This window comes from Sciurus vulgaris (assembly GCF_902686455.1).
Source record: "Sciurus vulgaris genome assembly, chromosome: 16".
NCBI classification, from domain to species: Eukaryota; Metazoa; Chordata; class Mammalia; order Rodentia; family Sciuridae; genus Sciurus; species Sciurus vulgaris.
Genome location: NC_136477.1, coordinates 50,261,157 through 50,332,853, shown reverse-complemented (window position 1 = coordinate 50,332,853; position 71,697 = coordinate 50,261,157). Strand labels below are relative to the sequence as shown.

Sequence of the window (71,697 nt, the reverse complement as noted above, 5' to 3'; positions counted from 1 at the left end):
TATTAACACATAAACATACACCCACTACATATTCTATATATTCTCTACACATTTTTCCATTGGGGTTTTTCCCCCTCAGTGATTAGAGAATTTTCTACATTAAAGAATTAACCCTTTGTCAGCAAATAATTCTGTAAGTTTGTGGTTTTCTTATGTTCCTTAGCTTTTTTTTTAACTCTTACACAATTAACTTTGTTTTTGTTTCCGTATTAGTAATCTGTTTAGTTACATTCATGTTCCCTAAACTCTGTGATTCCAATGTCATATGTTTTTCTCTGACTTAAATGTAACTCATCCAAGATTTTGAGATGAGGTGAGAGGTAAGGTAAGAGTTAGTTGTATTTTTCCCCAGATTTGACCAGTGGCCTGAGTTTTGCTGAAACTTTCAAATGTTTCTACTGGTGTCCAAAGACACAGCCTGGAAGGGGCCTCACTGAGTGGTCCACAGCACCAAATGACCACCAGTACAGTGACCACAAGGCAATAAACAGGTTCCATTATAAATGATGGAGAAGAGAGACAAATATTTTCCAAGAGTACTATTTTAAAAAGTATTTTGTGTCAAAGCTATTTCAGGGGGAGAAACACTTATTAGAAAAATCATGGAAATAGTGACCAAGCCAGTGGTCAAGAGAGATGAGGATCAAAAGGACCACAAATGATACAAATGCCAGGTGAAATTGAAAGGTTGATTCTCATTTTTAAAGACCAAAAATAATTTTCCTCATTAAAGAACTAAAATGTTAATGAACAACATTAACATTATGTTCATTAAATGTTAATGAACAACATTAACATTAAGATGTCAACTTCCTGTACCAGGACGAAGCACCCATGACCTTTCCCTGCAATGGAGTTCTGAGAGTTCGGCCGAGTTTCCAGACTGGAAACTCACAGGGAGCTGGGGCTTCCAGCTCCACTTGGAATCATTTCTGGACCCTAGAAAATATAGATCATGTGTGGGTGGTGGTTGTCCTGGCTAGAAGAGAATGATGGACTTAAGGTCCAAAGAGTCTCATTGACTGCTCTTCAGATGTCCTATTTCTAAAATTGGGTTTTTCTGTTTTTTTGTTCCTTTACTCCTGGTTTACGAAAACATGATGGCCCCATGTTTCAGAGATGTCCAATAAGCTCCATGTATACCTCCTCTCCTTTCTTTCATTTCTTTAAACATCTACAGAGCATTTTCTATCTGCCAGGAACTCCAGTACAGCTGGAATACTGTAATGGGAAAGACAGACTTGACCCTAGACCTCCTGGAGCTTATATTCTAGATATGGGTTGGCCAACTACAGTCTGAAGGTCAAATTCATTTCACTACATATTTCTGCAAGGCCCATGAGCAACAAATGGCTTCTATGTAAAGTTTTTTTTTAAGAAAAATCAAATAGTAATATTTCTTGACACATGAAAATTACATGAATCTCAAATTTGTGTCCCCAAATAAAGTTTTATTGGAACACAGTCAGACCCATGCATTTTACACATTGTCTAACAGAAGCCCTTCACACTGAATGGGAAAGTTGAACAATCATGGCTGAGACTGTACAGCTACAAGGTCTAGAGTGCTTTCTGTCTTCTTCACTGAAATATTAAGTATTATAGAAGGCACCAGATGAAGCAGGAACATAAACAAGATGGCGAGAGACTGTAGAACACACCATGAAGGACATTATTGGAGTGAAAACACAAGGAGACGTTGATGGTAGAGGTCAGGGAAGGCATCAGTGGAGAGATGTGACTTAGGAACTGAGACCCACAGAGGAAGAAAAAATTCAGACAGCAGAATTGCAAGGACTGAGACCCTGAAGGAGGAAGAGCCAGAACATGCTGAGCCACATGATAATGGGAGGCAGAGAGAGTCCAGAGGACATGACCAGTCCCACTGCCGTGTTGGTAATGGGTTCTACAAGGGTATGACCAGAGGCCCAGGAGTGGTTGACTGGTCCCATGGTCCAGGAGAGGTCAGAAGCTGTTTCAGATCATGTACAGATGGGGTGGCCAGGAAGAGGGGAAGTGATCCTGCAAGAATGGAAGTGCAGAAATACAGACAGTGGATAGACCTAGACATATTCTGGAGGTGGATTCCATACAATATGGTGCTGGATTAGATGTAGAGAAATGGAAGCATCAAGAGTAGGAGCAGATTTCCAGCCTAAACTCAGTTGGAGGCACCACTGTGGAGATGGGAAGTCTGGGGTGTCACCTTTTGCACAGGAGTATGGAGAGAAATTCAGAATTGGTTTTGAAGATAGATGCTCAAGGAAAGATGTCCAAGAGGGCTTAGACCTAAGGGTTTGATATTCAGAGGAGAGGATGAGGATGGAGATAGGAAATCTGACAAGCCCACCTTCTGTGACTGTATGTTTAAGGAGACACATTCTGAACTGGTGCTTCCTTGCCCAGGAGCAGTGGGGTTTCTATGGCCAGCAACAACCAGATGCTCCAACAACACCCCACCCGTCCCATCCTGATACACGTCTGTTATGGTTTGGATGTGAGATGTTCCCAGAAAGTTTATGAGAGACAATGCAAGAAGGTTCAGAGGAGAAACGATTGGGTTGTGAGAATCTTAACCCAATCAGTGAATTAATCCCCTGATGGGATTAACTGAGAAGTAACCAGAAGAGGTGGTGTGTGGCTGGAGGAGGTGGGCATTGGGGGCGTGGCTTTGGGGCATATGTTTGTATCTGGAGAGTAGAGTCTCTCTCTATTTCCTGATCAACAAGCGAGCTGCTTCCCTCTGCCACACTCTTCTGCCATGATGTTCTGCCTCACCTTGAGCCCGGAGGAATGGAGCCAGCTGCCTATGAACTGAGACTTTGGAAACTGTGAGCCCCTGAATAAACTTTTCCTCCTCTACAGTTGTTCTGGCCAGATCTTTTAGTCATAGCGTGGAAAAAGCTGACTAAAACACACATCCATCTGGCCATCTGAAAAACATTTGTAAGAATCCTTTTCATTGCCTTATCTCAAGTAACACACGTCAGTCATTGCCGACTGTCCTTAGGCATGGAGCCAGTGCCTAGGCAGGGTTCCTGGAGGGAGGATGAGTTTTCATTACAAGAGGTCACCACACCTCATTATACAGGGCTCATGAAAAATGTCTCCTACTGAACTTGAAACCACCGGGGCCTTGGTAAACCAGTTCCCTGGTTTAAACAGGAGAACTCTATTTGGAAATACCAAGGCAGCTAGGGACATAAGAGGGCTTCGTAGATTTCTGTAAGCATTTTGAATCATTTGGGTCACTGAAAAACTAGTGGAAAGGTCACCTCTTAGGCACCACTGGCTTCCCATCTTCCTGTCAAGGATACAAACACAGAACTAACTGATTTGTACCCTAGAGACTCCCTCTCCACCCTTTCAAGATCAAAGACCTCCCAGATCAGTTTTACAGGAATTGCTAACCAACCCCAATGTCCAGTACAGACCTAAGGGCATGAAACCCCCACCTCTGCCCCACAGCCCTGAGGACAGCCCAAGTACCAGGACACCATCAACTGACTATCTTGACAAAATTCAAGGTTTTATGCACTGCCATGGAGACACCACTAGCCCGAACCTAAAAGTTGGGTTTTGTGTACTGGGTCTTCTGCCATGTGGCTGTCGCCTCCCGAGGTCAGGCTCATCTGTGGCATGCAGCAAGCCCGTGCCCTATTTCAGAAGGCTTTTGGTGAGCATGGGTAGGTGTTATGCTAGGCCTAGGGCCACAAATACTTTAAATAATATTTAAAATAAATATTTTAATATTTTAATTAATATCTTAGATAGCGCTCTCCTGTTCAGGAGACGTGATTAGAAGCTGCACGCCAGCTCCAGGTGGCATAGGCACAAAGGGGCTGTGCTGGGTGTGATCAGTGCAGGCACAGTACCTGAATTGCCTCAGGTCACTCAGCAGTCCTTTGAAGAGGCAGCATTACTGCTCCATGTTAACAGATGAGGAAACTGAGGTTGAGACAGAGCAAGAGATGTGCCCGATGAATTCTCAACAACAAGCAGGAACTCCGACCCAGAAAGGTCAAATTCTGATGTCTGTGCTCTGTCCCACTCGACAGGGCCTCCGGGCCAGAAGTGGTCACCAGGGAGGTACATCCTGTGATTCCAGTGCCAACATTCAGCAAACCCATACCTAGAGAGCCTTCCGCAGCTTTGTCTGACACTTCCGTGCTCTGCCACTTTCTCAGCCTCTCTGGACAGCAGCAGCTCCGGATGCCCAACCTAGGAAGATCCTCAGAAGCCTCAAGGCAAATCCTCTCATTCTTACAGCTGGGAGAAACTGAGGCAAGCAGTGGAATGATTTAGTCAAAGTGTCTCCAAATATTAGCAGGAGAAGGGCTGGGAGTGTAGCTTAGTGGTACAGCCCTTGCCTAGCGTGAGCCAAGCCCTGGTTCAGATCACCAGTGCTGGCGGGGTGAGGTAGGCGGGTGGGGGTGGGTAAGAGAGCCAGGCTAGAATCTCAGTGAAGTCCAGCCTCTCCTGATCTCATTCTTCTCCATCATGCTTCTTCCGCTTTTTTGATAAAAAATATTTTGAGTTGTAGATGGACGTAATACCTTTATTTTATTTACTTACTTTCATGTGGTGCTGAGGATCAAACCCAGTGCCTCCTATGTGCGAGGCAAGCGCTGTACCACCGAGCTACCACCTCACCCCAATTCTTGTGCTTTGGTTCTTTTTTCAATAGATGAGAAAACCAGGGTTCAGGTAAAGGAATCCAGCCAGAAAGTAGCAAAGACTTAAACCATTTATTGCCAGAGGCAACAGGGAGACCAGTTGGAACCAAAAATCAGTTGGAGATGAGTTTGAACTTTTCTGGCTATGTGACCTTGAGCAACTGACCTCACCCCTGCAACCCAGGAATAAGCACTGAGGCGCCCATGACGGACCATCATGAGGACAAGGGAGACCAACACACTCACAGGGTTGAACACACTGCCTGGAGAACAGCAAGCGCTGCAGAGATGATACACCCTAGTGAACGTTTATTGGGCAACTACTGTATGCCAGACACAATCTCAGATGCACTTGATCTTCCTTTATTTCTTTTTAGATATCCGTGACAGTGGAGTGTATTTTGACATATTCTACATACATGGAGTATAACTTATTCTAATTAGGATTCTGTTCTTGTGGTTGAACATGATGTGGAGTTTCACTGGTCGTATATTCATATGTGAACATAGGGAGGTTATGTCCAGTCTGCTCTTTCCTGTTCCTGTCCCCGCTCCCTTTCCTTCATTCCCTTTGTCTAATCCAATGAACACCTATTCTTCCTTCTCCCCCACTTAGTGTTAGCATCTGGGTATCAGAGAGAGCATTCTGCCTTTGGTTTTGGGGGACTGGCTTATTTCACTTAGCATGATAGTCTCCAGTTCCATCACTTACCAGAAGCAGTTGTTCTTCTTTACAACCTATTGGGTGGATCCTATTACCCTACTTTCAGGGATGGCAAATTATGGTATGTGGCTCATCCCTGTCCCTGGCTGTCAGCAGGTGGAGCCAGGTTGCAGACCTGCAGTCTGGCTCCTGAACTCTTCCCTGCCAAGTGATACTCCTGTCTACACCTGCCTTTCATGTTGGAGTAAAATTGACCTTGGGAGGGCATGATTGGCATTCTTTCCACTACACACCACACAGGCTGACCTTAAACCAAAGATGAGGACATGAGCAGGAAGAAGAACCAGTGGGCTGGGGGATCATCCTGGGAAGGCAGGCATGGAGCATCACCTGGGGCTGCCAGAACACTGAACGCATCCCTGGCCAGTGAGACTGTAATAGCCAGAAGGTCTCAGATCAGGCCTGGATCCCCGTCCTCTCAATCCATCTGCAGATGACCCTACTCAGGAAAAAGCACACCTGTATTTGGGTGGGCTCGGTGGTGTGACTAAGGTGTGGGGTGGAGCCTGATATTTGCAGATCCCAGGAAAGAAGGTCTTCTGGGATTGGGAGGACCCAGCCTGGTCCTTCTCTGCCCAGCAGTGGGCAGGGTTAGGAGAGTCTGCGTCCTCACCTTAAATGAGAGCTCGTCTCCTCTCAAGCTACAGGAGCAGTCTTACTCAGAGTCTCACCCACCCAGTGCTTATCACAGCAACACTAAACAGGAAGAAGAATATGCTAAATATGCTTCCCCCAAGAAGGAAGAGATGCACTCTATTTGGTATGTGACAGCATCTCAATCACTTTCTAGAGGAAGGATTTTACGAGTGATGTGAATGGGACCACAGCAGACTCATGAGGTCTTCCAGGGTGCCATGCCCTCCCTCACCACTGGGCCTTTGCACATGCTTTGCCTGTGTCCAAAATACTCTAATGCCCTCCTTTTTCATCTAGTCTCCTGTCTCCAAGCCTGGGTCAGGTTACTTTGTTTTAAGCTCTCATAGGTCCATGTACATTTCCTTTGAAACAGAAGTTCCTAAAGCATAGTCCCTGAATCAAGACCTTTTCAGAGAATCCACTGAGTCCAAAGTACTTTTATAAGCTATTAATCATTAAGAAAATACAGCTTAGAGCTACGGTTGTGGTTCAGCAATAGAGTGCTTGCCTAGCATGTGTGAGGCACTGGGTTTGATTCTCAGCACCACATAAAAAAATAAGCAAATAAAGGTTAAAAAAATCTAGAGTGCTGTAAGTCCTGAAAAATAAAGAAAATACAGCTTAAATCATAGTAGATGCTCAATAAACATTCAGAAAATGAGTGAGTCAAAGCCCCACTGATGGATTTGAGGGCAAGTGTGTGTGTGTCAAACAAATCCCGTCACTCTAAATGTTTCTCCTTGGGGACAGAAGGGGAACAGAAGGAGCAGAGATAACCCCTTCCCCTGGAACAGGGCAAAACCATCTGGCCCAACATGGAGCTGAAATGTGCAACTTCCTGCTCAGCCCAGCATTGTTTCTCATGAGTGCATCTGGAACACATTAGAAAGGGGTCGGACTGGTTTGGAAAGTGTCTGGGTACCCCTGGACACAGGAGGTGGAGCTGGAAATCAGTAGAGAAGAGGATGGCTCCTCGGTGAAGTTCACGGTTACAGTCAAGCACTGCCCCATGCCAGCCCCTGACAAGAACCCTGGGCTGTGCCCTCGTCCTTCCCTACCCATATGGAGGCCTCTGGATGTGCCCTTCTCCCTTAGAGACCCCCTTTCAGTCTTGCTTTGGTAAGGAGACCTCCCCACTTCACCTCCCTCATTAGATTAAAACCACAAACTCAACCCAGGCCCTGCTCCATGAATAATAACGGTAATAACAGTAACTGCAACCCATAAATGACTTCCCATTGACCTCATGTTCCAGGTAAAGACCTTCATATACATTCTCTCATTTTATCCTATGAGTAAACCCTCAAATCTTAAATATTCATGTCCCCATTTCACAGACAAGGACACTGAGAGCTGATTTCCCCCCAAGTCATAAAGTTGAAACTCAAATCCAGAATTACCAGACTTAATTTTGCTTCCTAACTTCCACACCACACAGTCTCCCAGGAACCAAACTCCTCCCAAGCCAAGGAGACCCAGAAGATTGACATCAGATAAAATCCTATCCATGCTCCTGGTTACCTGTGACAACCAGCTGCTGTTGTTGTAAATTAAGTCTCCTCAGAACTTCAGCTGTAGCTCCCAAATCAAATTTAGTTTTCGAATTAAATCTCCCACACTGCCCCCTCAAGTGAACATGGCATAGACTAAAAAATCTATTTTCTCAGCCCAGTTCAACTCCAGGAACAGGAGTTCTTCAGAATAGAGAGACCTGGGTCTCCAGTCCATGCCCACCTCCAAGGGCAGTCAAGAAGGGAATTAACTGGAACCATGGGGAAAGGGCATATCCATGGTCAACATCCCGCAGACTCCTCTAGGTCTAGACCTGCCTTGTCCAGTACAGAAGTCATGTGTGTCTAGCCTGAACTGAGACGCGCTACGTGAAATCCACCCAATCTCAAAGACGTACTACAAGACAAATATCGCAATAATTTTCAGACTGATTAAATATTGAACTATCTTTGATGTATTATGGTAGATAAAACATCATTAAAATTTTGTTGTTTGTAACAGGCTATTGGCAAATTTTCAGATTGCTTATGGGGCTAGCACTGTATTTCTATTTGATAGCACCATTCTGGATACAGGATATGGTAACCCCTGGGGCCAGGAGCCAGTCACAGCCACACCTTGGGGTTCCTTCCTCCACCCCCTCAAGCCTGGCCACCACTGTCACCAGCCCCACCTTCCTCCTCTCTTTAAAGCCTACCCCTCCCTTGCTCCAGAGCTCCCCAGTGCTCCCCAATTTAGGTCATGTCAAGCCCAAGCTCTGGTCGCTCTCCCTAGTCTTCTAGACCACCCTGGTTGATTAACCAGCCCCATCCTGACCACAGTAAGTAACCCTGGGAGCTATCTCCTTCCTCCTTTCATCCCTCTGCCTTCCTGGCACACCAGGGCCGCTGGTAGAGAACAGTCCCCTTCACCCCCACTCTTCCAGGTCTTTACCTTCAGAAGTTTGCAGTAATTGTTCCTTCCCTCCTCTTTAATGAGCTCCTGGCTCCCGGGTGCAGGGAACATGGGCCCAGACTTGCCCCTCCATCTGAGTTGGTGGCTGCCCGGCCACTCCTACCTCACCTAATGCCCAGCAGGTGTGGGCCCACCGAGCCCAGGGTCTCACTGCGGAGCTGCACACCTGCCAGGCATTGGCATTGCGCAGCCGCAGGGACCGGATGTTCCCTGCTCCCGCAAGTTCTCCCCCGGAGCTCTTTTGCTAGTGCCCATCTCCCTGGCTGCCCCGCCTCCCAGGATGTAGGCTCCGCCTCCCAGGATGCAGGCTCCGCCCACACACACACTCGGGCTTCATTCATCGAGTCCCATGCTTTCACTCTTGCGGACTCCAAAGGCACTTGAGGCTCCAGGAAGCCCCTCTCGTCTGAGGTCCTTTGCTGCCCACAGCACTTTCACCTGTAGTGTTGAATCCACGCAGCTGCCTCATGTGGAAAGAATTATTCCCATTTTACAGAGGAGAAACCAAAAAGACAGAGTGACAGAGGAACTTTCTCAGCATCAGTCAGAGCCAGTCTCTGAACCCAAGCAGCTGGGCTCTAGACTTCGGTCAGAGTGAGTGTCAGGAGAGCGCAGATAGGGAAAGTTTTGAATTCCACTTTCCAGCCCTGTGACTTTATGCAAGCTTCCTTTTTTTTTTTTTTTTTTTTTTTTTGACTGACACATAATATTTGTGCCCATTTAGAATAAGAGGTGATGTCTTGATTCATGTATATGTTGAATAATTAGCAAGTTAGTAATTAGCATATCTATCACCTTAAACTTTTACCATTTCTCTACAGTGAGTTCATTCAGAATTCTCCCCTCTATTTTGGATATATAGTGCATTATTGTTAACTATATTTACCCTGCTAAGCCATAGAACACCAAAACTTATTCCTGTCCCCTACATGTAACATGGTGCTGGGTGACAACCTCTCCCTGTCCTCTTACCCTGCTCCCTCAAACCTCTGAGAACCATCATTCCACTCTCCACTTCTGTGAAAGCAATTTTTTTTTTAGTTTCCACACGAGTGAGGTCATGCAAACTTTGTCTTTCTATGACTGACTTACTTCACTTAGCAGGATGTCCACCAGGTTCACCACTGTTTTTGCAAATGACAGTGTTTTACACTTCAAGTCTGGATAGAGTAGGAGAGATAGATAAATATGGGTCTATATATATAATTACATTTTCTTTATCCATTTTCCATTGATATTTAAGTTGATTCCATATCTTGACAATTATGCAGAGTGCTACAATAAACATGGGAGCACAAGTTTCTCTTTGACATTTGGATTTCATTTCAAACTTCTTCACCCCTTTATGCCTCAGTTTCCTCCTTTGTAAAAGGAAGTGATTATGTTGGAGTTGGGAGGGTTCAGTGATCAGTGTAAGAAGTGTATCTACGACAGTGTCCACAGGCATCACGGAATATGTGCTCTGTCAGTGGTAGCTGTTGACATTAATAATCACCCAGCCTGGTCTTCCACTAGGCTGTGGGACCTTGTGATATGAGCAGTGGACCCTGGGGCGATTCTCAGTCCCCCTGATTAAGTGTGTAGCAATGGTCTGCAAGGATGCAGGACAGAGGGGTTTGGATGATAGGGTTAGAACTGACAGTGTCCCTCCCGATGTTCATAGGCTGAATCCCTAGCCACCCCCCACTGGTGGTGCATTAAGATGGTGCCTTTGAGAGGCAGATAGGGTTGAATGAGGTCATGAGGGAGGGCCCCCATGATGGGATTAGAAACAGCCGAGAGCTTGCTCACCTCCACTTTCACCCTCCAGGCCCCCACGTGAGGACGCAGTACGAAGGCAGCATACGTGTTTTTTAGCTTTTTAGCTACTGAAACTAAAAGACATGACCAGTACAATTGTAGATGAGGAAGTTTATTAAGGGGCTCACAGTTTCAGAGGTTCCAGTCCATAGAGAGCTTGAGGTGAGGCAGAACATCATGGCAGAGAGAAGCGGCTCACATGATGATCAGAAGCAAAAAGAGACTCCATGTGCCAGGTACAAATATACACCCCAAGCCCCCAGTGCCCACCTCCTCCAGCCACGCCCACCTGCCTCCAGTTACCACTCGGTTAATCCCATCAGGCGTCCATTCACTGAGTAAGGCTCCCAAAACCCAATCATTTCTCCTCTGAACTTTCTTGCATTGTCGCATACCTGAGCTTTTGGGGGGACACCTCACGTCCAAACCATAACAATATGCAAGCCAGGAAGGCAGCCCTGTTACCAGAAAACAAACACACACACACACATTGACAGCCTCATCCTGGACCTCAGAAAGGGAGGAGTGATGGAGACCAGCCTCACAAGAACTCCAGTCCTCAGGGTTCCTCAGGTCAAGGCAGGAAGTCAGCCTCCCCACCACTTCTCTTGGATACCTTAACCAAGAGAGGGTTGTAGGGGGTTGTGCATGAAAAAGAAGTCTGGGCATGTCGGAGTCTTAAGCCCCCTTGCCCTTCTCGACCAGCGACAAGGGAAGGGGACACTTCCCAACAAGGTCAGACCAGGATAGGTAAGGCCGACTGACCGCCCGCTCCCAGCCCTCCAGGCCGAGGACAATCAGATGCGTCAGGGAGACCTGTCACAGCAGGAACTCGTTTATTGAGGAAATCACACAGCTTTTATGTAGGGTGGGGGCTAGGCGGGAACCAATCAGCTTAAAGGTCAGCAACGTGGGGGGGCAGGGGTTTCACGCAGGCGAGAGTCCCATAGGACTATATGGCAAGCACGAGCTGATCATGTTCGCTGGAACTGTTGTTAACCAATCCCTGACGGTGGTTCGATTCATCGTCATTAACTACTGAAACCGCCTTTGAGGCCTTGATGTTGCTCACTGGCCAGGGAGTAAGGAGTCAGCCTGAGTTAGTTAACGTGTCATTAGTCCCAACATGGGCACCTACTGGACACTGAGCAGGATGTTCTACTGAAGGCTTTCACCCCATGGAGTCTGGAACATGCTTTACCAAAATAAGAAAAAAAAAAAAAAAAAAAAAAAAAAAAACACCACAGCACAGCACAGCTGCTCTTCCCCGAAATGAAAGGAATAGTGCACACTGTAGAAAATATTGTTAAATATAAGGAAGAAAATATGTGCTAAATATATGCTAATCCTCCCATTCAGGGACAACACACCATCCATATTTTGTGCATTCCCCCCATCTGAAGACAGAAACCTTCGAGATCCTTCCAGAGCTGGGCTCATGCTGCATATGCTCTTTCATGGCCTGCCTCTCCCCGCCCCCCCATATTCTATCAGAACCATTTGCCCTGTCATTAAAATTCTTTATAAACCACATTTTAAGAACAGAATAATATTTTATCATCTGGTTGTGTCATAGTGTACTTAGCCACTTCCCTATCGTTAGACATTTAGGGAGTTTCCAATAACACATAACCATAAATAATGCTGCAATGAACATGCTGCTACATAAATTTTTATTCACCCACCTATCCCTGATTACTTCCTTATGATGGACTCCCAGCAGCAGGAATACTGGGAATGACTGCATGAGTCATTTTATGAGTGGTGGATGTCTAAGAATACCCTTCTCACCACATGCTCACCAGCATTGTGTATTATCTCTTTTTAATCTTTTGCTAAGGGGTTATGATACTTTTTTGTGCATTACCTTGAATTCATGAGAAATATACAGTATACAGGTTCTGATAATCTGGCTTTAGGGAACTTTTTTTAAAGTGAGAGAGATGTTCTAAAGGATTTAACCCCAGCCAAGAATAGACATTTGTTTTCAAGAAATGCAGTGTTAACTATGGTTTGTGATACTAACTTGCAACAAGCAAAATAAATAAAGCAGAGATTTGAACAGCTTTACAGAACAAAAAGCCAAAGGGGAAGCAAAGACCAACATTCATTGAGTGTTTCCAAGTGACTTGCTCTTTACATGCGAGATCATATTTATTATTTAATATTATGAAATAATTTTTCTCCTAGTTCTGTGTTCAGAGAAACTGGGACTGAGGAGGGCTTGTAATTGACCTAGATCACTCTAGCAATAGCTGTGTGGACAGGATTGGAAATTAAGTCTTCTACAGGTCAAACTCTACCACCACCAGCTGCAGGAAAACTAACGGGTAGAATTCAGGTGACTAGAGAATAAAATAGCCCCATACATCCTGCTTACTTGAATATATTCTTCTGGACTTTCTCCCATGAAATTAGAGGGAAAACTTCATCTAGCAGTTAACTAAATTACCACCCACTGAAACAAATCACAAGTGATCTTGTACATTTGTTTGCATTGATTTTTTTTAAATGTACACAAAAATTAAATAAAAAAGAAAGCTGTCCAGCAAAGGACAAGTATGTGTTAGAGGGAAAGGGAATGCCATTCAAAAAAACCTGAGCCCTCCACTTCCCACAAAGAAAAGGGAAAAGGTCAGTGGTTCATGAAATCCCCAGTTGCTATATTACACAGCTATGATTATTCACGATATGCCAAAACATACAAAACTCTGTCTTGGAGAAAATAAAAATCAATCATCTGAAATAATTTGCTACTGTGAATCTGGTACTACCCTCATGTAATTGAAAGTTACATTCATAAGGTGGGAGTGATAGGATTTGATGTCGGGAGGGGCTTGTTGGGCCTGATTTAGGAAGGAATGCAGCAGGGAACTGAGGAAGAACCAGACAGGAGATCGCTGATACTGACTTGAATGTTTTTTACCAACCGGATGGTTAGACTGATAGAAAACTCAAAACACAGCAATGATTAGAATCATTAGAATCTATGATTAGAATGATTGATTCTTCAGTTAACCAAGAGTGTTGGACTCAGAATCTGGATGTTTAAAAGAAATGCCTAAAACCAACAGAGACAGAGCAGTTGAATAAAAGGATTGAAAAAGACAAATACCAAGCAAAAGAAGATTATCATAGCTAGTTTAATACCAAACTCAAAAGATTTTGAGGTGTAAACATGAGGTGTAAAGAGAGACACTAGATAATAACAGAAGTTTCCCTTTGCCAGAAAGATATCAAGTGCATATGAGGAAGTTGCCTTCAATTCATTTGCATCTTCAAGTCCCTGGGAAAACAGACTCATAGGAAGTGGGCAGCTCTGTTCACACCAAGAGGGAAACACGGGGTAGCTAAAGGAGCATCACACACTGGGGACACACAGTCATCCTTTGCCAGCTTCCTCCAGCAGAAAGTTCTCCCAAGGCTCAGCACTATTTCATTTTCCCAGACTCCTGGCCAAGTAGCCTGACTTGTGCTGTTATTGGCACAGATTTTCAATCACCCTCACTCAATGTCCCCATTGCCACCCAAGGGTCCAGCCCCGGATCAGATACCATCAAGAATCCAAATGCTCAGGACCAAATAACTATCCTTTGATCCTCCTAATCATGGTTTGGATTTGACTCATTCCCCAAGAAAAGCTTAAGTTAGGCAAGGTAGCAATGTTCAGAGGTGAAATGATTAGATTATGAGAACTGTAACCTAATCAGTGGATTAATCCACTTGATAGAGAATAATGTGAGTAGATAACTGAATGGTAACTGTAGACAGGTGGAATGTGGCTGGAGGAAGTGGGTAACTGGGGTTGTGCCCTTGGGGATTATATTTGGTCCCTGGCTCCTCTTTTTCTCTGCTTCCTGGCTGCCATGAGCTGAGCTACTTTACTCCTCCACACCCTTCCGCCATGATGTTCTACCTTACTTCAGGCCCAGAGCAAAGGAGTCAACCAACCATGGTCTGAACCTCTGAAACTGTGAGCTGAAATAAGCTTTTCTTACTCTAAATCATTCTTGCTGGGTATTTTGGTCACTATGACAGAAAGTAACCAATATTCTCCTTCTTCCCCAAGTTGCACCATGTGAAGTCATGAGTCTGATTCAGATTCTTTGGTTCATTCTTCATTGATTTATTCATTCAGTGAGTCAATAACTGCACATTTACTAGATGCTAGGTACCATTCTAGGTGTACAGGAAAAATTCCTTGTGAGTACCCAGTTGGATTCTCAGGAGCCAGCCTAAAAGATTGCTCCTTTTATGACATCTTAGGGAGTGAGGTATGAGATTCCAAATTGCCAAATACTGCTGAACAATTCTGGACTCTTAGGAGTTTACTCTTCCCTGGCCTTCAAGCACAAAGGTATCCTTTACCAAAGTGTTGGGGGTGGGGGAGGTAATCCCCCCAAACATGTCAATCATTACTTCATCTAGCCACTTTTATATTTTAAAAAACATATATCACAAAAGTAATTCATGTTGATCATTAAAATTAGAATAGAAGATTAATTTAAAAATTCTGCCACTTAGAAGGATTACTGGGAACACTTTGGTGCACTGTCGGTTCATTTCTATATGTACATACGACATATTTTGCCTGCTCATTGCCACTGTGAAAGAGGACATTAAATCTGGTTGCAAAAAGAGAATAAGGACCCTTGGAGACCATCCAGTTAGACACTTGAAGCAGCCCTTAAATACCACATGTTCACAGGGTTAACGGGTAAGTGTTTTATTAAAATGTTGCAAAACCAACACACACTTCACAGTAAGAGATGCTTCCGCATGATTCCCCCTTAAAGGAAGGAAACTCTAGCTATCATTTGTGTCCTATGGAACAAATTTCCTCACTGCTCCCCTGAAGGTCACAAATAACGCAATGAAAATGGCATTGCCCCCAAAGGAAAGGTGTTAGCCTGTCTGAACACTTCATTAAAAGTCAGTTCTCTGTACTCTTCCCTGTCCCCTCTCCCTCTCTCTCAGAGCACAACATGAGATCTAACTTGTTACATTTCTAAGAGCACAATACAGCATTGTTAACTATAGGCACAATGTGGTCCAGCTGTTCTCCAGAACTTAGGCGGTTCACAAGGCTGCAACTGTATACCTGCATACCCCCCGACCCCCTGGTAATTGCCATTCTATTGTTTCTGTAAGTCTATTTGAGATACCTTATTGTTTTAGCCTGCTTTTACACTGCTAAAGGACCCAATCAGCACAACTGTAGAGAAGGAAAAGTTTATGTGAGGGCTCACGATTTCAGGTCTCAGTCCATAGCAGGCTGGCTCTATCCTTAGGGGCTCGAGGAGAGGCAGAGCATCATGTCACAAGAGAGTGGTGGAGAGAAGCCGCTCACTTGATGATCAGAAAGCAGAGAGAGACTCCGTTCACCAGATACAAAATAAGTACCCCAAAGCCATACCCCCAATGCTCCACCTCCTCCAGCCACACCCCACCTGTCTCCAGTTACCACTCAATTAATCCCATCAGGTGATTAATTTACTGATTGGGTGAAGACTCATAACCCTCTGAACCCTCTCGCGTAGTCTCACACATGAGCTTTTGGGGAACACCTCACATCCAAACCATAACGCTTATATAAATGGAATCGGGCAGCATTTTGCTGTGCATGGTTTATTTTACTTAGTATAACCTCCTCCAGGTTTATCCATGTTATCTCACATGGCGGCGTTTCCTTCTTTTATAAGACTGAATAATATTCCATTGTATGTACAACCCCCTTTCTCATTATCTGCTTATCTATTGGAGACTTAGGTGGTTTCCGTGTCTTCACTAGCATGAATAATACCGCCACTAACATGAGAGTGCAGCTACGTCTTCATGATCCCCTGCTTTTAATTCTTTGGGGTATATGCCCAGTGGAGGGATTGCTGGATCATATGGTCCTTTCAGGGAACTCAGCACCCAGGAATCAGCCTGCAGCCGCCCTACTCCCCGCCTCTTCTTCCCACACTGTGTTGATTGGACAATGGTCAGACAACTGGGCCAATCAGATCCTCCCACCGGGAAGGCCGAGTTCAATGTGAGAGCCAATAGGCGGGTTGACCAGCAATATAGGCAGGAGCACCAAGCTCCAGGTGGCTACTTTGGGTTCACCTGAGGAGCCCAGAAAAAGACTTCCAGGACTCATTCGAGCATAATGCACCTGTGTATCCAAGGGAGGGCCCTAGAATTGGTATTTCACAAATATTTTAGTCAATTCTGAAGTCATGTCAAATTTGGAGACCACAGTGAAAGCAAACTCACGAGTTCCTGCCCTAAGTCCCCCAAGGCGGCCCTGATTCTTCCTTGGATTCCAAAAGACCTCGGAAGTTTCTTTCAGTGTCGTTGTGGACGTCTTGTTGCACACTCTTGCCTCCTGGACCTCTGACTCTCTGCACACCTGTGGCAGTCGGCCGGCTGTTTGCAATCTGTGCTGTTCTCGCGGTTCCTCTGCCTTTCTGGGAAGGAGCCTCTTGTGTTTGGACAAGAAAGTGTAGTTATGTACAAGGCGCGGAGTGCGGGGGAGGGGGTCCCCAAGAATAAGACAGCTCATCTGAGAATTCCAAATTTGAACAGTGAGAACGTCCCTCTGTAATGTCTATTTCTGACAATTCCTCTACTAGTGAAAGACAATGAGGGCCAAAATTTCTCTTTGGAGTGTTTATTGAGTACCTACTGGGTTCAGGTATGGTTCTAGGCCAGTGCTGTCCAGAACTTTCCAATGATGAGAAATTCTATAGCAACACTGTCCTTTCATGATTACAAAATGTGGATAGTTCCATTGAGGAATGGAATCTTTTCATTAATTTAAATTGAAATTGCTCTAGGGGGCTTATGGCTCTACTCAGTACCGTTTTAGAGATTTCACCTAATTAAATCTGCAAGGCAGGAAGCACCAGCTTAGTTTTATAGATGAGGAAATTGATACTTAGAGAGGAAAAGTGATAGGCCAGCAAGGATTCAAACCAAGGCAAATTCAATCCAAGATACAAGAACTGCTCCACACACCGAGTAAAACTTTGATAGGGCATAAAATAAAAGTGAACATCCCATCTCTCAGGCATCGGTTCTGTTTTAGTTACTAAGCCAAAACAAAAAGGAAAGCCACAGAGCCGGACACACACTATCAATTCCGCCTAACCATGCAGATGATCGGGCCAACCGTCTTGGCCTCCGACTCCAGCCGTGCTGGCTCGACGTGGGCCTTGTGGTCGAGTATGTTTTATTGCATGGTGAAGACTCCAAGAGAGCTCAGCCTCCAGGAACAAAAGTGATTGCAGGGTGAAAGGGAAGGGGGCCAAGAGGCCGTCCCTCCCATCGCCTAGGGTGGACACCCCGTCCATCAAGCTGTCTTTAAAATACAGCACCCTGTCGTGGGGAGGGCCCACGGCCTGGGAAGCGTCTCCATCCGCCTCCCCCACTCACCACGCCCAGGGGACCCTTCTTTTCTGACAGTTACAGGCAGCCATTCAAATCACATTACACTGTAAGTGGATATACAAATCGTCAGCCCTAGTGAAATTGAGGAGAGGTGAAAATACTTAGAACTGGCTTCTTGGTTTTCAAGTCCCCAATCCAAGTGGTTTAAACCTCTCGTGGGAAAGGGACGTGGAGGGTGGGTCTTCTGCCAGCGTAGGATGCCAACCCAGCCTAGGGATTCTGCCCTGGTTCCCCCTGGAATTGCACCTATTAGTAGACCAGCTTCTCCAGGAAGGGGTGGGTCATTCTAACTTCTGCGCCCGGCAAAAGACCTGGCACACAGACGCACTAGGGACATGTGGAATGGAAGAATAAGCCCGGAGAGCCCCATGCTCCGGCCGAATCACGTCAGTCAGAAGAGGCCGTAGCAAAGGAAATCCAGCTCCATGCCAGAAATTCCTCCATTAAAGACTTTCTGGGGCTGGGACCAGGGGGTGAGAAATGCTCTTTTTGTACCTATTCTCTCAGCGAACACAGGCCCATGGAGACGCTGAGCCAAGCAGCAAATTCAACTAGTCACAGAGTTATCTGCCACCAAGTGATGTACCAGGCGGCTCTCTCTGGGACAGAAAGGGCTCCCAGCCAAAGAGAGGGCTAAGGTGATAATGTAATACCATTGTCAAGTGATGGTGTGGGTTGCTCTCTGCACAAACCACTTGCTGTGTAATTCTCTCCAAGCCCCTTAATGGGGGACAGGGTTTACCCCTTTTTACCAATGAGACAATCAAAGTTCAGAAAGGGCTGAGCATGGTGGCACACACCTGTCACCCCAGAGACTAGGGAGGCTGAGGCAGGAGGATCACGAGTTCAAAACCAGCCTCAGCAACTTAGCCAGGCTCTAAGCAACTCAGAGAGACCCTGTATCTAAATAAAATATCAAAAAGGACTGGAGATGTGGCTCAGCAGGTAAGTGGTTAAGCGCTCCTGGGTTCCTTTCCTGGTCCAAAAAAAAAAAAGGTTCAGAAAGGTCAAAAAACTTGGCAGGTGTTTCTGATTCCCAAGTACCTTGTTTACTGGTGCCCCACCCCATGCTGGAGAGGCAGCTGGGTGGGATAGGATGCATGCTGAGTGTGGGCGGGAAGAGGACCTGCCAAAGAAGTGTCTTCTCAGTATCCTGCCAGGGCCAGGCTGAAGCAATGAAGGCCTTATTTTATTTGTTTTATTCTCTAGCACCTGAGTTTAAGGTCCTGTCTTCCAGTTCAATACAGGATCAGATTCCTGGGTTTGATTTCACTGATCACGCTCATGGGACCCTTTCCAAATCATTCCTCGCATGTCAGGGGATGGCCCAGAGAGGACAAAGGATTTTCCCAAAGCCACACAGCAAAGTGGTAGCCAGAACCCAGACAGTGAAAGTGTTGGGGGAGCCAGACTCCAAGTCTGGGTCCAGGATTCTCTCCACCTCGCTCGGCTCACCTACAGAGGTAGACCCCCTTGCCTGATAGCCATGGAGCCCTCCAGTAATTTAAGAGTGAGGAACTCTGATGTGACTTCAAATGGGAAGAGAGACCAGGTGACTTTGGGTCAGGAGTAGAACCTTAGGCTGCCGGCCTTTCTGGGCTTCCATTTTTCTCTCCCCTGTAACTTAAAGGCTCTGGATCCTTGTGGGAGGGCACAGGCGATATAATCAGAGAGACCCAGCTTTGCTTCCTACTAGTTCTACAGTTTGAGGAGAGAATCTTCTGGAACTTCTCTTTCTTCATCAGTAACAGGGGAAGAGTCACATTTCCTTTTATCAGATAACACAGGAGCAAACAAAATAATGTGGACACAAATACCTAACAGGAAGCTCAATAGATGGGTTTAGTTTGTGGGGCCCAATAAGCCCGTACTGTGTTTGAGAGGTGTTATTTTCATTTTATAGAGGAAACTGAGGCCCAGAGGAAACTTGGTGGCTTGCTCAAGGCACAGCTTGCTACTTCAAGAAGCGCTCTGGGACCCGGGCTGGGTGTGCTGAGGACGCTGGTCCAGGACCCCGGAGCTGGTCTCACCTAAGCTGCATCCTCTCTCTTGCCAGCCTCGGAGGCTTTCTCTGTAGACCGGAGGGAAGTCCCCACACTGCTGGCATCCCAGGTCTGTCCTGAGACACAGGAAAACATTCTGCAGCCTTTCCCATGGAGGGGGAGAATTGGCAAGTCAGCGCTGAGGCTACCCTGTGCTTCCCGGCCGGAGCTCATCAGGAGCCCTCAGGAGCCGCCTCCCCATACCTTGAAGGGAGAACCCTGCGATTTGCTGACTCAGGGAAGTTCATGATTGGAAGCCCAGGATGAGATGAGAAGGTGGGATGCCAGTGATGGCCACTACCATCACTCCACCTAGTCCATGCCAGGCCCTTTGTTTATGGGATTAGCAACCTCACCATTGCCCTATCACATTGTCACTGCTCCATATTATAGATAGGAATACTAAAGTACAGAGAGGTGAAGTAACTGCCCAAAAGACACAGCTAAGAAGAGCAAAGCAGAGAGCCAGACTCTTTTTGACTGCCAATCTTTATCATGCTTTTGGAGATGTTTGGGGGTGGGTGGAGAAGTGGATCCTGTGGCTGCTCTCCAGAGGAGATAGAGCACCACTGTTAAACATAGAGCCCTAGCCCAGGGGTAGACTATATGAGGACGGCTGTGGTGTCTCCCGTCCTGTGCAGATGTCCCTCTGCAGTGTGACTTTGTCATCCTCCCTCCACTTTAAATCACAGCTGTCCTCAGACTGCTTTGGACAACAGAGGGCAGTGGAGGTGATATAGCATAACTTCCAAGTCAGCCTCAAGTGGCCTCGAAATTTAAGTCTCACCTTCCTGGACTCTGCCACCACGATGTGAAGGAGACCAGACTAGCCTCCTAGCAATCACAGTTCAGGTTGCAAGAAAGGCCCAGCCATGCCAGAACCAACTGTGGATCTGGGAGTGAGGCCACCTGGGTTGATAGTCTCCAGCCCATGTGGGGCCCCAAGTTGAGACCAGCAGACTTTCCCCGACTATGGCAGCCCGAATCACCGACCCACAGACTCATAAGCAAATGCAATGGTAATAGCTGCCAGCCACTGAAGTTAGGTATGGGTTGGGTAGTGTGTTTTCGTCAATAGCTACCTGATAAAGTGATTGACGTTATTTCTCCCAGCCTGTTTTCTCATCTGTAAACTGGGGACAATGTTGGATCCATACTTAAAAATTTGTTATGCTGAGTATATAAGATGAAGCACAGAGTCTGGCATAGCGTTGGTGCCAGCAGCTCCAGTTGGGGCCTCTGAGGCAGTTATAGCCATTGACACTGGCATAGAAGAGGTGGCAAGCATTTGGCTAGGATCATCTCAGTCACAGCAACGTGAGGCCCCTAGGTTCGGTTGGAAACCTGGGACTGGGGGCGGGGTTAAGCTAAGTCAATGCAACACCAAAATGTCCCCAAGATCATATAGGCTTTGAGATTTCATTGCCAAAATGAGGGCCAGGAACCAAGGCACTGAGGAAGCCAGCCCTTCACAGGGTTTTTAAAGGCCATCTGGACATGCCCAGCCCTGCTGAGAACCGTGGCCAGCTCCTGTTCCCCAGGAGGGAGGCAACCTCCCCATCTCATGGAGGCCTGCCTGCCCCAGAGCTGCCTCATCCCCTACCACCTCCTGCTCCTGCACCCCCACCAGCTACCCCCAGACTCCCCTCCTGGGATGGTGGACCACAGCCTCTCCTACCCTCCACCTGTGCTCAAATGCTCTGGCCCACCCTTCTCCCACTTAACCCTTGAGAACCTGTATCCATCTTTCAAAGCTCAGCCGAACACCCCTTTCTCTGTGGAGCCCCTTGACTCCCCAGGTCCGGGCTGGTCTTTCCTCCTTGGCTCTCTGTGCCACCCTGCCCTTCCCGAGCTTTGAAACTGTGACTGCTGTTTATTGAGCACAGGTGCTCTGGGTGGGCAGGCATGCCATTGGCTGTGCTCACCTCTGCAACTCTGTCCCCTCAATCAGTGCCCAGCACACAGTAGGTAGTCATTAAAGATGCCCTCCTACTACGTAAGGACTAAATGGATATGAATTGGGGAAGTCTTTAGAGGAATAAACAACGACAACAACAACAACAACAAAAAAAAAAATCAGAAGCACGGAGAGGGGAAGAGACTCGCCCAGGAGTTGTGTCACCATCTCGGCGCGGGTCTGTCCGCCTTGAATGAATGAGCCCTGTTTTCCTAGGCGGCTGGGAGGTTTCCCAGGTCGATGGAGGAGGGAAGGTTCTTGCTGATGAACATATCCAGCTTTCCCAGGGGATGGAGTCTCTGGATGCAATGGCGTGCTTCTCAGGGGCTGCTGTCCCCTGAGGGTGAATCCATGGGTAGGAGACCCCTGTGGCATTTGGGAACTCCATGACAGCTTCAGGAAGTACCAGGAGGGGCAATGTCATAATGATTAAGTCAGATTCCAAAACCTCAGTGACATAAAATAGAACTTATAATATAGTTACACCCCGGGGCCAAGGAGAGAGTTTCTGGTTGGGTCTGGCTGTTCTTCCTGCGGTGAGTCAGGAACCCAGGTCTCTTCCATGTTGAGGCTCCATCAGCCCCTAGGACTTCAGACTGGTGAAATCAAAAGACATAGTGGAGAATTCATAGTGACTTCTCAAAACCCTGGGCTCCAAAACGGACATGCAGCACTTTACGACAACTGGTGAACCGTGTCCAGCCACACTTGGATGCAAGCAGACAGGAAATGCAGTCTCTGGTCAGGCTGTCATGGTCCTATGACAGCCCCACCTCTATAGAGGGAGAACATGAATATTTAGTGGACAAGTCAGCTCATGGGTCAGACAGAAGATCTCCAAACTTCCATTCTTTCAGTTACCAAATGAGGGCCAGAGATTCTTGAGACTCTTAAGTGAGAGGAAAGATAAAGCCCTTAGCAAGTGCCAGAGAGGAATAAATGCTTATCAAAAATACTTGCTTCAGTGCTTTTATTTTTTATTTGTTAAGTTAGTAGAAATGAGATTTTTCTGAAGACAATGGACAAAAGGCAGCTGGACCCTCTCTTCCCTTCATCTGCCTCCTCCATATTTGATACCTTCCCTTGCCCCTCTTTCTCTCCTCATTCTGTTTCTGTGGTCTGTCTTTCTGTCCCCCACCTCTTGATACAAGTTTCAGGACTCTCCTGTCTGCCTCCCAGAGTACTAGCTTCCCCTTCTGTTTTGGTTTCGATATGAGGTGTCCCCCAAAAACTCATATGTGAGATAATAAAAGAAATTTTGGGGTGAAATGATTGTTACGAGAGCCTTAAGCTAATCAGTGCATTAATTCACTTGAGTGGATTAACTGGGCAGTAACCAGACAGGTAGGGGTTGTGGCTGGAGGAGGCAGGTCACTGGGGGCATGCCTTTGGGGTTCATATTTTGTCCCTGGTGAGCAGAGCCCTCTCAGCTTCTTGGTGCCATGTCCTGAGCTGCTTTCCTCCACCACACCCTTCCCCCATGATGTCCTGCCTCACCTCAGGCTCAGAGTAATGGTGCCAGCTACCTATGGGCTGAGACCTCTAAAATTGTAAGTCCCAAGTAAGCTTTTCCTCCTCTAAAATGGTTCTTGTCTGGTCTTTGGTTACAGTGTGCAAAAAAGCTGACAAAAACACCATCTTGTCACCCAGGCTGTGAAGTAGATTAGCCACCCCCATGGTGGCCATATGTCAGTAAGGAGGACAGACCCCAGCTCTCCAGACAGCATAACCAGGTAGCACACCCTCCTTCTTGGTCACAAGTGTCAAGCAAGCCAGGCAGCTCTTGACATCAAGGGAACACATGCCCAGAGAACCTGCCAAGGAAAGGGGTGCTCTGTACCAGCACCTCCAGCAGGCCCAGGAGACGGTAGCAACTGCTCAGTGAGGGGAAGTGGGGAGCGTCCTACCAAGTGGGAGTTCAATGGCACATTTCCTTCCTGCCGTTCTTTGATTATAGTGCTGCCAATATGCTAATGAACATCATACATCTCTCAGCGGGGCAATGATCATCATTCACCATTTCCCAAACTTGTCTGGCCATGAAACACTTCCTGCTGAGCATCTCCCGGGGTCTGAGAGCAATGGAATGCTCTCTAGAAACTGCAGCTCAGTGACAAGTACCCGAGAACAGAGCTCATGTTTAGCTAGGCCGGGGCAGGCTGGCTAGGAAATTGAGCTGATGATGGATTGTTTTGAAAACGAATTCCACCTTTTATTAAGTTGATACTACTGTGGGCCTTCTGTAGGTTATGTCACGTTATTTAAATATCTACCCAAAGCGGGTGGTTGCTTTTGTCCCTGTGCTTCAGTTGAGGATGCTAAGATCAGAAAGATTCAAGAATCTCGTGGAGGGGACACTGCAGGTGAGTAGTAGAGTGAAACCCAGGGAGGTGTACAACTTCCATACTTGTTAAATACTCACTGGGTTGTGATATGCTAGGTGGTTCTCTGCACTGAAAGATGAATCTGTGTTTGTTCGTTTCTCTGTTTTAAACTCATTGGCTAGCATATAAATGCACCTCATTTTGGTTTAGACCAGTGGTCTTCACCCAGGGTGACTTTGCTCCCCAGAGGACATTCAGCAACATCCGGAGACATTCTAGGGTGTCACAAATAGACGGATGTTATTGTCATCTAGAGATCAGGTATGTGGCTAAACAGCTCACAGTACACAGAAACCCCCTGTACGGAGACTTGACCAGCCCAAAATGTCAACGGTGCTGTGGTTAAGAAACCCTGACTGCAAGGAAAGACAGTGTCAGAGCACAAAAGCCTGCAGAGGCCAGTTAGTGACACCAACTACTGGCTCGTTGGACCTGCCTGGCCCTGTTCGAGAGGGAACAATGACTGCTTGGATGCAGCTGTCACTCTGTGGGCCCCATGACACATGAATCCAGGTAGCCAGCCTTTTCATTTTCTAAGCCAGAAACCCAAATTTGAATGTGAAAATACTCATTGTGGAAATGTTGGCAACTAATTTAAGTGTTTTTTGTTTTTTTGTTTTTAATGCCATGCCAGTCAAACAAAACCCTTCTGGAAGTGTTGGAAGTGTGATAGACAGCAGAACACAAGTTTGCAACCTCCCCAAACATGAAGGGTGCCTCCCCAGCACAGAGCCCAAGTTTAGGGGTATTCAAAGCAGCAGCCCCACCCCCACCCCCGGGTTCCTGGGCTGAGACCTCAGGCTTTTTCTCATGTCCCTTTCCTTCTCCTTTCTCCTCCTCACTGAAATTTTATTAAGTTCTTACCTCATAGAACCTACTCAAAACACCCATTTTATCTTCACAAAAATCTGAACAGGTAAATAGTCATACTCTCTCCCATTTTAAAGAGAAAGGATTCAGAGGCACAAAGAGATTATGCAACCTTTCCCAGGTGACACAGCAAGTGGCAGTACTGGAATCTGAGCCCAAGCCATCTGCCTCCAAAACCTATGTTCCTAACTATTAAACCTGCCTGGGACATCGTGCTGGATCTCCAAACTCGCACAGTGAAGCTCACGAGGGCCTTCTCCCTCTTGTAAGTCAACCAAGCAAGCATCAGTCACCACTGTGGTCAGCCGGGTTCCCCAAGTGATCCGAACCTCAGTTCCTCCATCTGAAACCGAGGTTTTCAACTGGGAATGATTGTGCTGCCCAGAGGACATTTGGCAATGTCTGGAGACATTTTTTGGTTGTCTCAGAAGGAATGGGCAGAGGTCAGTCATACTGCTAAACACTGCACAGGACAAAGAATGATCCAGTTTAACGTGTCAATAGTACCGAGGTTGAAGAACTCCGCTCTAAGACACTCACTGGCGACCATTGCAAGGAAAGAGACAAGGAGCAGAATATCTCACACACTGCTTCCTTTCTCTCCTCAAATCCTTCAACCTTTCTTTTCTTGCCCCGGAATTACATGGCAAACCCATTTCTCTGTGCTTAAAGTCTACATCCAAAAACAACCTCCCACTACCACATGCACATATTAGCAGCAGCCGCAGAGCAAATAAGAAATAGAAAAATTAGCAACAGGGAAAGAAAAAAGGAGTATTAAAGTACAAAATAAATCCTGGAGAGTCAGACGTAATATTGTGTAGAGGCCTGAAATGTTAGTGTTTTGTTCTGGACGCCCTAAGACATAACCCAGGCCTCATCGAACCTCAATGGACACCCGTCTCAGCTAAACACACACGCGTGACTACACTGGATTTCATAAAATGATTTTAATAGAAAAGTACAAGATATGAACAAAAATAAATAATCTTTATCTCATTTCTAACCCAGCAAATGGTACACTGCATATAAAAATGGTCTAAGATGCAATTTTTCTCCATTCCTTTTTTGCTTTGGAAATCCCAAGACGGCATTTTAATTCAAACTTCTAGATTCAAAATTGATACATTTTAAAAATTCAACCCAACCTTTAATTACTCAGCATCCATTTTTTGATGATGTTTTTCCAAAATAAAACCTTATCCAATCATCCGATTGAAGTGTAAAAATTGGCGTCGACAAGTAAATTAGAAGACCCCTTCTCTGATTTTTCATTCCTATGTCTGTTTCCTGAAAACAATTTATTTTATCACCTTTCAAAACACAGCATCTTATGTTTACCATTCCATAGAGAGGAGACTAGAAAACACTTATTTTAAAAAAATAAATATTTTAAAGTATACTTTTTACAGCAATAATGCAGTATTTAGGTCTGTGCCTTGGTGCTCATTTCTATTAAATATATGTTTCAAGTTATAAGCAACTTTTCTAACTATCTCTCTATATATTTAAATTATGGGCCACTCCATCTTTGGGGACTGGTTTTGCCAATGATCTACAGGCGTCAGCTCCTACGAGCCTTGTTTGGCGGACTCAGCATCCTTCTATCATGTCATATCTGGGGACACTAGTGGCTTGCATAATGTTTTGTAAACACAAATTGAAAACTAGTAAAGGCAAAATCATCTGAGGAAAAGTTTGGAGAGGCTACTGACACCCTTGCAGTGCCAACCTAGAGGACAGTACCTCAAAAAAACTGAACAGAGATGCTGGACTGAGACACAAAAAATCTTGCTTTTGCTTAAGGCCACAATGGCCATTTTGAACATGGTTCTGTTTGCCGCTGCCTGTATCTAAATTTTTCGTTAATTTTCCTGTATTGGGAAGATCTTGAATGCTCTCCAGGATGAGAGGGAAAAAAAATATGCTGACGCTGCTACATCCAGTATATGTTTTTGCAATAAAGAACACTGGTCAATATACAACGGAGGAAAAACTGAAACAGATGTGAGTCCTAGAACCACAAGCGTTTGAATTTGCCCAGAAATGCTATTTTAAACACTCTATATGTTGGCCTACTGTTTTTTTGTGGAGTAATGTATTCTTGGCGTCCTTAAAAGGTTTCAATATGTTACAAGGTTATCCAGAAAGGAAAAAAAAAAAAAAAAAAAAAATGCACAGGGCTAATGTATCAATCTGAGCAGTGCTGGCCAGAATGTGGTGTACATTTTCATAAAGCACAAAAACTTGTACTAATTGCAGACTGGGGCTTTCTTTTCATAACAACTGCTTTCAAAGGGGCATAGAGTCGCCACACCTGCTCCACCATAGCTCAAACATAGAGGTGCAAGAGTTGCAGCGGTAAACACAAAGATACCTTTTTTTTTTTTTTTTTTTTTTTTTAAAGACTAAAAATCTGGTCATGGATAAAGGCATATGCCTTTTTGGTTCTTCTCTGGGATGTTACAACAGCAACACGCTCTAAAACAATTAAGTTATATGCATCATGCTAAAAGAATGTGAGCAATCCTATAACCAGCTTTAAGCCATCTGCTTGCTTGCTTTTTTTTTTTTTTTTTTTTTTTTTTTTTTGAGAAACACATATAGGAAAAGAGAATTCCCCTTTTGTTCTGTTACATATAGAACTCTTTTGAAGCTTCCAAATAGTTTGGTTTTGGTAAAAACTCTCCCCTCTTCCATTATTTTAACATGTAGTCATCCTAAGCTATCCCTCATGCCTTCTCCAAAAACCTCCACATGAATTATCTGAAGGACCACTGAAACCACTTACCAATATACAAGGAATATTTTATTTATTCTATCTTCCATTGGCATAAGCCTTTCAATGTTTTTTTTTTAGACCAGTGAAATATACAAATCACACAAGATGGAAATATGTACATTAAAAGTACAGAATAAAGGCCATAGAAGATATACATAATATCTGAATGACATGTAGAATATCTTACATTAAATAGTTTCTTTTAAAGCTAGGATTGTTAAACTCAACTCTGTTCATAAACGTGAATCACTAAAAAGGAACACAATCTGATTTAGCAAATAAAAAAAAGTACTTCATGGTTTTTGAAGAATAAAAACCAAAAAAGTGACATTTTAAACTCATTAGTGCTTTTTAAATTTCAAGATCTTTTCTTTCAATTCACTGCAACTGAGGGGAAGTGAATATCCTTGTGCAATAAATTAAGAGCCATAGCTGGCTGAGGTGACGTGCAGGCCACCAAGCCTATGGAGGGTAGGGGTGATGTGCATCTTTCCAAACCTTTAAAAGCATGTGAGTCTGAGATAGGAACACACTTGATGGCACTTTGGGGAAAAGAGGTGTCCTTATTTTAAATTTTTTTTTAATTTTAACTAGCTATCTGTATAGTAAGTGGACTGAGTTTTCCTTAGGGATTGTAATAAGTGCCACCAAGTCTCACAGACACCAGTTTCCGCTCTGCAGAGCAAGCTAAGCAAAGTGAGAAGAGATGACAATGCTTCTGGGTTGGATCTCTTACCATCCATATCTGTGATGAACAAATAATGCCCTCTCCACAGAGTCTGCAAAAAAAGGAAGCTGGAGAAAAGGAGTTGAACAGGAAAGAGGAAAGCAATCTCCAAATCAACATGCACTTCAGCCAGTCAGACTGTCAAGCTTCCTCAGAAACCAGCTTGCTTCCTGGTGCTCGGCGGGGCCACAGGCCAAGCTCAAGACTCAAAAATAAAAAAATATTTTTTTGGAAAAATCCCAACTGGATTGCAGTGAAGGACGACAATGCTCCCGACAGAGAAATAAGCCCCGAGTAAACAATAAATCTAGATCACTGGCTGCACCAAGATATAATTATATTTATATTTATATATGTATATATATATATGTTATGTACAAAAGACTTTGAGATATCAGGCACCATTAAACCACATCCCCCCCTTATAAATGCAACTGTTCAAGTATATTAGGAACAGTTTTGGGGTACACCTGCAGTATAATAGGAAAAGCATGAGTGGATAGTCTAAACACAGGATTATAACAGCAAATCACTGGGACACCTCTGTGGACTCCGAGTAATGTCATCAAAACATATGAAGTTACTGCACTTCAAAATAAAAGTTTGAGGGGAAAAAAAGTCCCTAAGTAGCACACTGTTTTCCAAGTGGAACTCCTCATATTTCATTTCCTGTCCTATAATCAAAGGGGACCCAGCGGAGCTGCCGTTTGGAAGCGTGGCCAGCATCACATCACGGCACAGAGGGACCAGAGAGGGCTAGGGGTCAAGTGGGAAGGTGGATTTCACTTTTTTTCCTCGAATGGGTTTTCTGTTCTGGTGCAGTGTGGAACTGCCTGCAATCATCTTGCTGTTTGGCCTGAGGATCTGTGAATGGAATTCATGCATTATTTTCATTAGTAGTATTTATGAACCAAGTATCCCTAAGAAAATTACAAATTTTCTTTATATTCAAGTCAATGCTCTCTCCCCAAACAAAATATTATCCAGAATCATTTGGATCAAAATAGTATCCAGAATCACTTGGGGGATAGCACCTTCAAATCATGGCCTCCATTTAGAAGCTTTCGGATATTTTAATTTCTGGGGACTTTCCTCTCTGCTACCCAAGTTACACCAGCTATTAGAATAAGACCATCTGTAGATGGAACATTTGAGAAGAATAAGACATATGATATATACTTTTTTACTTTGAATATCAAGATTCCTGCTTGCATAGTTTATCATTTTGAAAATATAAAGGCAGTCTGGCAACCCCTGGGAAATGGCAGGAGAGGTGGTGCCTCAGTTACCTCTTATTTTGCACTAGAGCATTTACAGCTCATTTTTGGTCATAGAAGCAGAATCTTGCACAGATCTCCACCATCCTCTTCCAACTGATCCTACCCATCCCATATGACTCCATATTTGAGAAGAAAAAAAATGTATTTCCTTTACTTTCTGGATGTCTACTACCTCCACACAGCTAAGTTGGGGTGTGTGTTGTATTCCCCTCATCCTATATTAGCAGAAAAAGTCTTGTATTACCTTTTCAAAGATCCACAAAATAAATATTTTCTTGGTTCCCACCCCCCATTATTGCCAAATAATAATTATAATATTAATAATAAAACCACAGAGTTCTTAGATGGTAACAGAAAAAAAATATGGTTCTGGTTGCAATTCTTGGGGAAAAATAAAAAATATTTTTTAAAAAAGAAGAAAAAAGAACCAGAATCACTGTACTTTCTATAAATAAGTGGGTCCTGGGAGTGGGGCTGGGGAGGGGCAGGCGTCCACTATTTGCACACAAACTGGTCCACGATCTCCGTGCACTTCTTGCACTTGACGTAGCAGCACCAGTGGAACTTGCAGTGGCAGCGCTCGGTCTGCACGGTCTTGAACTGGTCGTAGCCGCGGCCGCAGCACATGAGCTCGCAGCCGTCCATGCCCTCCGACGTCTTGTTGCACAGGCGGCCCTGCGTGCCCAGGGAGCCCGTGCTCTCGTTGCGCACGCAGTAGTCGGGGCTGGGGTCGATGTAGACCAGGTCCTGCGTGGTGGGCGAGTTGAAGCGACTGTTGACCTGCACCAACTTGCCCCGGCTGTTGAGCCGCATGGCCGCGGCGCTGTCGTACTTCTCCTTCAGCGCGTCGCCCACCTTGCGGAAGTCCGCCAACTGCAGCCAGCACGTCTTGAGGCTACACGAGCCAGACACCCCATGGCACTTGCAGGCCACGTCGGCCAGGTTGTACACCGTCTAGGGGCAACAGGGATAGTTAGTGTGCAAATTCATGGAGGACCCAAGACGTGGGTGTGGGTTCTATTCACCAAGCTCTTCTCCACCTTCTGATGGGGCCGCTTTCCCCTGCTGAATTGGGGGCTGTGTTACTTCTTCATTCTCCACTCACTACCAGGAGTCTGCTGTGGCCTTCTTTAAAAACTCAACAAAATAAATATGCTCTTAGCCCGCAGAGTTTTCAAATGGGGACAGGGAGGAAAAAAATCATTCCACTCCAGAATCATTGCTTCTTTTTTAGGGAAACCTGTAGCATGTGAACATGCATTTCTGGGACTTCACAGTTCCTTGTCTGCGTTCCCTGAATGACTCCCCATAGCCAGCCCACCAGGCACCTGCTCTTATCACCTCCATTTCAACAAGAGGAAAAGTGAGACCCAGAGAGATGAGCTCCTCCTCCAGCCACTGGGAAGTGGAGATGCTAGGATTTGAACTCAGGAAGTTGGACTCTGAGCCCAAGCTGAGGGACTTGCCCTGGTCACCCAGTTGGTAAGTCTCAAATTTGGAAAGGGTCCATCCCCATTGGGACTGGGGTTCAAACCTTTATCCAATCCTATTATCACTGCTGTGTGCCAGGCACTGCTATAAGAGCCCTTGCACCCTTGATCTCGTTCAATCGGGATTAGATGACAATGCAGTGGCACAGAGACAGTAGGTGACCTGCACAGGCTATGTGGCCAGAATGTGGGCCTAGATTTCAGGTATATTCATTCCTGCTTCCTGCATAGTCCCTAACCTGCCCACCACCCCACTAGGCCGAAAGCACACCCTGGAGCCAGGTAGACATGGATTCTGTTCCTACTCTGCCCTTGAACTTAGGCAACTGTCTGCACCTTGCTGAGCATCATCTTCCATCTGTGCAGGGGACTGTGAAGTACCAACCTCTCAACACTGTTTGAAGGATAAAATCAGGGGAGGCACTCCAGACACGGTATAGCTGGTCTTGCTCCAGGGTGACGGGGGCATGGCGGCTGGGCCCTTGCCCAGGCATCTCTGGCCTCCCAGTAGCCGTGCCCATGGGTCTGGTCCCACAGCACTGTGCCCAGCAGTCTGGGAGGTGGTGGTTGCCTATTTATAGCCCCTACTGCCCACAGTTCCTTGTGCCAGCGACCTTGTAGAAGCTGCACGGCGTGGGTGTGCTGGTGAGGGCCGGTGGGGACCTGGAGGCCACTTCCACCCGACAGCTCCCTTCCTCCTCTGGGGATTCATAAGGGGCTTTCTTTTAAAAGGGGCCAAAGTGTACTCTTTGGGCATAAAGACTTTCAGGCGCTCAGCTAGTCAGAGGAAGGTTTTGCAAACATATTTAACCTTTGTTCCCCTTTGAGGAAAATAAAAAGCTAATGCCCGGGGGGAAATTCTAATATGATTTCCTGGCATAGTGCCCAACTTCCCACCCCTACCCCCACCATCCTGGAGAAAAGCTGTCTTCCATGTAACCTCACCCACCAGGATCTAAACCCAGCTCACTACTCCAATGACAGAATACACCCCAAATAAAACCCACTATTAAAAATGTGGATATTAAGTGAAATTATCATTTTAAAGGTACATTTCAAAACCTCCAAAGTCCCCTCTTGTTACCTAGAAACCCCCTGACTCTCTCTCCATGGTTGTCAAGTCCCTCATGATTTCTCTATAGGAAGGAAGTGTAAGAAAGTTCTAAAGATGGCTGAGAGCGTGAAATATGGGTGCACCACTAGATGGACACAGAGTAGTCAGCCACACCTCTGTCCTAGAGGTGCTTCTGGTCAGAGGCACAGAGTGGGGTGATGTGTTCCTGATGAGGGTGATAGCCAGGCCATGGGCTTCCAGAGAGAACAGGGCTGAACTCTAACCATGTCAACCTATAGTACAGGCTCTGTGGCAGAGGAGGCTGGGGACAGGAGGTCACACTTCCTCTGGAGTAATTATCTGAGCCCCAAGGGCAATGCAGGCAAAAATGGGCAGAGTTTTATCTTTCCCTGACACCCCAAATGTTTAACATTTGAGAAGAAGGTAAGTTAGCTGGATTTGTCTATGCAATCTTTGACTTCTCTGTATCCTTTACTCCATATTTAATAATTCAGTTATCATTTATCAAGCACTAATTGCTGGCTGATACTAAACAAAAACCTTATATTGAATCAAATGAAATTATTTTGTCAGTCAAAAACGGCTACGGATTGCCAATGTCATATGGTTCAACCTACCACATGATCTCCTTTAGTCCTTACAACAACCCCAAGTGAGAGTCATTGCCATGACCATTGACAGATGTGGAGATATGGAAACTGAGGCTCAGAAACCAAAAGGAGCAGATTGACGTGTTTTTAAACCTACAGTTCTCTAATTCCAAAAGCTCTGGCCCTTTACCTCTAAGTTATGACACAAGAGATTAACACAAAGGAACCTAGGCTTACATTGCAATCCATTAATTTTCTTCCATGGTCATGAGTGGCTCTCTTGGCCTCAGTTTCCCAATCTTTGCAATGAGGGTGTGGGGCTAGAGGGTTCTAAGGCTCCTTCCAGTCCTGTATGGTCTACTCTGTGATTATCTTCCTTTTTCCTCACCCCAAAATACAGAAGAGTGAAATCTCTGACCAGAAAGTTCCTGGCACCTACCTTGGGTTCTGTGAAAAAATAATGGCCCTGGTTTTCACTGCTGCCAAAGTTAAGAAAAGTTTTCACCCCTTCATTTTAAAGCAGCCATAAAGTGCCATGTGTTTAACCGCAGGAAAAAAAGGGTCTTTTTAACTATTGTGGAGTAGCTTTTCATATCCCCAACAGGGGAAGGAAAGAGTGGGGTCCGGGAGACTCATGAGGGCTCCAAGACCAGTCTCATTGGGCACTGCTGGGGCTCCCTGCTCTCCACAGCCACCCTGTGATTGGCCCGCTGGTCAGACCTATAACATTCCACACTGCTAAAAATGCTGTCGTTTTCCTAGAAAAGCCCTTTCTAAAAACCCTCAACCCATCAGGCCTGCTATCTAAAGACATTAGGAGGGCAGAGAGAAGGAAAGGAAGAGAAAGAGAAGGCCCAGAGCCGGGGTGAGGCCTTTCTCAGTGGGGCACCCACTAAGATAAATGCAAATTCTCTCTCCAAATTGCAACCCAACCCAACCAGAAGGAGGGAGAAAATTATTAACATTTTTATTTTTAAGTTGCACGGGGGGGCTGGCTAACAAGGCAGGGAAGATCTCCCTGGTCCAGCAGCTGGCTGGGACGGGCAGGTGGGATGATTCACCCCAGGGTCCCTCTCAGTGGTGTGCACCCCCCTCTCCAGAGAGGGACTGTGTGAAGGGAAGAGATGGGAGGTGACAGGGAGACAGGAGGCAGAAGAGGCAGAGAGACAGGGAAGGATGAATGAGAGAGAAAGGGAGAAAGAAGTGGAGCCAGAAGGTAGCCAGGAGCGGGCAGAGGCCCAGGGAGCCGCGGGGGCGGGAGACAGCAGGCCCGGTGGCGGGCGAGGCGCGCAGCGGACTCACCCTTCGGCCTGCCTCGTTGTTGTGCAGGTTCATGAGGATGCGCGCGCTCTCGTACGAGCCCTTGGCGTGGATGCGCTCCCGCTCGCGCGCGTCCACGAACTCCTTGGCGAAGCGGTAGCCGTAGTCGATGTTGTCGCCGCAGCCGCCCCACAGCCAGTCTCGCGGCAGGTCCTTGGGGCGCGCGGCGCGGCTGCAGCCGCAGGTGGACAGCTCGCCCTCGCGACACGCCCGGCTCATGGCGTTCACCACCCCCGCGGCGCTCACCGCGTACGTGAAGGCCGTCTCGCGGCTGCCTGCAGGCGAGGACGCAGGGTCACCGGGTTGCCTGCCGGCCCAGCAGACCTGTGCCCTGCTGGGGGGTGCGGGGAAAGTCCCCCCTGGGCCTCCTGGAGAGGGAAGAGGGAGCCCCAGCAAATGCTAGCTGGGGGGGGGGGGGGGGGAGCAGGCTGAGCCCCAGCACATCTGGCCTGGACCCTGCTGGGGGTCTGGGGGAGTGGGCGCAAGGAGAATCCCCACCCCACCCCAGCCCACGCACAGGTGTGCAGTCCCTGCTGAGGGCCAGGGTGAGCCCCTGACAGACCAGCCCTGGATCCACTGAGCCCAGTGCAGATGGAACCCTGGACCTTCCTGCGGGGTGGGGCCAGGGAAAGAGCCCAACACACTGCAGGCCCTGAAGCGGGGCCTGCAAGATAAACCTCAGGCTGGACCCTTACACACAGGCTCTGGGTCCACCTTAAGGGGGAGCTAAGAAAGATTCCCCAACACATGGAGAAGCAACAAGTAACAAGTAGAGATCATCTTTGGTATCTTCCCTCTGACATTTCAGAACCTAAGGCAGCAGTGCTGGATTGATTTTCTCTACAGTTCTTTTGAAGATATTCAAACTTCTTATTTCCAAAAGTGTTCATGAAAGAAGTCACTGAAGGAAAGCGTGGAATTGGGGTAGACTTGTTACCCTTATTCTAATGTTTGGTATTATTTTCATTTTGTGCAGGAGCATAGAATTTGCTAGGCGTACAGCCTCTGCAAGTCTTAGACCCCCCAATCCAAGCCAGGCACTGCCTGTGGCCACAAGAGTGGTGGCCATACTGGTTTTTGCCTGGCACCCCCTCCTTCTTCAACAGTTGTAACCTCTCCTTCTGTCCCCATCACACAGCAAGAAGTCTGCCTCTAGAAAAGGCTCTTTAATTTCCCAGAGGAGGGTTCTAAACCTGTCCATAAAGAGTGACAACTGAAAACTTGCTTTTTAAATCCCAAACTGATTGGCTTGATACTTCTCACTCAAGAACATGAGTGTCTACTTTTCAAATACCCTGCTGTTCTCTAATGCCACTTCTGCATCCACCTTCCTGCCTCTGCCTCAAAGTGTTAGAACAAGAGCAAAACACACACACACACACACACACACACACACACACACACACACCCTAGGGGAAAAAATATCTTCTAGTAAAAAAAATCTCCCTATAAAAGTTATAGGAACTCTATTTGTAATGAGAAAAATGGAGCCCATCATAGACTACCTCAAATTCCATCTGCATGTGGAGACATTTCTAGGTGTAACAGGAAGCCACTTAATAAAAACTGTCCCATGAGAGAGAAAGCCTCAAACTCAGTTGAAGCTGGGCCTGGGACTTGCAAGAACCAGGGGCCTCACTTTCGTCAACTGTAAAATAAGGGTACTGAACAGAAGCTCAGGGGGGAAAGACCACTCAGGCACTGAAATCCCTGTACCAGATCAGTTCCTCCTACAATTACTCTGAAAGCTTGCTAACAATAATTTTTGAGGGAATGAGAAGGTGGCAGCAGGACAGCTGACAACAGGACCTAGCCCCATGCAGGAGGATGGCCAGGCCCACGATGTATCCAGCCACCCATTGTGTAGGAGGGTGGCCATGCCAAATCAAGCCTCCAACAGACTGCCCTCTCCTTGGACGTCCCTGCTCCACACTTGAGATGTGGCCATTCGTGATATCCCCTTCCGGGAATGGCCGGTGGCTCTGATTCACCACAGACCTTCCCCCTCCCACGTTTTAAAAATGAATAACTTGAGGAGTGCTGGTAGTTGGCAGGAGGATCCAGAAAGTTCCTGTGTCTAATCTATCTAGCTCAGATTAGAGAGGCAGAGAACGCTGGGGGAGTGGAAACAAATGAGGAGAGCAGACAGATTCTGGGGAGTTATTTGAGGATTAACACTGATAATACAGAAAATGCCACGGCCATGGACGGGAGACTTGCAGAATAAAGAAATTGTGGCTAAAGGAAGAGGAGATAAAGTGATCCTCTGAGGACAGAGAGAAATAAGACACTGTCCTTTGAGTACACAAAGCATAAAAGCGCTTTTACACAAAACAAACGCTGCTTTTTTTTGTAAGTCTATCTTGAAAACACAAATAGTGCTTTTTTTTTTTTTTTTTTTTTTTTTTTCCTGTCAGTCTTCCTTTTTTTGCCCCAGAATACAAACCTGGTAGACATCTCTAAACTGATTGGTCACTGCAGCAAAAAAAAAAAAAAAAAAAGTCAGTTTGAAAAGTACTCTTTGGCTAATGGCCTGTGGATATAGTCATCCGGGTCGGAATACTGCTGATTCAGTGAGGGTTCCCTCTGTGTGAAATCTACAGCTGCTTGGATCCTCATACCCCTTAAAAATGGTGCCCTCCTGACATATCTTTTCACAGTGTGGAAACAAAGACAAGACAGGGACAAAAGCTGGAAAGGAAGGGTTAGCATGATGAAAAATGAGAGTTTCCAAAACGAAGAGCGAGCCCTTCAAGAGGCGATTGTGCACGGTGCCTCCAAGCCAACTGGCACCTTAGAAAAATGAGTGGAGGAGGGGGGTCAGAGGTGGCAGCTGAGCTTCTGAGACACTGGCCCCTCACACAGTCAGATTCGCTCAGACAAGAATTGACTCTCACCGTCCCTGGGTTATAAAATGCTTTGGGGTGCACGCACACCTTTGGGAATCAAGGGTCTTTTAAATTTTCTCTGAGCTGATTATCTTCAAACATACCCTGAAGTAGAGAAGTGAAAGCAAAGAAACTTTCCCCCATTGGATTTGGGTCCACGTTCCTCTTTCATAACAACCTATTGTATTTTTCCTGCTCTCCATCTCTTCCTTCGAATAAGCAAGAAAGGGAGGGCCCCATCAGTGTCCCACCACAAGCCACCTAGCAGCAGACCTTCTGTTCCGAGACACCAGGCACTGTGGGACTTTGGCCAGGGAGGATTCGGCATATGCTCTCATCTTCCAGGGACATCAGCTGACTTGCCCACAGCATCTAGGAAGGCCCCTTCAAGTCTGACAGGAGGTTCCCCACCTACTCATGTCCCAGCCAAACAGCTGAGGACCAGAGAGTGTTCTTGCGAGGGACAATTAAATGTAGGCCTTTGTCCCAAGTGTTCTGCTCATTCCCTGAGGAAACAGCCTCTTTGAATCTTGGATTGCATTTAAAATAAATCTCCAGCAGAAGTTAAATTCACTTAGTAAATGATAGCTTATTCTGAACATTTTGGCCCCAAACAGGCCATGTACGGAGATGAGAAAAAGACATTAAATCAAAGCTGTGTTCAAGTGACTATACAGAAAAACAGTTTCCAACTGCTATTTTTCTTCTAGTTACCATCAGAGGTGTATGATTTTTTGCTAATTGATATCCATGCACAAAAAAAAAAAAAAAAAAAAAGAATGATCCCATCGTTCCATCAATTAAGAGGCAGGAAGCTAAGGAGGAACATACAAGAAGAGGGTGAAAACTTATTCAGAGTTTTAAGAGTCTGTAGCTCTCACACAGTATCAGAATGCAGAATTAAGTCTCCACCACGTCCCCGGTTAACTCCATCACATGAGTCTAAATGCAAGGACCACTCTTATGTTCCTGAAGCTCAGCCCCTCCATCCAAACCCAGTATATACATTAGCACATTTCAATCATTAACTGAAAGAACAAAGCCCCATGAAGTTTGCAAGCTGAGGCTCCAAGCCACTTTCCCAGTCAGTAAGAGGAATGGCTTCCAATTTCATATTATTTTAGTTTATGAAGCCCCTTGGCTCAAAAATCCACTGACAACTCTTTTTTGTTCTCAATGAATGGACTTTTCAAGGTTTTGTTTTGTTTTGTTTTTAAGCATTTTATCCATCTGTGATGGATATTAAGCTAACTTTTTATCTTTAGTCTGTATAAACAGTTAATTGCTTTGATAAATTGCTTATTTTCAATCACCACAGTCATATTAATTATAAGGGCTTGTTTGCATAAAAGTAAAGAGACCTAAAATATTCACGCTAGGAAACACTCATAGGACCACATCTGTCAAGTAGGATCCTACACTATTAAACCAAAACACAGGCAAACTGATTTTTCAAATTGTTTGCCTTGAGTTCATTTTAAATGCTAGCTACTAATGGAATAACAAGTTCAGCAACATATTTAAAATAAAAACCTTGATCATAAGCAATACACTTAAAATATTTTTTAAGTTCCTAGACTGAGAGCCCACACATGTGCTTTTCTGTCAATTGTCAAAATCACCCATGCAAATTGGATCACTTCTAATTAAAAGTTTTTCTGGGACCAAAAAATAAGCTTTTAACATATATATCATCGTGGTCTTAGGATATATCTATATTAAGATATTTAATATAAATATATTTATAATAAAATCTTGTTTGCTTCCAACTTATTCAGCATTCTGAAAGATGATGGTTTTTAGTTTGATGCTTGGTCCATTTGAATTGTGGCTTAAGAAACTTCTAACCGTCAAAAGAGTTTTTATGTTTAACAGGATCTAAATGACTGGGCTTTCCCCCTACCTCATTTACTTCTAAGAAACTAGAATAAGTGTTCTGCTTCTACTTTCAACAAAATGCATTTTATAAAAAGTAGGTGTTGAGGAAAATGGTGGTGTCAGGAGGGTGGCCCCTCCTGATCTGGTTAAAGGAGTCAGAAACTTAGGATGAGATGTGGAGACTACTGTAATGACAAAAATCCCCAAGCCATCATCCAAGCTGGAAGGTGCCCTCCTGATCCAGCCCACAAGCAAACATGGAAGACTTTTTCTAGGAAAAAAAAAAAAAAAAGTTCACATATATTTTAAGTGGTTTCCTACCTATCTGCATAACCCTGCCAAAGACAGAGGTGTTATCCACAGTGCTGCAGTTCCATCTTCGATGTCGGAACTGATACTGGCATTCTTTGATGCCTGTCTTCGCGCCTTCTCCAATGTACTGCATGTGGTCCTGATACAAGTGGCAGAGTTTCTTCTGTCCTTGAGAAAGTCCTGCCAGCTGGCTGCAGAGAGGCTGTGCTCCTATGATATATACTTCTGACATCTGAACAGGGTTATTCATACCTAGCGACCTGCAAAGGGGTGGGGGGAGATGTGCATTCAAGATTTACGTGAACTCTCGAGGTGGGCCCCCGAAAGCATGTCAGCAATACATAGTTTTAAGCACACAGATGCTTTTTCTCTCCTGCTTGTCCTCATGACAAAGTATGAGGAGGGCTTCATAAAACTCCTCTGTTTAAACTCCACTCAGAAAACGGAGGTATTGTGCAGTCCCCATCCCGCCAGCTGGCTCTTCAGTTAGCGCTTTCACTCCCTTTCTTGCCCTCTTGCCATGTACCTGAACCAATATTTCCGAAATCCACCCGGAAAAGGGAGAAATGGCAGTTTCGGGGACTGCCTTTGACATTAGAGAGAGTGATTCACTTTGCCCCACAAATTGGATCGATCTGCCTTGAAAACACGTGAATGCTGAAAGTGGACACAATTAGACACGGCTAGGAGATAGCAGTTCCCTTCAACTGATGGAAGAACAGAGGGACAAGTATACAGACTGAAGAAAATTCGCCATGTTCCTGGATACTTTAAAAGGGTTCCTTATGTGATTGTGAAGGACTCAGCACAGGGTACCCAATGAACAGAAGTCATGTTTGACAGACAGAAAAATGCTATTCATTTACAGGGGGAAAAATATCCAGAGTGCCGTCAAAAATAATCCTCTGGATATATTGCAGTCTACAAGGTCCTTCCAGAAAGAAGAAAGAAACCCCCATTACGGACATTTGACTACTTCAAGTTCACCTCCTTTTGATCAAATTTCAAGCCCAAACACTTCTCCACTTGGAGTAGAACTGTCTTCTTACTGCTACTCTGTAGGTTAATAACTTCGAGTGACAAAAAATAAAAGTTGAAACTCATTTTTACTACTTAGAGGTGGCAAAAAGTAAATTTTATAGATAGGCTTACAATTATTAGAGAAGTGAATTTCTGTTCCCTTTTATTACATGATGTTCTACAAGCACAGGTCTGAACAAGGGCCTCATAGAAAAAGGCCTAGATTTATAGGTTCCGATTCCCTATGGAACTGAAGATAAGCTTTACAATATATTAACAAGTTAAAAGAAAATACTAAGTTTAGAATATGTATAAATAAAATATATTATACCCACATGAATTGGATAAATGCACCTACATTCACTATCCAGTTTTAAATGTTGCAGCATCTTACAAAATAACTTCTGGTTTAAAAAAAAAAAAAAAAAAAGGAATATGCACATAGAATGAACTTACCACCAAGAATTGGCTTCTATTACAACCTGGGCGAAGGAGAAAAATATGGCCAGAGCCATTAGGAAGAACTTGGAAGACATTGCACTTCCAGCCGTCCTCAAAGCCACTCCTGGGCTTAATATTCCAATCGACTTCTGGAGAGGGAAGAAAGGAGCAGATGTTTATTGCCTCTCAGATAATTTTCAAGCATACAAGTTTAAACAACGGAAGCATCCGGGGTCTCTTAAGTTTACTGTTGATTGACTGCGCTTCTCCTCCGTGAGTTTTTTTGATGGCAAGATATAGGCAGTTTCTTTTTCCAAATTAATCCACCCACGCAACCTCACCAGGAAATCTGATTTCGCTGGGATCCTGCGCGAGGGGCACGCCAGCGATTACAAACATGTCTCAATGCTGTTGAGTCAAAGCCCCGGTGCCAGGCGCTGCCTCCTTCCTGCTTGCTCGAGTCCCGCACCCCCTCGCTCCCCTCTAGTTCGCGCTGAGTTCGGTCCCTCCTCGGGAATTCACTCGGGAACCCGCCGCCACCCTCGTCCTCTCCCCGACCTGGGCCGAGCAACAAGTGGAGCCAGAATTAATTCCATGGGCGGGCGAGAGGAGCGCGAAGGCGAGTGGAGCGCGCCGCGGGCGGCTGCGGAGGAGGCGGGGTGGCCAGCGCGGGGGTGGGGTGGGGGCAGGACGCGGGAGGGAAGGGCAGGGGGTGGGGGGCGAGGCCCCGGGGACCAACGCGCTCGAGAGTGCCCAGCTGGGAAAAGCAGCTCCGAATTAACATCGTATGTTTCATAATCAGTTTACGGGCCGATTTGGGGAAAGCCACTTCCAGATGGGGAAGAGCAGCCTGGGTTTCCTTTAGGACGCTCTTCAGCCAGATTGGGGCGGGGAGAAGGAGATGAGGGGGGCCTGGGGGAGAATGGGAACAGAGGTCTGCTCTCCCAACCAAAGAAACCGGAAAATGTTGCCCCCCCACCCCCACCCAACCAGCAACGCCTGAGGCCTCCTCCTCAGATTCAGAGAAGGGATGGAACTCCAGAGGAAAGAAGAGGGTCTGGGTCCCCTCGTTCTGGGAGGGAACACTTTCCCTGCCCTTCTCACAATCTCCCCCCAAATTGATTTTTTTTTTCACTCTCCTCCTGCCCCCCATGTCCGGCAGCTGCCGTGGAGGGAGGGGACAGGAAGCCCAGAAGGGACTCCAGTTTCTCTTGGTCCTGGTCTGGGGTTGTAGGCCACTTCGCGATCGTGGCACCGAGAGCGTGGCCTTGGAACGCTGCCACCCCTCCTCCAGTCTAGCCTTTCTAGCCCCCTTAGATACAGTTAAGTCAGCTCCGAAAGGCAGGGGAGTGGGGGGAGAACAGGATGGTTGCGGATGAGTTCCTGGCGGGGCCAGAGATGCGCTGGCTCCCAAGCCGCAGCTGTGCCCCAGAGGCCAGGGCTCAGGGCCTCGGGCGGCAAAGGTTCCCTTCATGAAGAATTTCAATGGCAGGAGTCGGCCTTGGAAGCTTCCCCTGCTGTTCCTGCCCACTGGTGACTTCTCCACCTGTAGGCGGCGGCGGAACTTGGCGAGTGCGGGTGGGGAGGAGCGGGATTCCAAAATCCCATTTTACTTTTCTGATAAGTGTAATTCTGCCGCGCTGTGCCGCCCGCAGCCCCAGAGGGAGCCCCTTCCTCGGGAAAGGAAAGAAAGGTGAGCCTCGTCCAAGCGGCGGAAGGCTCTGCCTGGAAACCAAGGTAAAAGGGATGGAGAGGACCCAGGCAGCGCTGAAAACGCTAAGGGGCTCTGGAGCGTGCCGCGACTTTTCCCTGAGAGCCAGTCCTTTTGGTCCAGACACCTCCGGGCTTTTCGGAGAGGAAATGTTCTGTGGTCCCCAGCGCCAGCTAACCAGGGCTCCGCGCCCATGGCCCAGACCTCCTCTAAAGTACCGCAAAGCTGGGGGCGCATCCTGGAGAATGGAAATCTGGGGTTTCCCCAGCCAGGGAGATAGAATGCTCAGTCTCCCTCCCCACCCTCGACTGAAGTGTCAAGTTTCCTCCAGGGGAGGGGGTGAACTACAAGGTCTGCTTTCCCGCGCAGCCCAGGCTGCAAAGTCTACTTTCCTCAACCAAAGTCGCGCGCGCGCGCGCACACACACACATTTATAACACTCACACTCATGCACATTTACACACTCACACGCGTGCACACACAGGTTCCGACGTCTTTCGAGTCGGTGGCCCAGTTCCCTGCCCGCCAAGCTCACTTTCGGAGCTTCGCTGCGGGCGGGGCGCGTGGGGCGGGGCACCAGCAGAGGAGAAATTGATAACAGATTCGGAGGATTACAGCGGATCTCTTTGTTAGAGCCGAAACCACACAAACCGAACCTACTTCTGGCCCGACGCCCCGGGACGAGTCCACCAACACAGTTCCCAGAACCGGGGCCAACGAGGAGTGGAGCCATCCGGTCTCCCGACTCGGGTATCTCTAGCTCCAGTGTAGGGTAGGCGGGAGTGTCCCAACCGGGATCGGACAGGAGAGCCCCAGCGAGTAGCGCCTCCACTTAACCCCGCGCGCTTGCCCGGAAACACCTTGGCCTTCTTCCCGCTCCAATTCCATCGCAACCCAGAAAAGGCCCCACAAGTTTGAAAGACTCAAGGAACCCACAGCGAACTCACTAATAAATACATCCACTCTGCAGGGTAAAACATCCCCATCTGTTTACCAAGAGATCTGATCCGAAAAGACAGTACGAAATGAGACTTCTCAGGAGACTGTCACACCAAAGAAAAACAAAAGTTCTGATCAGAAGAATGAGCTAAATATTTTCGAACGGAGGTCCAAGGAAGCCGACTCTGTAAGGACCCTGGGAATCTGTTCCTTCCGTGCAAGGAGAGGAGGGTTGGGGGCATTTGCGAGGTTCGACGCAGGGATGGGGTAAGGTGAAGGAAGGGCGTTCGCGAGCCTTCCTTTCCAATCCAGAGCAGTTCTATCTATGGTGTGGCTCCCTCGTAAGGAGGCTTCCCCAAAGCCTCCACGTAGGATTAAAGGTGTCAACTGCGGGGGATGATGAGGGGGTAAGGAAAAGGAAATCTGATGAGGAAAATTGATCAGAGGATGTTCCCGGACGTCAGCCAAGGAGCTTCAGAATGCGCGCGCAAACGCGCCCTGTACCCGAGTGCAGCGACAGGCGATCCCTTGAAAGACATGATCAAAATCCTGGGCACAGAACCTCGACCCTCCGCCACTGGGCCTCTCTCACTCGGTCTGGGCATTCCCTTCTCCCAGGGCCCAAGTCTGGGAGTATAAATGTTGAGGGACGCCAACTAGGCGGAAGAAGTGAGTTTGACCCGGGCTCGCGGTGACGAAAAGGAAGATGGGAAACTCCTAGAAGAATCTCCGCTCTTGGTGGGAAAGAAACAAAACAAAACTGTTTTCCCCACGCTCTTCTCTCCCAAAAACAAGGAGAGACATGAAGAAACTTGCAGAGAAAAATCCTGGTTGCAACCACAAACCTGGGACGTCCTACCAGGGGAATTCGGAGAGGAGAGAAGAGATGCTGAAGAATGGGTCGACCGAGGCCGGTAGGGGGTCCGCTTTTTTTCAGACAAAGGAGTCATTGCTCCCCCATGCCTTGTGCCTAGGCGCAGGGGAGCTACAGCCACCCCACGCAGTCCTGGGTATGTATTCCCAACAGCGCTGTGTTGTGTGCCTGTGTGTGCAGGCGCTGCAGTGGGGGTAGAGGGGAGGGAATAGCCCGGGAGAGAAGGCAGAGGTTGCTCCTGGAGCTAGAATCAGTGCAAAGGAGGTGAACAGCCTCTGACCACCCAGTCAGGGGACTGGAGGCTCCAAGGGAACAATGGTCTGTCCTGGTTCTCCCGCTTACTACCCTTTGTGTTTCCCCTCCACACGGTTCTTCAGACCCCAACATACATACATACACACCATCACCACCATTTACCCTTCCTCATACAGGTTGACTTAATCTCTCTGCACAGGCTCAATTCTGCCCAGAGGTGAGCAGAGTCAGTAGAGAAAGAAAATTAAAAATCAGTCCAACCTCCAATTTTTAGAAACACTTTCGCCCCGGCTTTTTAATAGGCGAAGAAGTTGAGGCCGAGAGAGGGAAAACAATGCTTGTACAGGACCACAGAGAAAATGGGTGAGATGGCTGAGGCCACACCCGAGTCCTCCAAGGGCCACACTCTCTTCTACACCCAGAAAAGGTACCAACACTTCCACCTGAAGCCCCTTTTGCTGGGTTAGACCCACAACCCCTTCTTATTGCAGCAGCGATGCAATGCACTAATCCTCTAGGGACCTCAGAGGGGCCATGCTGGCAGAGTGGGGCCCAGTGGTCGGAAAGGATGAAGGGGAGCAGAGTGGGAGGGAGAGGGGAGCTGCAGCAGGCGGGCTCCAAGGAACGGAGTTCGGCGGCGTCCTACCTTAAGATAACCAACAGGGGGCAGCCGGTACCGTCCGGCGGGGGAAGAAAAAGCAGAGGGTACCGCTCCGAGTTCTGCGCGCACAGGGCTAACCCCTTGTGCACCGGAGCGCTCGGGGAAGGGAGGGGAAGGGAAGGGTGGAATGGGAAGAGAAGACAAGGGAATCAGGCTGGGCTCCTTGGGAGGGTCTTTCCTTGGGTGGGAGGGAAACTAAGGTTAGTATGTCAAGTCTTGAGAACAACCGATCCTTTACCACCACCACCACCCCGGCTACACACACGCAGGGCACGAATCCACGCACTCCGACACACGCCCCACTTTCGACTGCTTCTCCGTCGCTGCGCGCTCTCAGCTTTGCCCCCTCGGAAACTCCCCTGGTAGAGGCTGTCTAGAAAACAAATCTCCTGGTGGTTCCGCAGCGAATGCGAATGTTGGCGAGCCGGCCAAGGGCTGAGCAGGCATGATCGCACAGCAGGGCCCAAGTTACTTCCAAACAACGAGCTGTCCATTTAAAGAAAGGAGAGAGAGAGAGACAGAGAGAGAGACAGAGAGACAGAGAGAGACCCGAAGCTAGACAAGGATTGGAAAGTAAAACAGGGCCGTGTGGACCCGAGTTTTATTTTATTTTACCTTTTTGTGGGCAAGAGGGAAGTTGTTTGCTTTTAGGAAACATCTTAATTCCAATTCTACGTTTATTCTCCAGAAAACTGAAAAGGGGAAACACCAAGAAGAATAGAAATAAGGATCTAAACTTGGAAGGCTGAAAGAGGAAAAGTTGTTTGGGGGAGAGCAAGTTATATTGCAAGAAGAAACGTTTAGCTTTTCTTAAAAGTGAACTCTCGATGACCCTCGGAGTGTGTGACTCGGCTTTAACAGACAACTGACAATTAAAACAAACACGAGTTCACAAACTGGCCCCCGCCCGCTCGCCCAACTCGGAGGCCCAAGTGTTTCTAAAGGACCAGGCAGACTGCGCACAGGCGATCGGGGCGCTCTCTCTCAACCCACGGGATTAGAGCCACCAAGACCACTACTCCCCGCCCCCACCACCACTGCAAAGTGCCTCAGCTCACCCAGTGGCGGCTAATAATGCTAATAACGCGACCCTGCTCCCCGCGCCGGGGTGCGCGCTGGCCCCCAGCCAGGCACTCTTAAAGGCGCAGGGGCCTGTAACGCTCCTGTTAGTTGGCCGGGACTAGCCTGCAACCTGGCCTCGGTCGGGAGGGTGGGGGTGGAGAATGCACTCCTCTGAGTAGCTGGCCCCCAGTCCAGATGCCAGATCTCCCAACCAAACAGTTCCCTTCCCCTTTCGGGTCCCGCCACAATCCTCCCGGTGCCCGCGCAGTGGGCGCTTAATAAATATTTGTTGAATTGAATCATTATCCTGTTCCTAAATATACACAAAGTAAACTACACTCGAGATTCTCAGGGTGACAAGAGAGTTGTCCGTGACCACACTCAGTCTTTCTGCCACCGCTCTTCCCCACTTTTTCTCCGAAGTCGAAAAGGTTTGCAGAATGCTTGATGCGACGAGAAGAGGTCTCTGGAGGACGCAGAGGCAGCAGAAGGAGGGTTGGGATGCGGGGGGTGGGGGGACGTAGGCGAAGAGGTAGGAGACCCTGCCAGCGATGCTGGAGTTCAGAGGGTTGAAGAAAGGGAGGAATAGGAAGAGGTAGAGGGAACAAGGTTAACTTCCAAAACAAAAAGAAAAGAAATAGAAAGAAAAGAAAGAGAAAGAAAGAAAGAAAGAAAGAAAGAAAGAAAGAAAGAAAGAAAGAAAGAAAGAAAGAAAGAAAGAAAGAAAGAAAGAGAGAGAGAGAGAGAGAGAGAAAGATGGATGAGTGGCGAACGTCGGCGGCGCACAGAACACCTACCTTCATGGCGAGGGGGAGGGGGTGCGGGGAGGAAGTCGCCACCCGAGCGAGGGCAGCCAAGGAATCCAAGCGGAGCGGCCGGGTTAAGCCTAGGGGGACGATCAGGAGCAGGGCTGCGAAGTCCTACTGGGCGCGTCGGGTGGGCGCAATGAACCGGAGCCGAAGCGGGCACTGGCGCCCGGGCCTGGGCTTCCGAGCTGGGGTAGCACTGAGAAGCGCCCAGGAATCGAGGGGGCGCGGATGAGCGCGGGCCAGCAGCAAAGGCAGGGCCGCGCCGGGGCGCAATGAAGAAGCCGCGGGTCCGGCGAGGGCGCGCAGACGACTGCTCCGCGGCGAGGCGCTCCCTCTCCAACGTCCATCAGCGACGGCGGTAATTAGGGCTTTCCAACCCCAAATGTGGGCGTGATTGTGCAAAAGACTTTACAACAAATAATAAAAAAATTCTTCACAAGAGGGTGAAAAAAAAAAAAAAAAAAAAAAAAAGCCCCACTACTCAGCTCTGGCCCGAGGCGGGGGAAGGGGGGGGTGATCCTTGCGCCCAGGTGCCCCCAGTTCATTCACACCACGGATTCTGCAAACTTCTGGCGGCTCACGCCTCCTGTTCTCCAGCTCCTCCTCTCCCGGTTTGTGGCCGAAACGTCTGCTTCCAGGGGCTGATCCTGCAGCCGAGAGTTAGTGTGCGGACGTCTGTGTACACACAGAGACACACACCCAAACACACACACCCACTGCAGCTTTGGGGCCACAGAACAATCAGGCGCGCATGGCTTTTTCTACAGGAGATGCCGCTGAAAACGCACAAGTCGCCATCAGAGCTGCAAGAGTCGGAGCCAAATTTTGTCCTTTCATTTTAGGGTCTGGCAAAAATGGGGCGCAAGATGAGTGAAAGTCGGCCCCTAACTTTCTGCCGCGCCGTTGGTTGAGGGGGCAATGGGCAACTGCCTCCGGAGAGACGTTGGTTTCCCTTTTTCACCCCCTTCTTCCTCTCTTCGGGTTAATCTCCCTCTTTCCCCCGCCTCTCCAGGGCGAAGGCGAAGAGGAGTTAGGGCACCGCGGGCGCGGGGCTTGGGAGGAGCGAGCGCCCGGGGCTCCACATCGGCGACTCTGCTCAGGCGGTCCGTGGCGGGCAAGGATGCCCACCTCCTGGTTCGGTGCCGGGGTTCCGAGGGGCGGGAGGGGGCAGCCGAGCGGTCCAGGGCACGGTGGCGGCGGCGGAAGGAGCTCACTGGGCAGCGGCGGCACGGAACCGGACTCTGGGCGACGGAGGCGGCGCCTCGGAGCCTGCAGCAGCTTTCCACGCGATCCTGTGCCCCAAAGACAGACTGACCGACCGCGGGGACCGCGTTCCCCCCCCCACCCACCCCCCGGCCCTGCTGGCCAACTGCCTCACTTTCTCCCTCCCTCTCTTCGGACTCCTCTTTTCCCTGGTGTTCTCAGGGAAAAAAAATATATAATTTTTTTTTAAGTTGCAGTACCAAAGGCGGCTGGAAAGAGAGGGAAGGCGGGGGTGGGGGGGCAGAAAAACTCTAGTTTGCCTGTGCGCATGCGTGGTGATACCGGCCTATGACAAACTCTGCAGGATTTTAAAGCCGTATTACGGGCTGGGGTGCTGGGAGGCGGGGTACACCACCCCTTGGGCCCCCTTCTCTAGGCTCCCCATCCCCCAGGCATCTGCTGAAAGAGAGGTCCACTCCGTGGTCGCTGCCTGCCCGCCGCCTGGCTGTCTCCGCTTCTTCCAAAGCCGCTGGCTCGCGGGAGACCGAACCCCAACTTTCCAGACTGGATCCCTTGGCTTGTCCCAGACAGCTCCCATGGGGTTCCACAGAGGCTGCTGCCCTGATACGGAACATCTCATTCTTACCCCCGGGGAGGAGTACCTAAGCTCTGTCGCTAGAGGATAGGGTGGCAGCAAACATCCTGCAACGCCCCAGCGTAGTGGGGGGTTCGGAGGGCACGATCGCTCGTCTGGCTGAGACCCAGTGCAGCCAGGCGCGACGCGTGGTCCTGCCGCGCGGACCTAGGCGGTTGTTATCAGGTGAGAAGACCCCGCGAAGTTTGGTCAAACAGGGCTCCCCGAACTTCTAGACCCTTTCAGATGCCCGCAGTGGTTGCGACTCTGGCGGGGCGGGGTTGTGGGATGTGTGTCCCCCTCCCTTCAGCACTCGAAGAGCGCCACCCCCAAAACAGTGCCTCACACTGCAGCGCAATTCTTGTTCTCCGTAGTTCCCATCCTCCAGCGGTCAAGGGTGGAAGACACACACACACACACACACACACACACACACACACACACACACACACGAATCGATTTTCATCTTCGGTGGGCATGCACTTGATCTTAAGTCGCAAAGTCTGTGGCCTGGGTACTTCGGGGTGGTGGCCCTTTGGGTTTGTTCCTCCTGTCCCCCATTCCTACCCTCAGCTAATTATCCTAGGGCGTGCAGGCTGAGGCTCCAGACTTCGTCCTACCTCCCGTAGCCCGTAGCCGTCTCCTGGCCCTAACTTGTCCCAACTGACTGTATGCCTAGCCCCCTCTCTTCTCCTTTGCCTGGAACCAAAAATGGCGGTGGAAGCTTCCCACTAAATGCAAAGAGATGGACGCCCCTCCTCAGTTCGCCTTGCTTTCTTTCACCTAGTGTGCATGCTGCCTTAAGGAAAAAGAGCCCAAAGTTCTAAAAGCTCCCCTTCACCTCCTGTGTCTCCTTTCCTCTAACCCTCTCTAGGCTTTGACCACTTGGTGACCTGTGGGAATTTTACACTTTTCCATTCTAGCTTGAAATCTGCCCATGGGGTGCAGGGGTACTAAAAAGAGTAGTCTGTGAGTCTCTCGAACTCCTCCTTCTGGCCTTCCCTGTCTGTCTGCCCAGCTCTTCTGCCCAGTGGCTGCAGGCTGAAATTCCCCTGGCCACCCGAGCCCACATGCTCTCAGTAGGAACCCCAGCTCTGCCCCGGGGTGGTGGATGTTGAGCACCTAGCTTCCTGTGACATAGCTGAGAGGTTGAAGAAAGTTAGTGGCTATGAATGGAGAGGAAAGAGGGCATGGAAGCCACTTGGCACATAAACGCCCTAGAGTCTAGAGGCAGTTCTCCTGGATGTGCCCATTCTGTAAAGATACAAATAGTAAAGAGACACTACTTACCCAACCACAAACTTTTTTTTTAAGTTGCTGTTTTCTGAATCATCTGAATCATTACCTGTTGCTCTTCAATTGCCTTTGCACACCAGACAGAGCCACAACAGTTCTGGGTTTCTTGTTTTGCACTTTTCCCCTCTAGTGGAAGATGGTGATGGCTAGTGGTTAAGGGTGCCAACACTTGAGTAGAGAGTTCCAGTCCCTGCCCTGCCATTCTCCAGCAAAACCCTAGATGAGTCATAAGGCCCCCTTCTGAATCTCCTTAAACACAAGCCACAATAATAAACAGAAACAACATGATATACCTGGTAGGAGTCACTGAGAATGAAAAGGAATGACCTTGATATTCAGGGATTGGAACCGGGCTTGGTGACACACACCTGTAATCCCAATGACTCAGGAGGCTGAGGCAGGAGGATTGCAAGTTCAGAACCAGTCTCTGCAACCTAGTGAGGCCCTAAGCAACTTCGTGAGACCCTGTCTCTAAATAAAATATTTAAAAGGCCTGGCAATGTGGCTCAGTGGTTAAGCATCATTGGGTTCATTCCGGGTACCAAAGAGAAAGAAAGAAGTGGGGGTGGAGGAAGAGAGAGAGAAGGAAGGGAGGGAGGGAGGGAGAAAGATAAAGAAAAAAGGAAAATCAGGGATCAGTGAGAACATAGCATGATAATCTCATGTCAGTGGCACTCAGTTTGGGTTGGGCGCTTACTTGATATTCAGTACCTGCTCTTCTAAAAAGCAACTCTGAAAAGAGAGGTTTTCAAACTCCTTTGGTGGCAAAACTGGACCTCACCTGACAAGACCTTTAGTCTTGAGTTATTCCACTTGGGGTAGAATAGGAAGAACTACAAACACACACGATTGCCAGGTACTTCTCCAGACCTCACTAGGGTTTGCAAACCAAGAATCATGCTGTATTTTAGCCTTCAAAAATATTTCAAAATCTTAAAAAAAAAAAAATCTATCTGGTTCCAAAGACTTCAGATAAAAGGAAGTGGATTTTATCTGATGATATTAATAATGGGTGTTCTGAGGTTTGAGCTCATAAGTAATCAACTCCTTATCACCAGGACTTCCTCTGTGTTTTCCACGGCTGTGGCCCCAGTAGTCTGAACAGGGCTTGGCACTTAGGAGGTGCTCACTAACACCGAGTGAATGAATGGGTGTATGGATGAAGATTATTTCGGAGGGTGATATCAAAGAGAACCAACTGGGAATTCCTTTGAGCCTTCAGTGGGAGGGGGTGGGAGGGGCTGCACTGAAGAGCCAGGCTCATTTGTAAGAACCCATCAGTCCCATCGGGGATGTTGGGATGTTGCCTGGTTTGGCTGGGAAATGAGCAGACAGTTGGAAGCGGAGAAGTTGATGCTCTCTCTCCACGCAGGCTTGTGAGCCACAGTCCTCCAATATGTGGGATGTCTCCCCTTGCAAACCCTGGGTGCAATCGGGTGTGTGCTCTCCAATCGAGCCATCTGAAGACACACCGGCAAGGCAAGGCATTGATCACCCTGTTCCTCTCATTAAAAATGCTTTTGAGCCTCTGGAACAAATAAATCAATATTTTTTGGCTGCCGCCCCCAATGGGATTATTTCACAAAACAGAGCACAAGATAAGGAATTTATGAACGATGGCATCCCTGTGTCGCCTTTCCCAGCAGGAGAAAGCCCAGCCTGGGTTGTCATTCTGGGAAAATCTACCCCCTTTTATGCCTAGCAAATAATGTTTTATGACCCTGGGTTTATGGGGGTGTTTTAATGATCTGCTGTAGAAAGCGGTTTTCTCTCCAGTCACTAGAATTTGTCAAGAAGGGCTAGAGGCCATAAAAAAGGGACGGGCCCCAGGGACAAACAGGCTCCATCTTCTGAAATAAACTAATAAAGAGCCCCAAGATGTTTACTCCTTCACCTCAGAGTCAAGACCAGCGGGGCTGTGTGAGGAGGCCCCGCAGATGGAGCATTAAACAGGACAAAGAGGCCGGAAAGGGTTTGGGGGGCTTCCTTGCCACCACATGGCCACAGTCAAAGTAATCCCATCACATTATACTGCCACCAGTCGCTGGCCTATGGGGGACAAAGGCTCCCTTGAAGTTGCAGGACGGTTCTGGACTCTGGACAGACTCAAGGAGGCTCCTTAAGAATTTCGAGCTCTCCTTGGGCTGGGCTTGATCTAGCTTGGAAGCCCCCTTTATTTTCAGACTCTGTGGTGCTGTTTTCTTTGTGGGGCCTGAATGGATGCTTCGATTTTGTTTTCGTTTGTTTGGGTTTTGATTGTTTTGTCTTAAGGACCTGGGGGTTAGACAGACATGAGTTTGAATCATGGCTCTGCCTCTTGTGGATCAAGCTGTCACTCAGGCTTTTGAGCTTCCATCTCCTTCCCTGGAAAAGGGAGAGAAGAAGCAAACAGCTTGTTCTAGCAACTGGGAACGTACAGAAAACCTTGATGCAGCCTCTGCCATGGGATAGCTCTGGGAACGGGCAGCTACTGTGATTATTTCAGCATTGGACATGTCTGTCCCCAGGTCCCTGGGTGAAATTCAGAGACAATTGAGGAGTCTGAAGAAGACAGGGGGGATACCGGAAGAGGAAAGAGATATGACAGGCAATTATGCGATTACCCACCCTGGCTGCAGGAAGTATTGCATTCCAATAAGGGTATCTGATAAGTGTTGCAATAATAATGTTGAATAATAATAATTGCAGGTGATGTTTATTGAGCTTTTTCTATGTGCCAGACACTAACCCTGCCTCTTTATATTCACTGCCTGGTTTCATTCTTACTTGTTCATGAGGTAGATTTGTTTTGGTACTTGGGATGGAACCCAGGGGCACTTAACCACTGAGTCACATCCCCAGTCCTTTTCTGTATTTTATTTAGAGACAGGGTCTCACTGAGTTGCCGAGGGCCTCGCTAACTTGATGAAGCTGGCTTTGAACTTGAGATCCTCCTGCCTCAGCCTCCTGAGTCGCTAGGACTTCAGGCATGTTCCACCACTCCGGAGATAGATCTTTCTTTTTTTCTAATATTTTTTTAATGGTCGATGGATCTTTATTTAATTAATTAATTTATTTATTTGTGGTGCTGAGAATCGAACCCAGTGCCTCACACTTGCCAGGTAAGTGCTCCACCGCTGAGCCACAACTCCAGCCCCGCCCCCCAGCGAGATCTTATAATCTGCATTATACGGAGAAAAGAGACGATACACAGGTCATAATTCTGATAATGGGTCAGGAGCTGGAATCATGGCAGCTTTTGATTGACTCGGCACTAACCATGCAAACCCTGGGAACACCTGGCTCAAGTACAATTCAACAGTTGTCAAAAGATTTGAGCTTTTGTCGTTAATTAGCTTACCTTTGAAGCCAGGACTCCCCTGCCCTAGCCCCACCATCACCATCAAGAATGGCAGCATCCAGTTGGGGCTGGGGCTCAGTGGCAGAGCGCTTGCCTAGCACGTGTGCGGCACTGGGTTCCATCCTCAGCACCACATAAAAATAAATACATAAAATAAAGGTGTCCATCTACAACTTAGAAGAAAGCGGGGAGGCAGCATCCGTAGTTGGCAGTTCAGCCTGAATCCTTACCTTTGATGGCAGTGGCCTTGGAATTCCCTGTCCTCTGAGAAAGAGCCTGGGGTGGGGCTTCTCCTGAGGGATCCCCGAAGCAGCAGATGAAGATAGGAGGGCCCGCTCTCCCTGGGTGCAGCTCACGCCAAGCCACTTCCCTGCTTAATGTCGTTCAGGGACACCCCAGAGCTTATCCACGAGTCTAAACGAATTTACCCGCCTGCGAGGTTCACCAGGGCGTGTCTGCTCTTACCTGTGCTGAGACACTGTTCCTCCCGGCTAGGTGCCCTCACTCCCTTTGGGTCACCTCCTGCCTGTACACATCCATCTAAAGCAACCCCTGCTTCTCTCCCCGTGATCGGCTACCTGCTCGCCGTTAAAGTGCCCTCCTTTCATCCCGCTCTAAGGTGATCTGATTTCATTTGCATGCATGATCTTGTGTTTTCTGTTTGCCCTCACTTGAAGGCAAACTCCAGAAGGTGGGTGTCTCTTCTGTCTTGTTGAAAGCTGTGACCGCCAGGGACAGACACAGAGAATGTGCTCCAAAAAACAAACAAACAAAAACAACAACAAAGAACGAAGCAGTGATCTTGCCTATGGCTACATTACTGCTAAGCCAGAGTTTGAAATGTGACTTTGAATATCAGGGACTTAACCACCAGACTTCACCTACAAAGCAAGACAAAGTGGATTTCTTAGAAGGTTCTCCGTGGTCCCCTCAAAGTGCTCTCGCTGTTTTCCTTGGCCTCTCCCACACGGGGTGGCCTTCAGTGGAAAGAGTCTGATAAGGGAAATAATTTTCCTCTGAAGAAAGGCAGTCTTCCATTTGTTCTGACTTTTCACGACGTGGAATTCTTTGAACTCGCATAGTCCATCCCAAGAGGTCGCTCCATGTCATCTGTGTGCAGCTGGCAATCCACAGGTGGGGTCCAGAAGAACATATAGTGACCTTTATTAGGGAACACAAGTCCTTTTACCTATAGGGAGAAGCTGACTTTCCTAAAGAAACAGGGAAAATGAATGATTTTATTTCATCATCAATATTATTACTATTTTTTACTACTACTATTATTATTATAGCAATCATCAATAGTATGTGTCTAAATCTATGTACTAGAAATTTGGGCATCTAATTAAGTTCTTCACAATAATTATTTTTATTCTCAAACAACCCAGTACACAGTCATATTCCTGGGTACGTAATATCAAGTTGTTAAACTGCTTAACTGAGTTCTGTGCTTTGGAAGGGAAATCTAGAGAGGTTCTTCTTCATATTTGAGACTGAGGTCAGCTGGGAAATTAACTGGCAGAAGCCTAAGAGCTCACTGGAGAGCCTGGCTGATGCTCAGATTTGGTTCTCACTAGATTCTGATGTAGATCAAATCTCTCCCTTCCAGATAAGAAGCAGTCCTTTCATGACCACTTAGAAAGCTACCTGGGGACACATTTAGACAAGGGTTAAGCAGGCTTTGACTGGGGAAGGAAAGCCCATGATGTCGTGACTGCTTAGGAATATGAACATCTCTTCTTGTAAACTTGAGACATATAACACAGCTTTTTAAAAAATTACAAATGAATTATTTATTTTTAATTGACAGAAATTGTGCATATCCACAGTATATGACATAATGTTTGGAAATACATATACATTATGGAAAGACAAAATTAACTAGTTAATGTACCCACTACCTCACATAATTGTGTGTGTGTGTGTGTGTGTGTGTGTGTGTGTGTGATGAGACATTTGTTTCTTTTTCTGTGCATTGCTGGGAATCAGACTCAGGGTCTTGCACATGTTAGATAAGCTCTCTACTACTGAGCTACACCTCCAGCCCCAACCCCCAAGAATTTTTAAAATCTGTTCTCTTGGAAATTCTCAAGTATACAATACCTTGTTATTAAGTATAATCACCACATTGAATGATGGATCTCTGGAATGTTTTTGGAGGGTACCGGGCATTGAACTCAAGGGCACTCCATCACTGAGCTACATTCCCAGCCCTTTTTAAAATTTCAAGACAGGACCTCACTAGGTTGCTGTGGCTCTCCTTGAACTTGCAATCCTCCTACCTCAGCCTTCAGAGCGGCTGGGATTACAGGTGTGAACATTGTGCCCAGCTAGATCTCTTGAAATTACGTCTCTTATATAACTCGAATTTTGTAGCCTTTGATAGACATCTCCCCAGACCCCTCTCCGCACAACCCTGGTAACCACTGTTGTGTACTCTGCTTCAATAAATTCAACTTTTAAAAAATTCCACATATAAGCAGGATCATACCATATTTCTCTTTCTGCACCTGGCTTATTTTATACTACTTTATAATGTCTTCTAGTTTCATCTATGTTGTCACAAATGACAAGATTTTTTTCTTTTTCAAGGTCCAATAGTACTCCATTGAGTGTATAGCATACTTACTTTATTAATTCATTCACTGATGAGCACTTAGTTGATTCCACAGCTTGGCTATTTTTGCTCCAATAAAGATAGGGGTTCAGATATCACCAACATACTGATTTCATTGCCTCTGGTTACTGATTTGAATTCTACCTAGAAGAGGAATTACTGGATCATAAGGTAGTTTTACCTTTAGGATTTTTATGAATCTTCCAACTCTTTTCTGTATTGGCCGTGCTAATTTACATTCCCACCAACAAATATGACATCTAATTTTTTATTCAAACCAAAGGTGGAGAAAAATTTTAAGTAAGAATGCCACATGGTAGCAATGTTTCTAAATGAAAAGGACAAAGTTCAGCCCTTTGGTCAGTCACTTGGTTTTCTGAAACTAAGCTGTACACAAATTAACCAAGAGGCTGACTGCATTAAAAAAAAAAAAAAAAAAAAAACACAAAAACAACTTTTCTAGGTTGTTCTGACATCAGAGAAGAGTTTCCCCTTATTGAATTTTAACTTAAGTTAACCTAGTATAATTTTTTCTCCTATGCAAATATTCCCAGCCTCCTTAAAAGAGACCTCAATTCTAAATAACAGAATTAAATCCCAACTCCATTTTCTTTTGTATACTTTGCAATTATAAGCAAATGATGCCAAATGACGTGACTCTGTTATGACTTCCCAAATATGTCTCCATAAACCAGAGAATTTTGGATAAAAGCTGCTTTGCTCAGTTTAATCCTCAATGCATTGATCTCTAAGTGTTCCTTGAGGTCAAGTGACAATTCACTGAGTTTTAAAAACATGAGAAACACTCCCAGCTCAAAAAGATCCCAATGTCACTGAACGTATTTAAAGTAAGTGGTTTTGACTTAAGCAAAGATTTCTACTTAACCCAGAAGAAAAGCAGTCACTCTTCGGAAATACCACAGAATTCAGGAAAGTGAAATGAATAATGGCAAAGGATTAGATCTACCTATTCTGGCGGGCACATATATCTACCGAGTATATACAGGAACGAGATGGCCGCCCTCATGCTTCATCCGTGGACAACCCCCTTCTGCTCAGCGCAGGGCAGAGTCCTCCCCCCGTGGCCCTTGCTTCTCAGTCATGTGCATATGTCATAACAGAGATTAGCTGGTACGCAAGCGCCATCCCTCCCTTGGTCTGCACGCTCACTTCAGGAAGGTATGAGAATATCTCTTGGCTGCTTGGAAATGGGATTCGATACATAGGACAGCACATCTATTTCAGAATGCACCAACGGAACATAAGAGCAAATCGTAGACATAGAGTCCATTTGTTGGGACCAAATTATAGGTACAAAAAAAGAAAGAAAAGAAAAGAAAAGAAAAGAAAGAGAAAAGCAGCTTAAAACATATGGAAAGTCATGATCACAGGGGTGACCCATATGACATTCAACCATTCCTGAAAGTCTGCTCGTTTGACATGTATTTACAGACCACATGGTGTGGTTCTTCAGTGGTTCATTTCCCAGGCATCGATAGCACACCTGTTCATTCATTTATCCATGTTGCATATGGCAGACCACGTTGGCTTGCCTATTTTAGTCAATAGATAATTACTGAGCACTTACTAAGTGCCAGACCTCAGGAGACTCAAGAAAGTCTCAAATGTGTGGATGAGAAGGAGAGTCCCCAAGATGTACGCGAATGTGCTCTGGATGTTAGTGCTGCTGGGGTAAGGTCACTAGGCTGAAGGCCTTAGCTCTGTAGTTCTGGAACAGGTTTTGAAAGGGTTTACAGCCCAAATTCAACACTAGGAACCGCCCACCCCACCATCTTGGTCTGACTGGTTAACCCCAGAAGTTTGTCCAAAGAGGTCCCAGCAAGAGAGTGAGTCTGTCACCAATCAAAGGTAAACACTCTTTGTGGCTGAGTTTTATTGCTATTCATCCAACAGGAGGGGCAGAGAACAGGGGCGCTTTGCACTCTGTTGGACAAGGCTGGTTTAGAAGAAGGAAAACGTGTAATCCAAACAGTCTCTTTTTTTACAATCTTGAATTTCCCCCCACCTCTCTTGAAAAGTGGTTACTCTGGACTGTGCTGAGCATTTTACATACGAAGTATCGCTGAACCTGACCTGAATGTTAGTAAGGAGACTTGTCATTGCGATGTTATGGATGAAGAAAGCAAGCTGGGAGAAGCGAGGAAGCAACTTGCCAGAGGTGACGTCGAGGACGCAGAATTTAAATGAGACCTGCGGTTCAGGAGCCAGGATGCCTGAGGGCCAAAGTGAAGAAGAGGAGAAGAAAGGGAGGGAGAAAAGCAGAGGAAGGAGAGCAAGAAGCAAGAGGAGTGGCGAGAACGGAGGAAAAGGATTGAGCAAGGAATTAGGGGTAGACAGCAAAAGATGCCATGACGGTACTCCCTCGAGGAGAGAGGAAGCGAGGTGTGTGGTCCCTCTGTAATCCCAGCAGCATGGGAGGCTGAGGAAGGAGGATCTCAAGTTCAAAGTCAGCCTCAGCAACTTAGTGAGGCCCTAAGCAACTCAGTGAGACCCTGTCTCTAAATAAAATACCAAAAGGGCTGGGATGCGGCTCAGGGGTTGAGTGCCCCTGAGTTCAATCCCTGGTACCAAAAAAAAAGCGTAGTGGGGAAGGATTACACCTGCTCCCTTCTCTTTTGACTACAGACGATGAGTCGACAGACCATTAAATGTTGTGAATTGTAATCATTTGCAGGTTGCACGCACCTGATAAACCATTCCTGGGGCCAAAATTAGATGGCTTCTTTGTTCTGTTCTGTTTTGAACCCAGTCTTGGAGTCACAGACATTCTTTGGTTTGGTTCTGGCTGTCATCCTTTCATGGCATCTGTCACTGTTCACGATGAAGAGTTTTCATCTGGGCCATAAAACCATAACCAGCTGGGCGAGGTGGAGCACGCCTGTAGTCCCAGTGACTGGGGAGGCTGAGGCAGGAGGACCTCAAGTTTGAGGCCAGCCTCAGCAACTTAGCCAGGCCCTAAGCAACTTAGGAGACCCTGTCTCAAAATAAAATCATAAAAAGAGCTGGGGATGTGGCTCAATGGTTAAGCACCCGTGGGTTCAATCCTCAGTGCCCCACATCCCCCCCAAAAAGGAGAAAAAAACATATCCATACCCTTGAACAGTGTCACCCAAGTTAGGGACTTCTCAAGTTGCTCATCATCCTCCCTTCCTTCTTTCTTTCATGATCTCAGTTTGTGCTGGGCATCGTCACCTGAAATTGAAAGAGTTCTGAGAATACCACAATGTTTATTTGTTTTCACGGAAATTAATATTTAGTTCAAAAAAGTAGAGTAAGATTTAGGGTTCAATGGCAGACACCTGTTCCCTGTTGGGGTTTGGACCAGCACCACAGCGACTAAAGGAGACCATCCTTAAACTCCTTGAGACAGAACATCTTGCCAGGCCAGAAAGAGACCACAGGCAGAGCATGCTGTCGTGTAGACTCTGCTGAGAGGAGACTCTGCATGTGAGGCGGCGGGTCCTAGGAGCCTGTGAGGACGCCCTGCTCAGACCTGAGTCAGGAGACAGCATGAGGGGCTTGTCCTAGGGCACCCTGAGGCTGAGGGACAGACGACACAGCTGTGACCTCCACCCACACCTAGAGGACATCTGGCTTTGACATATCGAGACTCTCAGCGGTAATGTCAGCAACCGTCTTCTCCATGGAGATGCTTGATTTTTGCAGATTTTCTGATGCGATTTCACTTGGAATTATACATTAAATGGCTTAAATGAACTAAATCGATTAAGGGTTGTCTTTGGGCCTTATGACCCAAATCTCAGACAGGAGAAAGAAGGACTTTAGATGCCCTATGCCAAAAAGGAATAAAATTTAAAATATTCATGTTTAGTTTATCCATGTGGCTCTAATAATTTACCCTCCACACACACACTTTTTACAAGAGCTGAGGATTCGACTCAGTGGTCTCACTTGGCTGGCATGCACGAAGCCCTGTGTTTGATCCTAAGCACTGTAAAACAAACAATAACAACACAACATAAAAACCCCACAATTTACCATGAGCCCCCAGGGCTCATGGTGCCAGACAGGGGTACAAAGGCAGGCGAAAATTAGATTAAATATATGTATCTTTCTTGCCTAAGAGATTTTCCTCCCTCACAGTAGTGAATATATTTGTTTATTAATTCCTTATTTATTTGCACCAACTTATATAAATATATGTATTATATATGACAAAGTAAAACTCAGAGAGTGGAATGTTCTACAAAAGAGCTCTTCTTTGAGGGCAAATTGTTTGGCAGATCAAAAAATGTTAAAGTTAACATGTTAAACTCTAAGACACCTCCAACATCTCCTTATCATCACTTTTGCTGACCATGGAAAAATCTGTGAGTTACTTCCTCAGTAAATATAGCCTGGGATACCCGGTTGGTCCAGATTTCAAAGATGGCACAGCAGTTACCACCACACTGTCCAGCACAATAGTCACAGGCCACATGAGGTGTTGAGCTCTTGAACCACTTGGAGGTAAGATGTGCCTAAGTGTAAAATTTAAACTGGATTCCAAAAAGGGCACAAAAAATTGTAAAACACCTCACTCACCATTTCCATATAGACTACACCTCAGCATGGTAACATTTTGAATGCATTAAATACTATTGACATTAATTTCTCCTGCTTCTTTTCACTTTTCAGAGAATACGGCTACTGGCATAAACTGATGTACAGGGCATGCGTGGTTTTCTGTCGGACAGCACTGGAGTCAGGCTGAGGACTGGAAACCAGCTTTTGTGCTGAATGGAGGAGCAACGCTGGATAGCTTACTGAATCTCTGAAAAGCTTGCTTTCCCTGCAGTAAAAGGGGTTTACCAGCACCCACCTCTGTGGGCTGTGGTGAGATGAAATGAGAAAACCTATTAGCAGCATTTGGCATGTTTGGTGTTCTCAGTAAATGTCACCTACTCCAAGCTTCTCAGCTCTGTGGAACCTGAAGTCAGGAGACTAGACTAAATCCATCATGACAGAAAAATGTACTATGGGAATTCACATAAATCCCTGACACAAAGCTGTTTCCTTTTGATTTGTCATTTTCCTAAATCTAGAGTACTCACAAAAACAGGGCTATCGTTGATGTCTGGCTGTGATGGCCATGTTCTGGTTAAGCATAAGCTCTGATGAGGTGGCTTTTGGTTTACTATGAACCAGTGTGTGTTACAATTCTTCACGACACTAGAGAATAGATGCAGGAGTTGTCATGTTACCGTGGGCAATATTTCCTGACAGCTTGCCATGTTCTAGACATGGTGTAGGAAAGTCAAGTGATTTTCCCAGGGTTACCCAGAAAGGAAGTGACAGAGACAGGGCTCCACCCAAGTCTGTTGGACTCTGAAAAGCAGCTGATGTGATGCTAAAGCTGAAATGCTCTGAGCAATCCCAGTGGCCATGAAATTGTAGTTCTTTTCCTTGTAGTTCCAGGTACTGCTTAGAAGAGAATACTTGGTTCACCTTGGGAGTTCCAGACTGTTCTGCCAACAACCAGATGGGAGATTTCATAGCAATGAAAAGTCCTGCTTTCAAAAGGGTCCTTAGCTGTAAGGAAGGGGAGACCATCCCTCTGTGATAATGGCTCCATTCAATGAAGCCCTACCCATCCATGGCCCTAAAACATTCCCGCAACCGCCAAAGTGGTAGAACACTTTGCTTTCTCTCTCGAGAATTTTTCCAGGACTTTACAAACATGACCCCGTTAATCCACTCAATACCCGGACGAGATAGGTAGTTGGAAGTTATTATTATTTTCACTTTCAAAATAGAAAATCTGAAGCCAAGAGAGATTAAGCAATTAGTCCAAGGTCAAATAGTGAGCCAGAGACAGACCTGGGAATGAAACAATTATCTTCTGAAATTCTAATCAAATGCACAAACCGATTGGCTGACTACACCACACGCTCAAAACCAGTTACATTCCTTCAGCAGAAAATGACCGGCTTTGAAAGGAGATGTCTAAGGCTGCAGCTGGCTGGATTTGTGTGCACTGATTTAATACCAACGTCCAAACTGACATCAGATTTTTTTTTTTCCCAAACTATTAGCTAAAACAAGAAGCAAAAGAAAACTAAATGGGAAGAAGAAAAAAAATGTCCTCACTCCTTGCTGAAACGTGGTATCCATCTTACCTAGTTTTGCTACATTTTATCACCCGGACCTCGGTGGTTTGGGAGAAGGGGGAGACTGGTTTACAAAGAAGCCCTGCTTGCGTGTTCTTTTCTTTAGAGATAATCTGTGGCACATAAAAAGGTTTAGGGGTCATTTTGCAATTTCTTTGATGTTGAGACAGAGGAAAGATGAACATAAACTATCTTTGGATTGTACAAAATCTGGGATCCAGTTACTCACCTTTGAGCTCAAGGTCACCCTTCAGTACCCTTTGCTCTTTCAGCTCTACCTTTTGACAGGAGATGAAGTGGTACGAGCTAAAGTCATAGACCAGGAGAAGAGAAAACTTGTAGGGGAGCCCGGCAGAGTCCACACCTCAAGCTAAGGATTCTAAGGGCGTGCACACAGAAAACAGGTTGAGGGGACAAAATGCTCTGCTGATGATCTCTCTTGTCTAATTTTGCAAAGGGGCCCACCCCTCCAAATACCTGGAGCAAATTTTTATTCCTTTCTGCCTACTTGAGATTTTGGTTGTTGAAAATCAACTACTCTTATTATCGGTTTTAAATGATATGGGACAAGGTGAGATTTCAGTGAAACTGTTGATATTGGAAGGAAAATATGGCCTGATTCATTAATTTGATGGGGAGACCCCTTTACAAATGGCGACACACCATACTCTGGACTTATTCTGTGAGCACTCACAGTGGCCACCTTCAGATTTTCTTGAATTTGTTTCATTGACTAGCCCAATCAGACTTTTGGAGAAATTCTTCTCCTGTGACTGTAATTTCTGGAAGTATAAGAGATTTGGGGATTGATCACCCTAAGAAATAATAATTCTGGCCCTGTACTGCTCAACCCCCTTGGATTTGTGCTGTGTGGTGGGCTCCTTTCAGAAATACAAAACGTGACCAACATCTATTGCAGAAATGCTCTCTTTATATACAGAATCTACAAGGGGAAATTTCTTAAAGCATATCCATTGTCTTCTTTCCAAATAAACATTTTGGAGGAATTCTAAAGCAAGACAATTCCTTCCGTATAACCTACCTCCACCTACTTTTCTATCAGTTGAAAACATGCTCAGAAACCAGAGAGATCGAGGCCCAAGTCCAACAATTTGCAAAGGACTGTCTTGAACTTCTCCAAATGGAGTTATGCCATTAAGACACCAAAAGTCCTAGCTGCTGGCTTAGGGTGCTTCTGCAGAACCCCTGAAGTTAGCGTGCTTGACAGATGTTGAATAACATGGCCCTGTTTGCAAGTAACCATGCTATAAAATCAACCAGGAAAGTCGTGCCCTGGTTTCTGGCCACAAGCAAAGATAATGGTTCCCAATTAACCCCTGGCTCATCCTAATGCCTGAATTCTTACAGATGTAGGAATTTGCAGCGTTCAGAAAAGGTCGGATCCAAACTAAAGGCTTCGCTGGTGCTCAGGCCACACCAGTGTCAGTCCTATATCTGTTTTTCTAATTGTGCACACATTTCTTATCAGATAAGTTGGGCATATTTTTCCTGCTTTTTAAAAATCTGGTGTTTTATTGTCCAAAATCCTTGCTCTTGACTCAAGTTCCTGTGTTCTGTGGAAGTACAAGGCGGTAATTACACAAGTCTTTCCTTACTTGTCATTGGCAACAGTCACCAGGGAAATTTATAGCCCCCAATATCCAGAACTGGAAACTGCTATTAAACATGGTCACGGAAGACCCTGACGTGGCAAATGGGATCTGAACAAGGACCAGCTCCACAGCAGTTCTTCTGAGAGAATGGCTGGGGGTCAGCAAGGGACCTTCTGTTTTATTTAATTAAACATTTTTATTATCTATTATATTAGTACTGCAAATACTAGCTTTATCGTTCCCACTTTATTTTCAGGATCTGTTATGTGGCTGGCATTGTGTGAAGTACCCCTTCGGTCTGTGTAATCCCTGCAGCTCGGGAGGCTGAGGCAGGAGGATCGTGAGTTCAAAGTCAGCCTCAGCAACAGCGAGGCCCTAAGCAACTCAGTGAGACTCTGTCTCTAAATTAAAAAAAATACAAAATAGGGCTGGAGATGTGGCTTATTGGACAAGTGCCCCTGAGTTCAATCCCCAGTACCCCCTCCCCCGAAAAAACAACCTTCTCGGATTGAGTGATAATTTTAGGGTGAGGAAGAAACAGAGAGCCTGCGTAACTAGCCGAGAGTGACTGCTTAGCCAGTGAGGGAGTCAGGATTCAGAGGCTGTGAACTCAAATACATTCAAGGTCAGGCAGGTAACACACTATGTGGCCTTAAAGAGAGAAAGGAGGACACTGGAGAAATGGCTCCCCCAAGCTCCTAGACTCTAAGCCTATCACTACCGCCTGTCAAATTATTTTATTTTCAGTCATTTATTTTGAAATCCTTTCAAACTTACAGAAAAGTTGGGAGATCGATAAAAGCAACATCCTTCTCTCCCTTCTTCCATCTCCCACTTCTGTCATTTCACATGGATTCATCCTCTTTTCCTTTTTATATATGTCCCCACGTGTGTGTGTGATCCCATGATCAGTTTTCTGGAACCATTTGAGAATAAGCTTTGGAGGTTGCCTCGAAATTCTCCAGGGTACATTTTCCTATAGAACATCCTCCTATACAACAATCACCTCACCCTTTAATCAAGGAGACCAGACTTGATGCAGTGCTGCCATCTAATCTAAAGACACTGATTGAACTTCACTATCTATTCCAACAGGTCGACCATGACCCCATTCAGGAGGACACATTGGGTTTTTTTTTTTTGTTTTTTTTGTTTTTTTTTTTGGTACTGGGAACTGAACCCAGGGGCACTTAACCACTGAGCCAAATCCCTAGCCCTTTTTATATTTTATTTAGAGACAGGGTCTTAAGGAGTTGCTTAGAGCCTTGCTAAGTTGCTGAGGCTGGCTTTGAACTCATGATCCTCCTGCCTCAGCCTCCTGAGCTGCTGGGATTACAGGCATGCACCACTGTGCCCAGCAGGACACAGAGCATTTTGTAGTCATGTTTCTAGTCATGTTCATGTTCAGTCTGGAAGAGTTCCTCAGTTTTTAAGACATGGTGATGACCAAAGGAGAAAGATAGGAAGCTTTGATTCATTCCCCCAGCCCTAGTTTGCCAAACTCTGCAACTGGAAACCGGTTTAATGCCTCATGGCATCAACATTGCTTAGGGCAAACATTTTAAATGAGATATAACAGACAAGCCAACATAGGGCGTAAGTCATGAGTACCTCACTTGCTGGATTTTGACAAGCTAAACATAACTATGCAACTCATCTAGCTCAAGAATCTCAGTTCCTAATCCCTTAGGTTATTTTGTCTTCTCCTGAGTTTTATATGAATGAGATCGCACAGTAGGTTCTTTTTTGTCCGTCTGCTTTTGCCCGGCATTGTGTAAGATTCATGATGGCTTGGCACGTGTTCATCTTTATCCCACGACACTTCTGCTCTCAAATCTACTGCGTGATCCTTGGCCCCATACCTTACACCGCGCAGGTTCTAAACGCTGACACAGGCGCGCCAGGGCTGAGCTAGGTTAGAGCTGCTCGTTCAAAGGCTTTTTCGGAACGTGTTCTCATTCTTGCCTCTTTTTGTCTGCGGCATCCTACGTCCACAGTGGTGATCAAAACAGAGGCCATGTGCAGGAATCTCCAAGAGCCAGTGTGGAAACATAAAGCTGAGATTTTCGTTGAGGTGTCTCGATGGCCAGTCTCATGCTGTGTCTACCTGAACACATATCCTGCTGCTCCTCTCCGGCCCCAAACCTCATTCCGAAGAAAAACTAACCATGCCTGCGTGCGGCTGTGCTGCGAGCATTTTGTCCAGCTGTGTGTGGCCAGTTTCTGCCTCCCCAGGGCCCATTTTCCTTCCTCACTTGGGGGCTGTGCCTCCCCCTCATCATGCAGGTCTACAAGGTTGAGGTGGGGCACCATGCCTAGTAGGGGGGAGGTTCGTTCCCTTGGAGAGGGACACAGTGTCTCAGGTCTCAGCTGAGACTTCGGGAATACCCAAGAACGTGTATATGTGCATATAGATTTTTTTGCTTGTTTGTTTTTCCATTCTTTTCTTGTGTGGGTGGAGTCACTCTTTGCAAAACAAAAGACATCCTAGCAGGTTCACTTATTTAAATAGGAGTCCTATTGCTGCTTCCAAATGCAGAGCTGTGACACCCTCAGCCAGGGAGGGGCAGCTGTGCAGATGTGGAAATTTCATCTGGGTTTCTCATGCAGGGACTCTCTCCTGAGTCTTCCCTATGCGATGTCAGAGTATCATCATAGACAACAGCCATTTTTAAACCATAGACATGTTGGCTTTCCTCTGCACTCAGGAAGGGATCTACTGGTCCCATTGATCATTCCTGACACAGAGGCGCATGTCATCCCTCAGGGGAGAGCAAGACTGGAGGTGGCAAAGGAGGGAAACACCTATTCAAACCATGAAGCTGTTGATCAGGACATTTTTGGTCCAAAAGGTTTTTGAAATTTTTGTCTTCTTTAGCTAGTGCATAATCCACACTTCCACCAGAACATTCTAAGTCAGATGCAATGATTTATCTCATCACAAGTGAGGGGAAATCATAACCATGGTGGAGAAACTTTACAAACACCACCTCAGCCAGGCAATGGAAGTCAGTATCAACAGCAAGGGACAAGTCATGTTGATGGTACCCCCTGCCTCCATGGGAAGTCAGGAGGAGGCACTGCACCTGTGGGGTCTTCTCTCAGAAACCTGTAACCCTGGTCTAATGGAGAGAACGTCAGTCCAAGCAACTCACAGTCAAAAGGAGCCCAAGGAGAGGTGACAATTAAATATTATGTAGTATCTTTGATGGGATCCTGGGACAGAAAGAGTACATTAGGATAAAATCAAGGACATCTGAATAAGGTATGGTCTTTGGTTAATAATGTATTGACATTAATGAATTCAATTAGTGAAAAAAAGTATCATCCTAACTCAAGATCTTTTTTTTTTTCTTTTTCTTTTTTTTTTTTTTATTGTAAACAAATGGGATACATGTTGTTTCTCTGTACATGGCGTAAAGGCATACCATTTGTGTAATCATAAATTTACATAGGATGTTGTTTGATTCATTGTTATTTTTTTCCTTCCCCCACCCCTCCCACCCCTCTTTACCCTCTATACAGTAGTTCCTTCCTCCATACTTGCCCCCCTCCCTAACCCTAACTCTAACCCTAACACTAACCCTTCCCTCCCCCCCATTATGTGTCATCCTCCACTTATTAGTGATATCATTCGTCCTTTCGCTTTTTGAGATTGGCTTATCTCACTTAGCATGATATTCTCCAATTTCATCCATTTGCCTGCAAATACCATAATTTTATCATTCTTTATGGCTGAGTAATATTCCATTGTATATATATACCATAGTTTCTTTATCCACTCATCAATTGAAGGGCATCTAGGTTGGTTCCACAGTCTGGCTATTGTGAATTGAGCAGCTATGAACATTGATGTGGCTGTATCTCTGTAGTATGCTGATTTTAAGTCCTTTGGGTATAGGCCAAGGAGTGGGATAGCTGGGTCAAATGGAGGGTCCATTCCGAGTTTTCTAAGGAATCTCCACACTGCTTTCCAGAGTGGCTGCACTAATTTGCAGCCCCACCAGCAGTGTATGAGAGTACCTTTCTCCCCACATCCTCGCCAACACCTGTTGTTGCTCGTATTCTTGATAATCGCCATTCTAATTGGGGTGAGATGGAATCTTAGGGTGGTTTTGATTTGCATTTCTCTTATTACTAGAGATGTTGAACATTTTTCCATATGTTTGTTGATTGCTTGTCGATCTTCTTCTGTGAGGTGTCTATTCATTTCCTTAGCCCATTTGTTGACTGGATTATTTGAATTCTTGGAGTAGAGTTTTTTGAGTTCTTTATAGATTCTGGAGATTAGTGCTCTATCTGAAGTATGATTGGCAAAGATATTCTCCCACTCTGTAGGCTCTTTCTTCGCATTGCTGATAGTTTCCTTTGCTGAGAGAAAGCTTTTTAGTTTGAATCTATCCCAGTGGTTGATTCTAGCTTTTATTTCTTGTGCTATGGGAGTCCTGTTAAGGAAGTCTGGTCCTAGACCAACAAGGTGAAGATTTGGACCTACTTTTTCTTCTATAATCTGCAGGGTCTCTGGTCTGATTCCAAGGTCCTTAATCCATTTTGAGTTTAGTTTCGTGCATGGTGAGAGATATGGGTTTAGTTTCATTCTGTTGCATATGGATTTCCAATTCTCCCAGCACCATTTGTTGAAGAGGCTATCTTTTCTCCATTGCATATTTTTGGCCCCTTTGTCTAGTATGCTAACTCAAGATCTTAATAACAGGCAAAACTATACACCCGTGGGAAGGGAGGGCATACTTAAACTCTGTGTTAGATGCTCAATGTTTTCTATAAATCTAAAACTGTTTTAAAAAATTGCCTGTGAAAATGTTTATTTTAGAATCCATGAATTCCTGTTGCTGCAGGAGGTTTCCTAGATGTCAAAGACCAAAGCAGGTCATAGAAATGTTTTTAGGATGTCCACAGACATAGCCTTAAAGGAGTCTGAGCCTCATTAGATATTCTTTGGTTGATAACTTCTCAGTCCTTCTGACTCAGTACCAGAGAGGAACTCTGGTTTTAGCTCTCGGAATCCTTCTCTAACCTTTGCCAGTCTCCTTAACAAGGAAAGAGAACTCTGGCCTAAGAGCTTTGCTTTCATTATTTTACTGTCTCTGTTATTCTTATTTTTATTTTTAAAAATCTGTACACTTTACAGAAGAAGACACACAGGCAATTAATAAATATATGAAAAAGTATTCAACATCTCTAGTAATTAGAGAAATGCAAATTAAAACAATCTAAGATTTCATCTTACTCCAATTAGAATGGCTTTTATCAAGAACACAAACAATAATAAATGTTGGCATGGATGTGGGGAAAAAGGCACACTTTTACAATGATGGTGGAGTTGCAAATTGGTGCACCACTCTGGAAAGCAGTGTGGAGAATCCTCAGAAGACTTGGACTGGACCCACCTTTTAACCCAGTTATACCACTCCTCGGTTTATACCCAAAGGACCTAAAATCAGCAAACTACAGTAACATAGTCACATCAATGTTTATAGCAGCTCGGTTCACAATAGCTACATTGTGGAACCAACGTAGGTGCCCTTCAACAGATGAATGGATAAAGTAACTGTGGTATATATACACAATGGAATAAAGAAGAATAATAGTCATAAAGAAGACTTTAATAGTCATAAAGAAGAATAATAGTATGGCATTTGCAAATAAATGGATGGAATTGGAGAATATCATATTAAGTGAAATAAGCCAAGTCCAAACCAAAGGCCGAATGTTTTCCCTGATAAGTGGAGAATGATATATAATGGGGGTGGGGGTAGGGAATGAGAGAATAATGGGGGAACTTTAGAATATGTAGAAGGAAATGAGGGGGGGTATGAAAAATGGTGGAATGAGACAGGCATCATTATCCTATGTACATATATGATTACACAAATGGTATGAAGCTACATTGTATACAACCATAGAAATGAAATTATGTACCCTATTTGTGTACAATGAATCAAAATGCAGTCTATAAAAAAGTAAAAGCTAATTAAAAATAATTTTAAAAACTCTGTAATACTTGAGGATGTCTATTTACATACTGCATTTGATCCTACTTTCTTATTAATGATAGTGGCATTTTTTTTTGTTTAAAGTAAATATATCTAAGTTAAATAAAATTAATTTAATTAAAATCCTTAAAATTGAGACTACTTATGGTTTTCAGATAGATCAAACATCAAGACAGTGGTATTCAAATGATGGTTGCTAAAAGCCAGTGACCAATACTATTATGTCCACACCCCTTCACATGGTATCCAAGGCCTTCTCCCACCTGAGGGTCCCTGTTTAGTCCCTTGCAGCCCTCCAGGATGACCACGATGCCAGGAGGTCAACACCTGAGTGTTCCACTCAGGGAATGTGGGCTTAGGAGAAAGGCAAGAGGTCCTTGAGCAGCCAGCTTAAATCCAATGTATAGATTCTGCATTCCTAATTTGAAAATCCAAAATCAGTTTTGCTCCAAAATCTGAAACATTTCAAACATAGAAATAACAATGCAAGTGGAAAATTTCATACCTGGCCTCATGTGTATAAGGTATAAATGAAATACACTGAGTATTGTGTTTAGACTTGGATCCCCATCCCCAAGAAATCTTATTAGGTGTATACAAATATTTCAAAATCTGAAAAAATCCAAAATCCAAAACACTTCTGGCCTCGAGCTTTTTAGATAAGGGACATTCAACCTCTCCTGATCTTTGTCTAGGCTCCCTTTCCTCACATGGCTTGATTTCCCCTGGGATCCACAGCCTGACTGGGCAGTGGACCCTTCTCATGTGAGTCAAGTATGGCAGTGAGTGTCGAAGCAACCAGTTCCTTTGGGCCCTGTGGGCCTGGCCAAGTCAGGGGTCAAATGCAACATGAAAGTACTGCTGGGTAGGTACAAGTGGGATCTGAATCCCAGGCCCCCACTTGTCACCCATCTGACCTGGAGCTCATGTAACCCATAAGCAGAGGATTTTGCACTGGTTCAAAGCCCGGGGGGTCCTAGGGGAAGCATGCCAGCTCTCACTTTACTTGTTTGCCAAGGGAGGATAATAACAGCCCTTGCCTTATGGGGTTACTGTGCATAAATGGGCTTGTGTCAGCACTGCATTTACACTGCCAGTACCAAATAAGTGCTCAATAATTGCATGCTGCTTCTGGTCATCTGTGTACTTCTACTTCCTTCATTATAAAATGTGAATGTGACAGTACTCACCTCCTGAGACTGTTGTCAGGGATCAAGAGTCAATGCACATAAATCCTTTGCATCCTGACTTGGCTCCTAGAAAACACTCAGCCACGTTCAAATATTTATTATCCATGTTGACTGTGATCAGTCTGATGATTTCAATGGATCATTGGTTCCAAGAATTAGGATGTCTTCTAGTATTCAGAGATATTAGAAGCAGTCAGGTGAGCTTAAAGACCAGAAGCTCAAGTGTACCCAAATCAGGCCTGTGTGCTCAGTGGGACTGAAGGTACAGGTCCGCCTGCAGTTTGTGAGCAGCAGTGTGTGGGCTGCTACTTTTCTTACCAGGGCAACTTCTTGTGAGTAAAGCAGCACAGGTTCTACCTGGCCAGCTGGGTTTGCACAGCTAGGCCTGCATGCAAGTCAGCTCTTTCAGGAAGTCTGTGAAGAAAGGGATTCTTTCTCTTTCTACAAACAGGCAACAATGAAAAGGGCAAAGGACTTTGCAGGCTCCCCAAAGTGTACCTGATTGCAAGGGAATTTAAACCCATGAACTTAAAAAGTACAGAAACCAAATGAT

General features: G+C 46.2%; 1 protein-coding gene and 1 long non-coding RNA gene across 5 annotated transcripts; one reads left to right on the top strand and one right to left on the bottom strand.

The window, feature by feature from the left end:
* Positions 1-27,779: 27,779 nt before the first annotated feature.
* On the bottom strand, positions 27,780-48,478 carry WNT5A (Wnt family member 5A). 4 transcript variants are annotated; one of them, XM_079116018.1, is made up of 5 exons: positions 47,095-48,478; positions 40,811-40,944; positions 39,344-39,594; positions 34,239-34,531; positions 27,780-30,735 (listed from the first exon to the last, which is right to left on the bottom strand). In XM_079116018.1, the coding sequence occupies exons 1-5, from the start codon at positions 47,098-47,100 to the stop codon at positions 30,277-30,279; spliced, it is 1,143 nt and encodes a 380-aa protein (XP_078972144.1). In that variant the 5' UTR covers positions 47,101-48,478; the 3' UTR covers positions 27,780-30,276. The 4 variants fall into 4 exon arrangements, with proteins under 4 accessions (XP_078972144.1, XP_078972147.1, XP_078972146.1 ...); XM_079116021.1 differs by lacking the exon at positions 47,095-48,478 and adding an exon at positions 45,522-45,924; XM_079116020.1 differs by lacking the exon at positions 47,095-48,478 and adding an exon at positions 41,354-41,448.
* On the top strand, positions 41,458-46,931 carry LOC306647030. The gene is made up of 2 exons (XR_013760035.1): positions 41,458-44,455; positions 45,924-46,931. It is a non-coding gene; the product is annotated as an uncharacterized lncRNA (long non-coding RNA).
* Positions 48,479-71,697: the final 23,219 nt, after the last annotated feature.

What these genes read in the sequence shown, in the direction of transcription:
- WNT5A (XM_079116018.1), bottom strand. An exon ending in ATAGAAGCCAATTCTTGGTG is followed by an intron (nt 39,595 to 40,810) that starts GTAAGTTCATTC and finishes ACCCCTTTGCAG; the next exon opens with GTCGCTAGGTATGAATAACC. An exon ending in TGGCAGGGTTATGCAGATAG is followed by an intron (nt 34,532 to 39,343) that starts GTAGGAAACCAC and finishes CCTCGCCTGCAG; the next exon opens with GCAGCCGCGAGACGGCCTTC.